This window comes from Varroa destructor, unplaced genomic scaffold, assembly GCF_002443255.2.
Source record: "Varroa destructor unplaced genomic scaffold, Vdes_3.0 BEIS01000004.1, whole genome shotgun sequence".
Taxonomy (NCBI): Eukaryota; Metazoa; Arthropoda; class Arachnida; order Mesostigmata; family Varroidae; genus Varroa; species Varroa destructor.
In genome coordinates, this window is record NW_019211457.1 from 52,377,167 (window position 1) to 52,449,255 (window position 72,089).

At 42.1% G+C, this 72,089-nt stretch overlaps 1 protein-coding gene and 2 long non-coding RNA genes across 5 annotated transcripts in view; 1 reads left to right on the forward strand and 2 right to left on the reverse strand.

Moving 5' to 3' along the window:
- The window catches only part of LOC111250174 (uncharacterized), a 1,491-nt gene extending 664 nt beyond the window's left edge, over positions 1–827 (reverse strand). The window contains exons 1-3 of the mRNA XM_022805005.2: positions 708–827; positions 411–581; positions 1–82 (exon numbers count right to left, since the gene is read on the reverse strand). The exon at positions 1–82 is cut by the window's left edge and continues 13 nt beyond it. Coding sequence (XP_022660740.1) covers positions 1–82; positions 411–581; positions 708–749 — 295 coding nt within the window. The 5' untranslated portion in view covers positions 750–827. The remainder of the gene's footprint in view (positions 83–410; positions 582–707) is intronic.
- Positions 828–5,664: 4,837 nt separating this feature from the next.
- On the reverse strand, positions 5,665–48,492 carry LOC147756342 (uncharacterized). The gene is made up of 2 exons (XR_015326595.1): positions 48,129–48,492; positions 5,665–6,729 (listed from the first exon to the last, which is right to left on the reverse strand). It is a non-coding gene; the product is annotated as an uncharacterized LOC147756342 (long non-coding RNA).
- On the forward strand, positions 32,021–43,699 carry LOC111250175 (uncharacterized). Of its 3 annotated transcripts, none has more exons than XR_002673211.2 (4): positions 32,021–32,621; positions 37,551–37,729; positions 37,919–38,057; positions 42,417–43,699. It is a non-coding gene; the product is annotated as an uncharacterized LOC111250175 (long non-coding RNA). The 3 variants fall into 3 exon arrangements; XR_015326593.1 differs by having other exon boundaries at positions 32,027–32,621; positions 37,551–37,682; XR_015326594.1 differs by lacking the exon at positions 32,021–32,621 and adding an exon at positions 36,844–37,428.
- Positions 48,493–72,089: the final 23,597 nt, after the last annotated feature.

Sequence of the window (72,089 nt, forward strand, 5' to 3'; positions counted from 1 at the left end):
GTTTTGCTCGTTTAGAGAGGCGCGGCTGCAAGACTCCGAACTTTTTATCGGTTAGATTGCACGAACAGAGCAGAGACATGATCTGCGCGAAAAATTAAGGTAAACCCTCTGAATTAAAAAAGCAAGTAAAAGGGTTTAAGCAAATTAAGAGGCAAACTTAATTTATATTCATATCAATTCATTTGCAGTATGTGTAACTGTAGTCTACAGATATTTATTCTATAATATGTTGAGCTGTTTTCATGACAGCACAGCTGACAACACAATCTGGGACAATTCCTCGGAGAAAGTTCAACGTTTCATGGAAATGTGCCAGAATTAGACTTTGGTTAAAAAATGGTTATCTTTTGGAAGCACGCTAGTTAATTTTGCTTTCGACACGGATTTGACTCAAGTTTTATTTCGCTGACCTGTTCGTGCGTGATGCCACTCTGGCTGCGTTGCATGGACGTGCAACAGTTCCGATCGTGTTTGACTTCACACTGATACTTTACTGTCTTAGTAGTAACTTCAAAGTTTGTCACATTAAGTTGCTGTCGAAACAACATCACCTTGAGCCCCGCGGAAAAATCGCACCGTACCTGTTAAATAGAATTACTAAGAACTCTAATCTCTAATACAGCAACAAAATTTGTTGTGCTGGTACTAAAGGATAATACTTAAGACTACTATTTAATAATAACGTGTTCTAAAGCAGACAGACTAACCTTATCCATCGTCTGTGGCTTTAGTAATTTAAGGTAACTCATAATTAAGTTGATCCCTTCAGTTCACGTATCGTGCAGCTGAAAACTGTATGATTTGTGCCTTCTCTAAATAAATGTTCCTTACTTTTAGGCGCAAAACAATTACAACTGTTACAACACGCTGCTTGTTAAGGGCCTGTATTTTTCTTTCGAAATTATTCCTATCGTAATTTAGAACTCGCCGATACTAGCGCTACGTGCCACATTTTCTTGTCGTTCTATAAGGAAGACGCAGCGTTTTTACATACATTTTATAGAGGCCTAGTTTTTTCCCGAATTTCTTTCCTCTGGTCAGGTTTGGCGATAATAAATAAGGAAGCGTATTGTGAGGCTAGTATATATATGATATAAATTTGCGAAAGGCTTCAGATGCGGAACTAAACGTAACACGAATGATTCCTATCCAGCCGCTGGCCCAGCGAACCTCTACAAATGCTACGCGTATAAGACTGAATAATAAGTCAAATAGAAGCTATATATAATATTTTAATTTGAGAGTATCGAACAACATCTACTGCGACAGCTATAGCGAAAACTTACCAATATATATATATATATATTGTATAATGTTAGGTAATAAGCGAGTTATGATCACTTTAACAACAAAGAAACTTCGTATCGATATGTACATTAGAACGAGTGCAAGAAAGGCCGCGACTAGTGATATTCTAATTGGGTGTACCACGGGGCCTATTTGAAAAGTGTTGACTGGAAGAAAATTATACGTAATAAATTTTATGAGGATTTTGCCATTGAGTAACGGTGCAATCCGACTGAATTTTAGTTGCAGGGCTCGCTTTTTTATCGCAGCAATTCTCGAACCTGCGTACGTTGTAGATCTATGAATAGTAACTAATTTTCTATTCTGCATATGTGAAATTATACGATAGCACATAAAACACGAAAACCAAAATACCACCGACCATCAACCACAACGGAGACGCGTTTTTTCAGGCCATGGTAAGCTAATGCCGTTGGGTTGTGGGCAGATCTCCGGCTGCGATGCTGTTCGATCTCTAACATATTTCACCCAGACTAAGAAACTGATCTGTTAGCATGTAACCATTTTCCGCGTAAACCTTATCGGTTGTTAATGATGTAAAAGCGTGGCAAAGAGAAGTGGGAAGATAATAGGACCATTCAGATCTCATCATAATGCTGCTAAATGTAGTTAGATTAATGGAACGCTTGGATTTTCGATAGTTTTGAGCCCATACCGGTCGCAATTGCTACTAGAGAAAACTTTTCTTTCGCAATACTAAAAAAGTGGACAAATAACGGAATATCAAATGGTATAATATTAAACATCATAGTCTAATAGCAATCGCTGCAAAAATATGTATATATATTATCCTGTTCTTAATTGAGAAGGACATTTGGGCGGAATATACGCACGATGCAGTGTTTAATGAAGCTTAACTGGTGATAGGCTTAGTTAGGCCTTAAGCCGCGTTTTGATCTTTAAACTTTCTTTCTCAAGATCTATCTAACGGATGTCCAGATATTTTTGGCCAAGGATAAGCATTCATAAAAACCTTTCACACTTGAAGATTGGCTGTTGATCGTTTCTTGAGCTCATATAGGTAAGGCGTATATTTACCTAAATTATATAATTATTATATAAATCTACGACGTTTGCTCGAAATAATTTGAAAAGAAAGGTTGAAATAATTACGGCGGTTATCTTTCCTTTATCCGAGTGATATAACATAGAAACTAAAAAAAAAAAGAGACTCAAAAGAGAGCGCATTAATCTAAGACGAAATAGCCGTTAAACTAGTTGGACAACAACGACCCCTTTTTCTTATGTTTTTCCCTAGTGCCCCCAGCAGCTTATGTGCGAATCTGCTATTTCCGGACGCGTTCTCTGTCTAAGGCAGCACTAGTCTCTCGTCCGGCTTGTCCGCCGATCGCTGTAGAGAAAGGTCAACCATGCTTCGTTTATGTCGATCATATACCTCAGGCGGATTTTTGTTGAAAAAGATTCAATTAGCCTGGAATCAATTTACCCACGACGGACCGATTTTTTACCTAGTTTCGATGTTTTCAGTGCTCAAGTTACAACTGTAAAACTTGCTATATGTGAAATGTCAGCTTCGACAGACAGTGCCCATAGAGTCTGAGCTCTGTTTTTATGTAAAGTCCACGTTTTTGTTCCTTGGATTCCACCTCTTCGCTGGTCTTCAACACCTCAATCTTCGTTTTTGAAACATCTGCACCATTCGCGTTCTGTGTTTTCGCTTGAGGCCTTCTTACTTAACGTCCTCAGCAGTCTTCGATGAAGTTCTTCAGCGCTGTCGCTTTCGAGTAGCGAAAACTCCGGCACGGAGCGTAGAGCCTCGGGACGAAGATTTGTTCTCTGTATTGAATTAGTTTATCCTACAATAATAAGCTCACAAGTTCTTTGAAGACTGGTGTATGTATTAGTCAAATTTTATCTACTAGTTATTTAGCTTCAAATACCCACGGTATTCTTTGGTAAAAGCCTAATATTTTATTGATAAAGTGTAGGTATTGTATTGTTGGCATATTGAAACTTTCCCATCTATTGACGAAGTGATGTTGATTAATTAGCCTGGATTCATTTTTTCCACGCTCTCATGTCTAAACTCATATAGCCCATCTGTCCTACTCGTTGATCTTTCTCTTTTGTTGATTATATCGAAAATCCACAGCAAGACCCCTCCGGGATCTCGCACTACTAATGTAGGAAGCGTTCATTGTTCAAGCAGATGTTGTAACTTGGCCAAAAAGTTGACGAGTCGAAATGAGCTCTCGCCGTTCGTCATTGGAGCAGCGCCACCCGGCTAAATGCCACGCTCATCTACTGGTTTTCGTCCAGCCACAGCCATCTATCCACATTCTTCGACAGAACGAAAGCGCGACTCATCTACAGCGAACTGAGGTGATTGTTGTTCGACTCGATGTCGTGAGGGGGCCTCGGTATCTTCGTTTCGAAGTAAATTAATTTCATTATGATGTACTATACATACAGCGACGTGGCAACTGGTGAGGAGTTGAAATCCGACCAACAACGATAACCCGGTAATGCCTCCCACCCACTACCGAAAACCTACTACATCTGCTGCTGCATGCATCGCCTTTGAGCACCCACACGCTAACTGTACAGTTCCAGCAACAGACAGGCGCTTCTGAAGCGCAGAACGCCCCAGTTTCAATGGCCCATAATTCCAGTCGGTTGGTTAATCAAAGGTCTGCCTAAAAATCTCTACCAAAAGATTCGAGTTTCCGTTCCCTCTCTCTCTCTCTCTCTCTCTTTCTCTCTCGATACATACATATGTACATGTAGGTCTGAGCATGAGAATGCTTCACGAGCACTTCCCTACTGGAGTTGCATAGCTAATGATTATCATCAAACACTCATACAACATCGGCAGTAGTAGCAACAACAATTCGGGCCTATCTATATGCGCGGTTAGATGTGTGCTAGCCTTGTTAAACAATGCGAATCGCTTCCAAGCCGAGGGGCCGACTAGTATAGCAAAATAAACTGTGTACTACTGCGGTCCCAGTTATGGAAGTTCCTAGCATGGCGTTTGCATAGTGAACGATATCTACTAGGCGATATGTGTATTGACTAATGATATCGGGCTATTGTTTAGCTGTAACTAACACTGCGAGGGTAAAGAGAAAGGTGCCTGGACAAACTCTGAAAAATGACATCAGATGAAAAATGCGGGTCCAAGAATCCTGTCTGGTAAATCTGTATGTCACAAACATAACGGTTGCTCCTGTCCTGAGCATGTCCGCGTTTTACAGCTGACGTTTGACAGCTGGGGGGACAGAAGGCGAAGAACCACTCGCAGCGACAAACGAAGAAAGCGCCTGGGTAATAGTCGATGTGTTAGGCCCGATCAGGCCAGCTAGGCTAGCTTTGATCTCTTATCTTCCTTTGGTACCGAACGAAGATTAGAATCAGCGAATTCAAGCAAACAATCGATAATGGCGGCTCTGTGAGCCTGCTCACCGAAGGTGCAGCCTGTTAACAGCAACAGATAGAATTGTTAAGAACGAAACTGCCGACAGGCAGCCCCAACGGCACGAAAATAAAAAAATAACATGAAAAAATCAAGGTGGGGGAGGGTACGCTTGTGTTAAGGCGATAGGATTCCTAGGGATCTCAGTGGAAAACAAATTGTGAAATTACGTGTTTGCACCGAGTTTTTGCTAAGAGGGGGAAAAGGAAAAGCTTACTGGACCTCTGTTGAGCAAGCCCGTGCGTACCTTTAATGTTTCGCAGCAAATGGCTGGCTCGCTGACAAGTTCCTGTTGTCCAAAGTAGCCTGAGATTGAGCAAGGAACAAGCGAAGTGGCTTGGTGTGTCTGGCTGTAGGAAAAAGCACACGCACGAAGCAGATACATAGGGAGCTATTGCTGGCCGGAAGATGCTGGCGAACTTGTAGCAGACATGAAAGAGGTTAGAGTGCAGAGAGGAGGTGAGTGTTGTGCGCATCGGTGAACAGGGAACGCGGACCCTATGATTAAATAGCCCAGTAATATCGCTAAGTTACGAACGAAAAAGTACACTCAAAGCACAAACTCGACCGAAATTAGCCAAAAAGTTGAACAGAAGAGGGCGGAAACTTGTAGTTGACAGATCAACGGAAGGCAATGGAAAAGTTTTGATGAGCTCGTCTACAGTTCGCAGTGCCGTAAACCAACTAGAGGACCCATTTGAGGGAACGAGGACAAACAAGACACACATCTAATATCATTGAAGGTATAAAGATTGAAAACGGATACAAAAAGGCTAGTAGAAACCAGTTCGTCTAATACCAATAGAAGCTCATCGCGTACTTTGTAGACAGAAAAAATATCGAGCCACCAAGGCGCGCTTATTTCTCTAAATTTGAGAACTCTTGAAACAGTTGTTTTTATAAAAAAAAAAAAAACGAAAAATAATTGGTTACTTTATTCAATTTTCAGGTTCGCGTAGCGCGTAGGATGCTATCGATGGGAATAAATAATTTATATACAACTTTTGATGATGTGTTTTTGTAAGCTGTTATTGTCAAATCTGCTAGTAGGTGTCTCAGCCATGCCGAACGTTTGGAGATGCCTTATCAGTTACAGTTATCTTATCAGTTACATTGAATTAGTAAGCTTTCTAGCTTTTTACCTTATATTATAAGCGGCTCATTCACTTCCAACTTTCTCGCACCTTTCAGTGAGCGTGAAAGATCTTAGATCGTTCGGCATATGAGGTTGGGTGTGGAGAAAACTATATTTGTCACATGTTCTATGTATTTTAGGGTATATATGTAAAACACACCGTATGTACATCATACAGCTTATAGGTAAGTCCGCCAACGAAATGTACATGGCTCAGATTTTAGTGCCGAAAGTAAATAATGTATCACTCTTTAACTAGTAGTTGTAGATCTAATCTATTGGTTTACCCTAAAAACCAGCAGCAAGCTGCCGTCCCTTTTATCGACTTTGCGATATATTTTACATTATCCTGTATAAGTTTTGACAAATATCGAATTTAGATCTAAAATATTCATGAAAAATTCGATAATTATACTTCGGGGACAACGCAAAGTAGTTCCATTGACATTGAATGTAGTAAAGGAGTAAAGTAAATGAGCCCAAAAAAGATTGTACGATCGCTTTTGGTTCACTTCATCAGTCGATCAGAAATGCTGAAATAAAGACGCATCTTTAAAACGAGTAACTCGTTTGAAGTACGCTGCATTGAAGCAGTGATGTTTGTTGATGAGGCTTGCCCATTAGAACTGCACTTCCAATAACTGCAGACCAGTGTTTCCTCCTGGTCTTCAGGCGAACTGAGTATCAGATATTGATCCGTGCTCGTTAGCGTTCTCGTATGTGGCTGCACAATCGATGCTTTCTACCGGTTTGTATGCTGCAACACTTCGTGATACTGGCCGTTTGTAGATAGGCCCAACAGTCGATGTGAGCTTGCAACCTTCTCAAGTAACCGTAGTTGATATAATTTCTGCAAATAAGCAATTTGAAGACTAAGTAAATCGGATCGACCTCACATGTTTGTCCGGGTGACTAGATAAGCCTGAGATACCACAAATGTGATTCAAAAACCCCTATTACGATCCAATATGGAATATATAGCTTTATATCTGCCGATACGATCACTTTTAATCGACACGAACGATGTAGGATGGGACATAGCCCATTATATTTCACAAGTACGAAACGTGTGTTTTTCGGCAAGTGTGAACGTAAACATAGAATTTTATTATATTATGCAGTCAGGTCTAGACGAGTAATTTTTCTATCTCAAGTTATGCAGACGAATGATGACTTACATAAAATGTTACCAATTGGTTATTTGGCCCAGCTCTAATAACTAGGCGTTGACTTGGCAATAACAAAAGACGGTGCTTCTTAGCCAAAGTCAAATAGGAGCCGTTGGCTCATATATTGGAACATTTTTTGCCGCCAAAAAAAATTCGAGCTTTAGATAACACGAAAGAAAGTCATTGTATTTCTTTTATCATTCTCAGAACCCTCTTACGCACAACTTGAACGAAGGGTCCAGTATTAAATAAGTACATGATATCCACAAATAAACATTTGTTTAATGAAATAATACAAATAAGCTGGACGGAAGCCAGCAGTTCTAATTCAATAAGCGTTTACATAGTAGAGGCGTGTCTATTATATCGATTATACTTATTTGAATAAGTTAAACATTGTCATCAGCCCGCAGATTTCGACCCGCCTTTGCTCTATCCGTTAATTCGATTTATTGCTGTTATACCGAGACAAACGTACACTGTAGAATGAGCCAAGAGTTACTGCAATGGCCTGCTCTCACTTAATCCGCTGCCCTTTTGCAGTTATTTCGTCGGCCTTCCTAATACATTCGCCAGGGGGAGCAGCTAACTCTAGATTTGCCGCGCTGTTTGAACGTAATTTAGGGAATTTTTAAATTTGATAATTGGTTATTGTTTCCGGGACGTTCGTCTGCAGTGTCGGTTCTTGGCCGACCCCTGGTGTATCGGGTAGCCTCCCGCCGGTACCTAGTAAGCGCTGTGATCGATAAAATCGGCTAATCTATCCTTAAAACGTCACCAAGGCTTAGGAGTTATTGTTCCACTTTGTTTTTCTATAAACAATGGTGCATATCGAACCAAATTGAGTTATTTTTTGTTAATAAGTAAAATATGTAATACTATTATAAAAACACTAAAATAAATGTTGACGAAGATTGATATGTCTCGGTAGGCGTTCTGTTTACGACGTCAGGCTTTTTCCCCCAGTAAATGTATAGGTATGCTTTTGATATTTGGTCCTGAAAATGATTTAGGGAAATTCATTTTATTATAAAAAAAAATTCCGTATTAGCTGTTTTTACCTTTTAACAGACATTTACTAAAAAAAAATTAATTAGAGAAAACTCGCTTGTTACACATGCAAATTGGATTTACAACAATATTAGCGTATTAGGGCGGTTCAGCTGGAACGTCCGCCACTTGCGAGCTTCGCTCCGTACCCGTTCATTTTTTTCTCAGGTAATAGAATTTTCACATTGATGATTTAGCAGCGCGAACGATGCCGGCGATCACTCTGATGTTTGTAAACTATATACGCGACGTTATTATCAAACATTACAAAAAATTAGAGTAAAGTATCTGCCTCCAGTCCACGACTCACTAAATTAACATACGCTCTATGGGGAAAAACCAAACTTCTCCCCCTGGAGGAAAGTATTTGGCTAATCATTTTCATCTATTGCGTAGATCTTTTCAGGACGAAGCCTAGCGCCGCGGACAAAAATCAGCTTAACCAAATGCGAACTGGGAGATCGTTTTACGCACTGCCTTGCGCCTTCTTTACTATTAGAACAATTTTACTCTGCTTTTATATAGGTAAAAAGTAATTAAATCCATAATAGAGGTATAGAGAATCGAATAACGGCTAGTTATAGCTTTCTTAATAGCTTCTTTAAAAAGATGGTGTTAATACGGCTTTTCACGCGATGCACGTTGAGCATACTTGAAGTCGGCCGTCAAAAACCGGGCAGATGTCGCCAGGCCCCGTAGAGCAACACCACTGACGCAATGAGTGTTTAACGGTTTGCCCAGAAGCGGTTACCGACTGGAAGCACCACCCCAATGACCCAAATATCCAAGGATGGCCATCAAACGATACGCCCAGAACCGCTCAGTGAAAGACGCTACGAATCACAATGTTTCTTATGATGGTATTGCCTTTAAGTAATAGTAATAGACCCACAAACACGGCTTAGGGTATATAGAGTTGACCCTTGTTAAAGAGAGGTTCTTTGAAACAAATGAAAATCTACCCATGGTGTTTTTACCGCAAAGCAGAATTACATTGAAAATTGGCGGTGGTGAATAGTTAACGAACGGAAAGAGTGAGAGTGAGTTGAGAGAGCGGCACGATTTCATGTTTGAACCGGCCCATGGTAATTTTGACCGCAATCACCTCAGTAACGTTGCATAAAGATAAGCGGGGCGCTTTCTTTTAAGTCCCAAGGTAGATGACAGGATCCCAGATACCTCAAAACTGACGAAAAATCGATGCACGCATTGTTAATATCTCCAGCTGTTCGATTACTGGCTACTAATATCCATGTTGTTTAGAAATTGTCCGCTGGAGTTTTGAACAAAAGAAATCTATACATCTCGTCGCCGTATCGTGCCACTCGCTTATGCTTTAGAACAATATTGACGGGTAAAATGATAGTAGTCTTGGCAGCTCTTGGGTACTCGTTCTTATCGCTATCTAACAAGAACTAAACCCAGTTGGTTTCAGCTGATAGGACTGCATCATAAAATGTCTCCACTGATAATAGTGCTTGATGCACGCATTTTCAATGTCGACACCGGCGCCGTGTCCGGCGATGGGTAGCAGCTGGCGAGAATTGCCGCAATATACACTAAAATTTCGTCGAATAGTTCGTCAGTCGATGAGTCTGTCACGGAGGGATTGGTCAACAGCCTCGAAGACTTCGCGCTCAATCATGGGGCATTCATCTTACGATAAACGAGATTAGACGAAGCTTGCTTTCGAGTTCTTAACAATACTGCGTAACGTATTTTCGGCAAATCGGATGTGGATTTTGAAGCGGCAGCGCGCAGTGTGGCTACCAGGGTTCAAGGCTGCAGCGATGCCTAAAGAAGCCCTCGTGAACGTTATTTACCAGTCAGCGCACACTTTTTGATGAGTGAATTACCAAGGAAGGTATTAGCCCTGTCTTCAGAAAAGTCGGGAAAAAGCATTGTTGCCTACACTTGGCTCTAGGCAAACACAGGCACCATCGTCGACTACTCTCTGCACGTCATTTATGAGTTGCTTGTGCGCGCGTATGATTTCCTGCTGCTCAGCATGGTCATGCCAGGATTTCTCGCTAATCACAGCGTCCATATTAACCTCTGGGTGTTGTTCTGTGTACGGAAGGTTGAAGTCGTGAGGCTCTTGTTCGAATCCGGCAGCTGGCCTTGAAGATATTTCAGCGTTTGACTGTGAACGTTTGAGCGCTAGTGATACAGAGCGTCATTTTGCTAGTCGTGCATTATTTTGGAAACTTTCAGCCATTGCATTCTTGTGCCTGGTTCACAGTTAAAGCGGGTCGGTTACATTGCCCGTTATCCGGGCTGTCACATATAGATCACCAGTTTGAGCGTCCAGAAAATAAATTTGAAGAAACTGACAAGGCTCAATATGTTTATGATTTACGGCCTTTTGATGAACAATTCATTTATGGTCCTGCTTATGATACAGAGCTTTTTGTATAATTAAAGGAGAACTGTCCTTATTGATTAGATTGACAAGACAATGCCACTATCCAATTACACCAAGCGGCGTCGTCTGAGAGAACACAGTGCGTTCTCAGTAGGTCGCACGAAGTACCTTGGTTGCAGGCACGTTTGTACGGTATAGCACGCGGGCAGGTTGATGACATTTACCTTTTATGCCGCAAACATGTATTTTCTTACCTTTGAAAAAGCTTTGCAGTGATTGTAAACTTTGTTTATTAGGTGACACTTACTGACAGGAGGTTGTTTCGGTTGCTGCTTTGTTGGGAGGGCTATACAGTAGCGACCGAAAGATCGTAATAAAAGTTCTAATCGCTTCGTGACTGAGCAAGGGTTGGCTCTGCGCCTGAATGAGCCAACAGATGATCGTCCGGCTCGTATTCTACCTGCAAATCCGTAGTCGCATTATCGCAATAGGGTTATGGTCGGCGAGTATCGTCGGGCGCGCCAGCAGGCTATGTGTCCCATGAGGTATGAGAGTTCGTTCACTCGGTAAGGCTCGAGTCGGACTCGGAGGCAAAGGCACATCGGTCGGGATCGTCCAGATGCCGACTATCGAGCGGCTTTCCCGGGCTTCTGGTCAGAGGAGTGCCGAACAGACCATGGGGGACAGCTCGGATGTTTGCTGTGCGCCTCTCCGTACTCTCTTCGCGATCCGATCTTTTCGGCGGCTTTCGGCCAGTGACGTCTCGGAATTGCGACGCAAACAGGTAGGCTCTTCGAGCAGCGTGACTAACTCGAAGCACTCTGCGACAGTGATCTCTCGTAATCAATTGAAGCGATGCACATACATTAGAAGGCGAAAGTACTCACAGCGTTCAAATACAGCAGAGTCACGCAATTCGGACGCAAGGACACAGTGCTTCAACGTTGGTCCGCGTCCCGGGGGGTGCCATATACAGTAATTGTAGCAGATGAACGTAACGCTGTAAGTAAAAACACGACCTTTTTCTCTATTAGCAAAAGTGTATTATACAATAATATTGGTCGAGATGAAGTTACATATTTTATGATATATCGGCGCGACGAACTTGTTTCCAAATGTAGTAAATGAGAAAGAAATTGTTGCCGTCGGTTCACGACTAATCAAATTAATTAAAATTTTTCCCTTTAGGGGCAAAACTTTCTCCAGTCAGCTCTGCCTTCCTGCGTATCTACTGAAGACCTTTAGTTATTACATACAAAGCTCTATTACACACGTGTTCTATGTGTATGTATATTATAACTGTAATCGTGAACGTATACTCCATTACCAAAATCATTTACAATTTTAAGCCAAGCACAATTTGCAAAAGTGGCTTTAATGAGTCTTCATCTGCTTACTGATTTCTTTTGCTATCCATCGATCCTTCCGTCCCCCAAGCCATCGGAATGTTATCGGCATGTGTAATAAATACAAACGGCCGTCAGCGAATGTCGTCTGCGCCAGCAAAACTCTGATTGGCAGAAAATGAAGGATGAAAGAGTGCGCTAGGTAATAGAAACGGCCGATACAGGCCGCATCAGAATTTGCTATAAAGCACCCGCAACGTTAACGACAATCAACAATGTTTGCTTTTGTGCTTGCAATTAGAATCAGGTGGCCTTAAACATGTTATCGGTGCAGAAGCGTACATTTCTTTTTCAGTCGTTCTTTTGTACGTTCGATCTATCGTAGTACGGTTTCTACTGCATCTCGACGATTTGCTAGCTACCCTTGAAAACACTGATTTCACACGTCAAAGGAGAGGCAATTCAGGAATCGGGCCATCTATGGCAAAACGAAGCCAAGCCCCTTCAAAGAAGCGGAGTCATTTTTACCCATTTGTGCACAGTCGAGTAGTACTTGCCTTATGCACAGAGTTATGCTCAGTAAGACTACATCATCAATAACCCTTCGTAAGATGACAAGATGACAATGTTTAAATTAAACACTTCGCTAAAATTAGAATATTTATATAATAATAAAAATATTATTGCTCCAGTATGTATTGACATTCATCGCAATGTAGAATCAAAAGCCGGCTATAATTAAGATAGGGGTAGTCTGTTTTAAATCTTGTTTAATAAGTTATACTCATACATGATATCCTCTATGCGATCGCGTACACTGTATATATACAATGTTCAGCAAGATATAGCTGAGAGGCTCCTGTTAAGTCTGTTCTTTTTTGCTATGCGAACGCATATATTCCAGTCCAGTACGTTTGCGAACTTTGTGCCGAATATATCGCTCTTTGAAGCTTTCGTTGAAGGCTCACTGGCGAACCGAGACACGCACAACACAAATACTACAAAAATTGGCAATAAATTTACAAATACATACGCTGTCAGTCATTTTACAGGTATCTCTGGATGGTGGATCAATGGCCTTTTATTGTAGCCTGATGACAACATTCCTGTTTTCAACAAGCAGGCCTCTTTCCGATGCTTTTCTCTCGTGTTAAAACAGGCCAAGCTGAGGCTTTTGAAGCATCTTTGAACAAACGGGCAAACAAATTTCTACACATATATACATGTATCTGTCAATTTGTGTCGTTGCTGGCAAGTCATAGTTTGTCACCGCTGTTGCTAATATTACCCTCGTTGCAATCGTCAGCCGTCGTTGGCCGAGTTTAGTTTAGCTGTCTCGCTTCCTTTTTCCTTACCCTGACTGCTGGGTGAATGGGTCTAGGCATAGAGTGGTACGACACGACGTCCGCTCCTCGTCTCGGTTACTTCTTGACACCAAGGCATAGCCCAGAGGGGCGATAATGATTACTATGATAGGACTATACCACCATAATTGCTTAAAAATAAACAGTATCTGTCACGAGTAGCTGTGACGACTTAGGCTGCTGGAAAACATATGACTATCATTTAAGGAAAAAAAACACTGACATACAATACTACTAACGTCCGTGTGACAATATTATCATTTATAAACATCGTGCTGATGGTAAAAATGTTTATATTAAAATGATTCGAAAACCCCATGAATGGTCGTTGGTTTTGGTCGATATGTGATCTAACTTCTTTTTCACAGTAAATAATGATAGGAATGGCGTATAAAGTGGGCCGCAGTGGGTTTATCGGATCGATAGATTTAGTCATTTGTCGAGTAAACATTGGGCTCTAGTTGAGCTCTTAAATATTAACGCAGACTAGAGGAAGATCGTCGACATCATAGGTAGCTAGGGGAGAAGGACTTACTGATAGCGTTCGAATAGGGGGTTTGTTTACAGTTGTTACAATACATAGATGAATACAGGACTGCAGGAAACAGAAGTTGAAAGTTGAGTAGAGAGAAAGTGAGAATAATAATGTTAAATTTGGGAAGTTTCTTTACCTATTATCTAAGACGTGCCATGATTATGGTTTCTGATCGCACGAAAATGACGTATGTCTGAGCCGTTTTGTCGGAAGCTACATCAGACTTATATAGGTGATGATACCCGTACGAACTCACGGTGAAGATTGTTATCTTCTCTTTAACTCATAGGTAAGATAACATCTAAATCAATGAGTGCAATTAAGCGCGACCGATGATAGAATTGGTCATCGTTCACGGATTTTAGATTCCTTACGCATTCCATCACTACAATAACGTTGTCACCAGCATTGCGGGACGTCTCATATAGCTGTTGCCGTTTATTTCAAAACCCGTAATAATCGAATCTACAGGTTCGTCGCAAAAAAAAAAAACAAGCGCAGTATGTGTTCGAAAGAAAAAAGATATATATCTTTGTATAACTACACACACACACACACATATCCAAAATGTACATAGTGAAATGAGTCAAATCAGCGGTTATCGAGCCCATAGCTCGTTATGATATGGATACCGTCATTGCTACGATCACCATGAAAATTTTGCGATCCATTGTAAAGACGTCAGGATCCCGACAATCATCGACGTCCAAAGGGAACGCTTGTCGGACGTCAATGCAAAGTGTTACGATCAGAAACCATAAGCATTTTACTGACACGCTAAACACTCGCATCATGCCTTATGCTCATTGTAATAGTATCGCTATCGTTTGAACTTAATGTTTCAAAGTTGGCACCTAAAACTACGTTAATATTACTTCGGAAGAGACTGATCACGACCGCCCCTGGTACTATCACATATATACATACATTTACGCACTCAGGTGTTATTACCACTACGTTTTTTTTTTTTTTTTTTTCTTTCTTTCTTTCTTTATTTCACTAGAAATGCTGCACGCCAGTGGAGCCCTGTTTCTGTTATTTGGCACTCAATAATAAGAAGACCACTTCTGGATCACTACAATCATCCCGCATTCGTGTTCTGACAGAACGCCCTGCCCATAGCAACTACTGGAAGATAGAGGTACGAACAACAGTTCATTCGATAAAGGCTTCGTTTCTTAAGTCGGATGTTGAAATAGGCTTACGTGTTTCGATCCGTAATAAAGCCTGAGAAGATCCTTTTCATCGATTTGCCTTAAATTCAACGAGTTATGATATTTGCTTTCTGTACTAGCGTTTCTCGAGTGATCGTTAAGATACAGCGGGCAGTTGGACTTAGGCCTTCTAGCATAGTCCTATGTAAAAAAGACTCAGGACTGTCGTATACAACCTTAGGTAGGTTGCAAGGCCATGACATCACCAACCTTTGTATACATATTTCAGCTTCTCTTACCTGTTTGTGAAACTTTTTTCTTTTTCTTTGAGATATATATATATATAGCTGCCTCCATTGCATCTGCTTGTGACCGCTTTGATTCGGACTGGGCTTCTCTATCCGAGGCGAACTCGTTAGCTAGGTGAGTTAGCTGGAGGTTCTTCACGGCATGGTCATTTTTGTCGATGGTTACACGCCGACTGCTGTGTCTGCTACGGGTTTCGCCATTGGGTTCACTTTTTGCTTATTCGTCTAACTGGAACTAGCTGCGCCATCTATTGATCTGTTTTGGCTGCCCTTGTGCAATCAGTTGACGCGCCCCAAAGGACGCGGCCAGCTGGTCCTTAGACGCTGCTGCCTCATCGTTAGATGGGCCGTTAGTTGTTTAGTTAGGTCAGGCTGGCTGGCTGGCTGAATTACTGTTAGCCAATAGAGAAACTAGAGGTACCGAGTCGCAGTTCGTTTAAGTGAACTGGGTTGACGATGCGCTTGCCCGACGATCGCTGTGCGGAAACCCTGCCATGGGGTGCGATGACGGGGAAAGCGAAAAGGGGAAGGGGACCGATCCGCTGCGTCTAAACCGATCTGGCGATATGAGGGATGCACTTGAGTAACAGAAGAAGTCACAGAAGCAGCAGCAGCAGAAATTAACGTAGGCCGTGATCTAGCAGCCGTCAATTGGCCAAAGTCGCAAGTCAAGAACAGACACGAAATAGACGCGATTTGTTCTAGGAAAGTTTGTCCGCTACTGCCTATACGAAGTGTTGTTTTAACAGCTCGAATCGACGCAAACTGAGACAACCTTTAAGAACAACGGCACGTGATAGAGCAGCCGCAAGACCGTTTTGTAAAAGTTCAAATACGGTACACGAAGTCGAAGTTACTTGATGTCACTTACGATGTCAGGCCTTACGTGCATTATTTGAATATATATATAAAAAAAATGTATGAAAATATATATAAATGGGAATGCATTTGCTTTTATGTACGTAGAAAACCAGATCGCTTTCGTGAACTAAACTCCAGTGGTAGAGCAATACAATTGTAAAGCTAACTCGGTTACTAAATGCTAATGTCGTTGCAAAAAGAACAGAGCTGTATAAATGCTAATGACAATTTTTCAAATATCGGTCGTGTTATTGGTGAAACACAGAACGTCTGCTTAGCAGAAGAAAAAAGCTTCAGATGACCTCAAAGTTAGTGAGTTTAGAGTAGAGTTCAATGCAGTTCCGTGCGCTGTTTTAATTTTTTTTCACTATGATTGAGGTGTAGTTATTTTATGGCGAGTGCAACAGTCGGCTTTCCATTAGCTGCGTCAAAATAGTAAACGTTCTATGTTTTAGACCCGATGTTTTCTCATGGTCCTCAAAAAACATTTCTTCGTCTTCATGGTGAGGCAACAACATACCGTTAAGAAATATATAACGTAATGGCGCTGCAATGCAGCTTTTATACTCATGCGCCTACAGATCGCAGCAGTAAAAGTGTTGGCAGTAGGTACAGTCTAGTGGCCCAGATGGGCCTATTGGTCAATGCCTGGAGAATGGTAAATAAATCGAACCAAGTTACGAAAATGTTTTTAAATAATCCCTGTTTTCTTGAGGCTTAATGCTCGTTGTAATATTGAAAACTACAGAGGTTTCCTCAAAAGGAAACACTGAAGAATTCTTATTGCAGAAATCTTATTCCTTAATGTCTGTCTAGAGCTGGGTGTATCTCAATAGTCCTTTATGTCTACTAGCAACACCGCTTTTTTTTTTTGTCTATGACGATAAATATTTGTTCTATTCTTCTTTAGGTCAGGTCGTTCTCCTTTTTATTTCTGTATTTTTCGCGTCAAACGATGCTGTGGTCCATGCTTTTGTTATATTTCTTCCCTAGATAAATTTGTTATACTACTTTGTGTGGGAAGCTAAAGCAAGTCGAGCTGCGGGCTTCTCTTGCCGAAACCTTTTTACATTCAGTTGTGCCTACCAACTTACCGATTGATTCAGCTGATACCTACTGCAGGACGACATCGGCTGATTGATATTTCTAGACAAGTGCCAGAAGACGATCGCAATTAAACGACAGGAGGGCGTAACAAACCGAGAGCCAACTCGTCCGTTGACTTAGGCGGTAATGTTTTCATTTCGTAAATAGTAACTCGCATATAATGGCGATAATTACTTTCAGATGAAATGATCAGGTCGTAAGGAATGAGGAAAGGCCGTTAAACCACAAGTTTCGATACTTGACCCCAGCAAAGTTTAACGTAAAACTACGCACGATCGTTAACAGGCGATTGTGTTCAGCTTGTTACACCAAACTATTCTTTTTTCATACGTGCTCAATGCTATCGCAGGAACATCGAAGAGGATAAACATAGTTCCTCTCTTCAATATGCCGCCGAACATTCGTTCTGTGTAGTTAAACAGAAGCTGGCTGGTGAGGAATGGAAATAGCAAAATTAGCAGACAGGGGCATATCTCATGGAAGAAAGTGTTCAGCTTATCAAAATATACTTTAACCTAACAAATTACGTTCTTCAGACCCATCTTCGACATACATATATAGCCGAGCAACAGTTCGGATATTGCTAAAGTTCCCTCGATAAGAAACTAGAAAAGGCTTAACTATAATTATTACTTAATTCTAATAACAATATCAGAGTCATAGCAAAAAATGGCCACACCTATTTATACTGCGCTCTACTAATCACGTGATCACCTTAGCACACACTCAATGGAAAGCCCGTGTAAAGCAATTCGTAGGCGACAATATGATGGATATACAAACGTTGGCGAACTATACGATGGCTATATAGCTCGTCTTTGAGATGGACATCCCTCAAGCTTTGCAAACAAACGAACTCAGCATGGTACGCCACGTAAAATGTTCCCTTTTCGTTGTAACGGCCCGTTAGATACACACGCAGTCAATCACCCGGATACGTGTACACGTCATCTAGGAAATTCGCCACCCAGGCCTCTCTAATACTCAGCGAGTTAAGCGGTCTATTTTTTGTGTAATCTCTATTGCTCCACCAACTATTCTTTCTCCATCTCGCGCACATAAAGCGTAAGACAGACAAGAACTGCGCTCACGTCGCTGTCGATTTGTTCCCTCCCTTTTGAGTCCGCTTTTCCGGTTTCTGCCGCTCGTTTGGCTTTGTTGTCTGCCTTAACTCTCGCGAAATCTTGCCCGAGGGTATCCTATCATTATTGTAAGTATTATCAGAGAGAACTGTGTAATTTTCTAATCGCGTAGGCCGTACATATTGCGCTCACATCCGACTTGACAGATATTCTCTGGCGTTTAGCTTCGATATTAGCTGTCGTCCATGGGCAACGACGAGGATTTGCCTCTTTAGCGCGCGTTGGCCGTTTGCGGTAGAGACCAACCGTTACCACGGGCGAAACTCGACGTTGACACATTCACGTTGGACCTGAAGCGAATAGAGAGCACAGGGCGGACGTCGCGATTTCACTGCACAGCCTTTCATCTGTTCAGCTTCTACAACAGGGCGTCTTTGTAGACGAGCTTCGGCCGCCCTAAATAGCTACATACGCAACGCCAAGTACACATGTGGTCACGTGTTGTATCTCTCGCATATAGAAGAATAGAATATAGCAACTACAGGCATACTCTTAGCTAGAATAGATTAATAGATCGTAATAATTGTTGTGAAAGATAGTAGTTCACTACTGCCTTTCTTATCTCTGCTTTTAATACGAAGCCGTTTTTTCTAATGAGAATGGTTGCCACTAGCTATCCATCAGACGTAGGTCTCCTCCAGATTCAGTTTATATATGTCACTTGTACGATATTTTGGTTAGTACTGCTCTCGCAATCTTCCAATGAAACAAAACTACTCCGAAAGTTTCGACTCGTATCGATAGAGCGCTGGCTTTCATCACGAAACGAACCGTGTCTACGCTCGGATTCGAACCCACACCACCACGTGTTTTGCTTAATTTTTGCATGCAAACACGTTACCCACTACACCATCTTCGGAGACGTCTCTTTCCCACAGACCGTAGCCTTCGACAGTCAATGGAAACTTAAATAGCTTAGTTTCGCGCAGTCGCGTAGCTACTTTATTATCTGATCCGTTCAACTAGGATGACAGGATGTTATCAAGCAGAAAGTAAATAGTTACCTGAGGGATGGAGGTGATAATTAAGCAAGGGAAGGGTTTTTTCCTACGGCGAGTTGACATCGGAACGGTGGACTTCTTTGACGGAATATTCAGCGCAATTCTAACTGCGATCAACTTTAGCTCGCTATCTTCCGCCAGAAACAAAGCGAATCAAAGGAAAAAAAAGTACATATTTTCTTTTAGATATAATAAATCTAATAGTATATACGTATCGTTGGCGGGACCTTGAGCGGCTGCTCGCGACGCCTTTCAGCCAGAGGTTGGTTGGCTATTCAAGCTCCAGCGTCAACATGACCCGTCAAAAAAAAGTTTCGTTATCAGAAGGGATATTCTAATTACAAACGTAACGTTTTAGGCATTTACCGTTAGTAGGAAAAGGCTAAACACGTACATGATCATTGAGTATTGTGAATGCCAATAAAATGTACATGACGAAGCAGCTGGAACATTTAAGGAGCATCCGATTAGTGAACTGCTGGAACTCCGTAACTGGAATTCATTTGGAGGGTATCTCTTCGCGTTGAAACGTAGCTACAGCTTCTTATACAACGCAACCGATTCCTCGATAGTTGTAGCTATGGCAGACAATCCGTTTGTGGAATATCTTCCAGCCAGTCATCGTCGTTATGTGTTCGGGTAGCCACAGCGGACTGAGTCGAACGCATAAGGCTCAACAGTATATTTTTAGACATTCTGTATCGAAGTGGGCATTTGGAAATTTGCCCTCGAGAGATTCTCGCCATTAAATAACAAGACGCGATTTGATCTAGATCGATCGTGTGTATAAAGGATGATTCCGTTATAAACGCCGAACATTTGTTATAGTAACACGAGATGTTATAGGTACGTACGTCGAGCTTCTGTCGACGTGTATGTACGCATAAAATTATTATTATCAAATTAGAATTTAGATGAATACGTAAAATTTCTCAATTAAAAAATTTGACCCGTTAATGGTTTTTTAAACCCTTGCATTTCGACCTGTACACAAATAGTTGAACACTAGGTTGTACCAAATGTATGTTTTCTCATAGTGAAGATTGACCCAGCGCAAACGAGGCCAAAATCTTTTGAAACAATAAGAGTCCAGCGTTCGTGGGCTCATCGGCGCACATCTACTCTTGGGAAAAGCAAGCACGTCTAGCAAGGGATCCTTGTTCTTGCGGTTCTCGACCCTACTCTGTTTATACTTCTGCATTACGACAGCATCGTCGCCGTCGCTGCCGCACTAAGCAAACGAACACCGAATCTATACGTAAATTTACTATTAGAATTAAATAAATTGTTTATCGTAGAATTGAAACAAACGTCCGCTTTACAAGGAATAACAGACACGATCTATTTGCAGCTAAATAGATTCGAAGCCTTTTCAGCGCCGTCACTGTAGATCGATCTGTGATCTTTCCCGATCACGGACCCGCGCTGCTAAACAGGCAAAGTGTTGCCGAGCGACGACAAGCTATTAATCATGTGACCATTATTATATAAGAAACACACTTAGATACGACGCAACTTCGTAGTTATAGACATGATGCATATTTTACGGATGTATCTCAGAAGGGTAGGATTTTTTCCATATCTTCCCCAGCGGTCGGCGATGCTACTTACCGCTCGCATCCATCTCGACACCCTATACGTCTACTACGGGTCGATGTATGTGTGTTTGTCCATCTCCCTGAATTCGTCGGACCACCTGAGCGTTTTCAGCGCCTGCTAGCTTTCTAATGGTTCTCCTGGTTTTCGTAAAAATATTACAATGGCTTGATGGAATATATATATATATATGAAATCAGAGATGATGACATGTTTGATTACATCAATGCTCTTTAATCAAACAGATAACAAAACTTCTGTATGGAGTTTCTAGTTAAGGTACATTTGTTGCCTACAGCCGAGGGTTTAACAGCAGTGGTTTTTACTGATTTGTCGCGTACTCGTTATCGTCGGCGGTGCCGTACGAACTTACAAACTATTCTAGCGAATAAATTTTTTTTTTTTTTATCTGTCAGCGCCGCCCATTGTTTCTTCTGTCTTGTCCGATTCAACTCCGGAATTCCCTCTGATGCTGCGTTAATCATATCAGAACATCGGCCGGTGGTAGAGTTGGTCCGGTGATTGGTTCTTTCGCGCATCAGCTTGTTTTTCGTCTTATTCAACTTCTACTTCTCAAAGTCTATGTGCACGCATATATTTCGATTTGTGCTTGTACCCGCGTGACGATAATTTATTCTCGTCTCCGAAACAGAGAACAGTCTTACTTTACTACTTAAAAATTATTACTTCATCGTTCTCATTTGCCTCTATCGTTCGACTGTTGAAGCCTGTGTCGTCGTTTTTAAATCAGCCAAAGCGCAAACGAGTGATTTAGACCGTGAATTCGGCCGGAAAAACGTCGCATGTAATGTGAGTTCAGCTCCATGAGTCGATTTTTGGAGGCGATCGTCCGTAGTGAAAGCAAACAACGCTGCTGCCGTCGCCGCCATCGCAGCTAAACGCCACCAATTGATTATTTGTACAAACATCACCACGGTCCCACTGGCCTTGTCTTACGTGGATAATGACGACGCGTCATGACGAGCCAGGACGGAAATTTACTTACTACATGGTAGGATTTCTAGTATAAACGAAATGAACGGATAGAAACAAGGCTAACGCGCACACACATACACACAAACACACACACATACACACACACACACACACGTACACACACACTCATTGTAGTTTTTTCACATGTGCTTATTAAACAACATTGTGATATTATTACGTCAAGTAAACTTAGCATTACGCTTGAGGAATAATAAGGCGTAATAATTATCCTAGTTACTATTGTCATTACATTCTAGTGAGCTATTGTACATTGTATTATAGGCGCTACAAAAAAGGATTGGGTTATCGTTGCCGCGATTTGTTAATCACTGAACGAAAGAAGATGAGTAGCGCTGACAAAACGCTGTAAACTTTCCATCGTCACCGACCCGTATCGCAAGCGTAATATACGGCAAAGTTACTCTTCATAGATAGTAATAGTAGAATCGAGAACTAAACACTGTTACCCTTCTGAGAGGTAATTGTCAGCGCCAAATTTCTATCTGTCAAATAGATCTACCAGCAACTCTCGACGAACGAAGGCTGTTGTAAATAGATGTTTCAGATCTTAAATCCATTGCTTTTGGATGGCTGGCCCCTACCATTAAGTGGAGTTCGAACCAAAACCAGTACGTGTTCCGATATTTCGTTGGCAAATACGTCGCCACTTCACTGTCACGTCCATAAATACGTCCGTTTGCTGGAATCGAATCCTCGATTTTTCATCTCAGCTTGGCTGAGCCTTAAATAATCTCCATCAGGGTTCTAGGCTACATTTTTGCCTGTCGCCGTCGTGTAATACTGTAGAGAAAGTATTACGAGCACGTAATGACCATAGCGCTTGATCTATATAATTAAGTCGCTTATTATTATTATTTAAATACTGGATTACGATATTATATAACTAGATAGAATACCACACTTGCCTAGAGAAATAAGCTATAGTGGCTAGTTTCGGTTTTAGACAGGCATTAGCCACAACAAATAGCAAGGGAGGCGGGGGTATTGTGAATGATCTACATCTTCGAAACCCGCGAATCATATACACTGGGTCAAGGGTGTGTGTTTAATGGGGAACTCACTACTTGGTAAACCACCACCGGCAGCCAAAAGTCAGTTTTTCTTTTGTATAGGTACAAAAATAGATTCTAATGTACACTTCCGTGATTGTCCATCCACAATAAGTGTACAGCAACGAAAAGAATAGATGCATCCTCTAGATGCGTCGCTGTGGCTTTTCAAAGACAAAGTAGAATTTCTAAGAAAAAAAAAAACTGAAGACAAAAGGCATGTCTGTCCACTTTTCGTCTACTGAACATAGTGAATAGTTGTTGACAAAAAGTAACTCAACGTTTACTTATCAATACTTGTTTTTTGCTTCATTAACGTGTGTTAGTACTCAAAATAAATGGATATCTTTTCTTTTAGATTTTTCTATAAGGGTATCGTAATTTAAAAGAAGTTACCAGAAAACCACGTGTACGAAGCGACTATAGAAGGCTAGCTTTTACCGCGGCCCACGTATACACGTACGTCGTCTATCCGTCCGTGAAGTGTTCAACGTACTTCGCCTGAAGCACAAAAATAGAACTCTGCAAACATCCGTTTAATGCCTATACAGCAAACGTCGGTGCAGCAGCTCGTCAACGAAGGACGGTGAGTTAAGTTCGATTTAGAAGGCAATCATTACTCAGGCTCAACAAGATAATAACGGCGGAGTCCGCAGTTACCTCTACTTGCAATGATTCAATCAAACCTAGTCCCACAGACTCTCATTATGACTATGCGTTGACACCGTTGCGGCTGTTGCGAACGAACGTTCGGTCGGCTTCTTTTACCGGCGGCCGCGGACCGTCTTTACGAAATCAGGTACAGACTCATTTCCCACTTCACGAAACATTTTTACTGCCTCAACTAGTATTTGTGAATAGTAGGAGATATCGCCTCCGGTGCTAACCACAAAAACATCAGCTCTCAACTGTTGCGTTCAGGGTGCGAAGTGGTGACTCGGTAAGTTAACTAGCCAATCATTACCACCAGCAGTGATGAGTTAGTTGAATGCGGTGTGGCATTACTATTGAATGGCCACTTAAATTTAATTGGAACCGATACCTGGCCTGATCGGTTGGTTGATCGCCGAAACCATTCGACCAAGCACCCCACACGCCAGCAGTAAGCTATCTAGACTTGCGTTGTGTTCGCACGCACATTGACTAAAAAAAGCACGCTTTAACTTAAGCAGCGTTAACTTGCGATAAGATAGAAAAAAAAAAAAAAAAAAAAAAACATAAACATAAGTAGCCATTAATGCTCACAGCGTACGAACAATCACTGACACAGCATTGTTTGTATAGGATCAATTGCGCCTTGGATCACCGCTACATTTTTCACCAACGTAGAAAAATTAGTAAAAAAAAAATACAAGCGATGTTTTTACATTAACGACACACGCAAGTGGACGGAACACACTGGATATTTACAATTAAATAGATGAAAAATTAGTAAAAATTTCATTAACGAAAACTGTTGGCGACTAAAAGTGACGTATTTAGTCTTTTATAAAGCTTTAGAACTTTCTAAATATTCTTCTAGATCTGATACCATTTGTTATAGATTATTGTTCGATTGATTTGTGCCTACGGGCACAGTCGGAAAAAGGCTTCGAGCACTGAACATCGTAAACTACGAAGTTTAAAATCCGCTTGCTTTTACCGTCCTTACAAATCCAATAACTCTAATCTGTTAATGGCGCCAGCAGCCAACCAACCAGTGACATTTCTCACATATATGCTAGTCATGTATATAGAAATTGTACGGACCTATCTGTACGGTTGTAAATGAAGAGGAAATATCTACAGTTGATTGTTGCCGCTTGCTATTTGTTTGGAATTATGAAACTGTAGATAGGGTCAGTGTCATATCTTTTTCCACCCCATCGATTCTGCCTCGTCCCCCACTAGTAATACCATTAAAAGGTACTCGAAAACACTTCATGCTTTTTGCCACTGTCGACAAACGACGACGTACCTGCCGTCACGGTAGAACAACGTTAGATCCGAACGGATACGTGGGTTTAACGAATAGAATCGTAGTTCCTTTGTGACTACGTCAACAGCGCAACAGGGAAAGATTTATTTTAGGCGGGGTCGCTTGAACACGACCCGCAATAGAACTATCTATTGATGACTACACGGAACAAATTGTCAAAATGCTTTTCGCTTTAGGAAGGGTTGCCGTCAAGTTGTTCAGACCAGTCGTATGATGTTGTGGTAGCAGTAGTAGCGCTAGCAACTCGTTACCGAAGAGCTACCCCGCAAGCCCTCGGACGTATCGCCATTCTGTTGCACGTATCGAAACTGCTTCTTAATCAGCTGCTTTGTTGTGCTTCGTATCACTAACGGGGCCGCCACAAGCGCAGTAGCACTCACTAACAAGCGAATAGTGACATCACCATCGTGGGCCGGCCGCGCAGCGTTGCGATCTTCGCGGTTACCACGATCTTCACGAACTGCACCGATAGCTCTCTTTGGCGCCCTCCGCGTTCCCGTCGAGCCGCTCCTATCGATGCTCTTCACCTCCTGTGCACTGACGCGGCAATTCAACATGTTATAGTATTAACGTCACCAAATCACTCCCAAACAAGTGTGCGTGTGAAACTTGTGGGAAACTTTGGCGCCACGGTAGAATGCAGCGTACGATATCAGAACGGTGTCACTGCTGATAGACAGACAGGTAACGATAGTAGTTCAGCTGGTGGGAATGGAATGGCTCTATATATGTAAATCAGCGTATGTACCCGATAGTGATTCTCAAGCAGCGTTGCCGACCAGCAACAAATCGTTCGATTTGAGCCTTCGTGTACGCCGGACGCACGTAAAGCGCAGGATGATACAAGTTAGATGGAAACAGCTAAATGTGGTTGTGGGGCGGCGGGCGGGGGTGTAGGGGGTTTCGATTGGCGGTCGTTCTACGAATAGACTTTTTCGAGCGTTGAATAACATTAGCAGCAAACAAATTAACCAGAGTATATTTGCAGCAACGATATACGCTGGTGGGCTGCTAGCCTATTAGGGTCCTGCCTAACAGATCGGCATTACATATTATAAAGTAATATAGTGTCATGTCAGCTCACAAAGAAGAGCAGACGTTTAAAAGGTGTGGCTAGGATCGTTTTTTTTTATATTTTGTGGCAACGGATGCTGATGGAGTGTCTGCTATACGTGTGTGCTCTGTGGGCGTCTCTGATAGATAACACACAGATTAATTGAAGTTAAATATTAGAAAAATTAAAAAAACATACATACAAAATACGCTTTGGCTATTTTTAGGTAGGCTAGGAAGAGAGAGGTTCAAATACGAGTTATAAATAATTGCATAGAGTTCAAGCATATACAGTAGTAGTAGTAAATTATATAGAATAATGAAATTACGTAGTATATTTATGTACGCTGAATATACGTACAATAATTGCGGTGCCCAGCATATAAGTGTCCACTTTTCTATATAGAAAAGTCGTACGTAAGCAATACTAACGCGCCACGAAGGAAATAATTTGACATTTCCTATAAGATAATATTATAAAAAGAACAGTTCAAACGTAAAAGGTACGACGGCCGCATGTTATTCATCTATTCTCTGAACTCTACGTTTCGGAATCAATCTGGTCGGGCCATTACCTAATCGATCATCCGTTGATAAATCATGATTATTGGCCAGATTCATAAGATCCTCATAGTTTGATCTTCTTTGAAGGTCTATCAAATCTAGAGAACGACACCTTAGCTGCTTTCGCCAGCGGCCGTAGTCGGGATCGCGCTCACTCCATAGCCATACCAATCTACGCGATATTACATATCTCTCGCGTGCTCCTTGTACTGCAGTGACCACGTATGGGACCTTCCAGTGTCGGATATTGCATTCCACCATCAGGCAATGGTAATACCGATTATGACGACGACGACGACATCGATAAGGGTGACCGTGATCATTCAATAGACGTGCAGGCATTGAAACATGCTTAAGAAAGTACAGCTCAAGAAGGAAGGTCCATTTCGACAGTTAACGATCTGCTAATACACGAACGAAGCTTATCATTGCCGCTTCGACGAAAAGAATCGGCAGTGTTAGCTTTCGTGCAACTCGTCGCCGCTTGTTTTTGCCGTAATCCGTTACCAGCTGCAAGGCATTAGGTAAGAGTTGGACAAAAAAAGATGGGAGAAAATGAGCGCTGCTCGATTTGATCTGTCTGTGCTGCAACAATACTATATTATACAACAATAGCAGCTCATTATGAACAGATTTTTCAAGTGTCCAGTCAGCAGAGCACGGACCGAATGTCTCACCCGGGTCAGAGACCATCACGGCCAGTGGGAAAGGCAGTTAAATATATCGCACTGTGTCTGCTTGTGCTATATCTGTGACATGATCAGAGTGACGCCACGAATCCGTGAACGGAACGTTCAATAGAACGATGGTAGGTCGTCAGTCTGAGAGGGGATCTTTGGAAAAACAGACGAACTATAACGAATAACTACTCGCCAAATTGCCTCTGAGTCGCGAGTTGAGAATGCCGCTGGGGCATCTTGCTACCGTTATGCGAGTGATGCTGGTAGCAATGGGGCTTATGTTAATTGTTGGCTACAAATTCTCTTGCTTCGAAACTTACTGCAGTATTGGAAATTTTTCTATAAAAACAACAACGAGAAGAAGACGATCAACATGTGTATATATATATATATATATATATATATTTTGCGCTCTGGTCGTTTTGAATTCATTATAGTTATATATGTGCTAACAATAGTAGTCAGACATGAAGGACCCCAGAAAGCAGTTTTTTAGCGTAGTGTTTTGCATTAGTAATCGTCCATTTGTACTTCTGTAACAGAGTTAAATATTGCATATTCACATGCAACGAGAGCTAGCGAGAGAAAAAGCGAACCTGTAGGGAATAGAAAAAAAATAAAAGTTTAAAAAATGACGAAGACATTGACATCTTACGAACGTTGTCTTTCGCAGAGCGAGCGAGCGAGCGAGCAAGCTAGCAGGAGCCGTGCGGTAGACTAGCAGATTTGCAGAAACCGACGGATTTCTGTGATTTTGTAACGAGTGATGACGAAACGGGTCTGAACACTGCGGTAAACGGTAGTATTTAGCGGCACTAACTTAAATCTATATACTTATCCGATTTTACCGAATTACAGATGGCCTGTCAGTGATTACCTCCTGCGCCGCTAACCGTCCCGGAGAACGCAGTCGCTGATCATGAGCGAGACACGCACACAAAGCCCGACTAATAGATATATAAGAAAGGTTATTAAAAGAAGTTGTAGTTTTCTGTATTGCTTTAGGATAATCTATTTTACCTTACTGCTGTTCAATTAATGAGGTAAAGATGAAAAACGCTTAATAGCGTTGTTGTGAACTTTTCCGCTACCACCCCCTGTGTTTTTTCGTTATATCTGTTCTGGCCAATAGTGCTTATATACGACCAGACATTTCGACCCGGTAACCTGGGGTTGTGTAACGTTTAGGTTAGACTTTTTTTTTTTAGCCCTCCAAAGAGAAAGAAGATTCAAGACTGTCCAGTGAGAAATTCCAATTCTGCCAAAAGGGCTGGGGGTGTTTTTGAACCTAAAAACTGAACCATTTTAGGTAGCTAACCTATTTTTCGCCTGCCACCAAGAAAATAATAGTTAAATACCGTGATGGCACGTTACTATTTTGAGCAGTTTGAGGTGTTCGATTGTTCTCACAATGCAAATAGCAAATTACAATGAAGGTTCAACGTATTCATTGCTTGTATGGCTGGGAATCTTTGTTCTGTTAGGTAAGAAATGTTCCCTTGTATACATTATAATCGTTGTGTTAGCCTATATCTTCCCTGATGGTTGAAACGAGTATCGAATAGATTTTCAAGGAAGCTATATCTGCGAATGGTTCAGTTTCACCCACCTCGTACGTACGTACACTCTGATAGAAGTTCCCATAAACTAGCTTGTTATGGGTAATGGAACTTTATGTTTGGAACTAAACATTCTGCAACGACAACTTGGCTTCAAGATGCTAGATCATTTCGTGTACAGATCTGTTAATGGTGCTCTTGGACACCATTAGTATTATACTAGTCAATTTATCCTTGTTAGTCGAGAATTTTACAAAATGCCGCAAAAATAATCAATCTTAAATAGCAAATGGAATCTTTTATGTGCCCCTTCAGGAGCCGTACGACCTAAAAACAAATCCTTTTAGCCAATCGTGTACATGCTCCTTCTGCAAGTTATACGCCTCAGTTCTCTATGTAGCAGATTCCATAACACTGAACGTCCGAAATGTGCTGTGAATCCCCAATCCCTACCGTGCCTATATGCGTCGTGATATTATTAGACGCGTCAAAAAAGGTGTGCGTTTTCTTCCGTGAAACTGGAAGGAAAATCTTTCCTTGTTATGGTTACCGCTGATTTGTCCCATCTATGCGAAACTGCTCACACCGCTAGGTAAGTGTAGACGAAATCTTATATTGGTCCTGCTTTTCATGTTGTTCTTTTTCTAAGTAACGTATCTCTCTCCGTCTTATCCATTTCAACAAGCAGGATATTTAGTAACATTAGCAGCGTCTGCCAAGCGCGACTATCAGCTTATGGTCCTGTACTGCATTGCCTACAATTCGCGGTGTTGCGCACCGTTCGACGTTAGAACCTATGAACGAGACTGCAAAGAAAGCAAAAGTCACGAATGACTGCATCGATGGTTCGCCCACACTGATTGTGCAGGGCTCAATTGGGGGAAACCGACGAAGTGCCGGTGGCCATTAGCGGTCTAGACGAGGTTCGTTCAGACAGTTCGTAGCGTGCACCTCTGTCGATGGTACTCGGACCGTTATTGTCGTCATACGCGGTCATAGACACACGTACTACTCACAGACGGATAGCAGTTGGTTGCGTTCGTTCAGCGGCCACCCGGTCGGCAGCTGTATTGGCGGTACGAGCGGCTGATGATGGAAACTTACTGCCCACTCCACCCGTGGGGAAAAGTGGGAAGGCAAAATTAAAGCAGAACATTAGCGTGACCTTAGTGGCGAGCACGATAGCAACAATTCGTCGTAGTAGCGATCCCTCACTGGCCTCTCTGACTATAGCAGACTAGATTTTTCCTAGAGGTTTCTCCAGGTCGGCAACGCAGCGTAACGTAGCTTAGCGTCGAAAAAACGACGCGTAGTATTGCGTCCACTGAATATCGATCGAGGTGGTTGTCGTCGTCGCCGTCGTGGCAGCGGCCGCCGACGACGCCGCAGCCACCAGAGCGCGAACGCACTCGGACCCGTCAAAAAACACGGAAAAAACGCAGACGGCCATGGAGGAAGGCTAGCATTTGCTCGTACAGGATAGAAAACACGAGTCTTCTCACGAGTCGGTGCTTTTAGTTTGCCAGGCCAGCCTGCTCGCCGCTGAGCATTCTGCTTAATATATCTGTACGGTGACGCAGTACTATAGCTATCGTTGTAATAGTGATCGACGCACACAGTATAACCACCGGTGGCACTATTGGGTCTGTTATTACTGCCGCTGTCATCTACTATTGTGACGGCAGCGCATGAGTCGAATGGAAAGCTAAAGCTGCGCCCTTTTAGTAGACAATAGCAGCACCAGCACCAGCACCAGCCAGACATGGTATTATACTCTTCCTTTTGCTTGTTTCGGTAGAGCTTTCCATATGACTTCTACATTCGCTGGTTATCGCTTATGTCTAAACACCAATCGCACCGAAATTACCAGGGCCGCCACCAACCGCGCCGCTGCTGAGTGAGCCACTGTCACAGCCGTTGCGGCGCTGAATCGTAGGAGAGTAAAGCCGGCCAGGTTATTGCAGTAAAAGCTGCAGCAGATTCACTCAGTTCAGTGTTGTTTCATCAACACTCGGCCTTGTGTTGTACGCTGAAAATAGCTGATCTGCAGAACAGAATGATCCGTATAAGTCACATACGATCAGATGATCAAACTATACTCAGTTTTATGTAACCTAGGCATATGGCTAAATAGGTATGTATATGCATGGCCGATGCTAGGGTACCGGACGTTTGGTGCGGTCAGATGTACAACGAGCGATAGAGTTCGCGGGCGCTCACCGACGCCGTTTCTACGATATAGTAAACGCGCTACGAGAGCTAGCAGTATCACTGATACAGGTGATATGATAGTACTTGCTAATAGCAAACTAGACGCTTACTGAACGATACACGCAGCGTGGAACGGTTCTGAAGATGGGGGCTGCGATGTTTCATTTTGATTCGGTGCGCTAGTCACTCTAAACGAATAACAAGCAGTTGTATTCTAGATAATAGATAGGATAAGCAGGCGGGCATAGAGATACGTCATAACTGACAAGTAAAACGTCAGGGGGCAACGAATTCGAGTGTTTTACCAAAATAGCTGTAGCCTAATTATATGTACGGTCCAGGGCTCGTCGACGTACTCGGCTGGTTAGGCGTATTGCACAAACCTATGAGATATATATTGCAACACAAAGCTGTATGTGGTATATTCGAGCACACCCAGTTCGTGCTTAGCATGGACCAGCGATGGTACTTTTGATACTAGATTTGTTACGATTAAAGACATTGTTTTATTTTGAGTAAACTGTTCTAAAAGAAATATACTTAGTTGCTTTGTACGTGTGCACCTAATTTTCACCCTAACAAAAAAACTATTTCACATCTTATATTATGATCTTTACGCGCTGAGAGCCATAGTTCTAGGTTGGCACTAGTTTAGCATAACACGGATCCGTATCGGTGTAGATGTACCCACCAATACAAGCAAGACAAATGCTAATATTGCCGCGCGCGTAACATCAACGTACTAGATAATAACCAGCGACAATAAATAACATTACATGCTATTCATGCTACATAACGCATGCTTCCTTTCCTTGGTCCTAGTATTACTGTGCCTGTCTTCAAACTTTAATTCGGAATATTTCGATGGCAGTACATTTCCTTTTAGAACCGCCGTGACTTTTCCGTCGTCACTCTTCTTGAGAGGAAGTTTCTTCTAGTGCTTATGGCCACTATGGCGTCCCGAGAGCAGGTTCGACCCGATCGACTTTACATGTAGAGAGTATGTAGTTTACTAGAGGTAGTCTTTCCAACTCCTATTGCAGTCGCCTACCTAGGTGATCACGATGATTAATAGGAGCGCCAGCGAAGATAGGTAGCGCGATAAGCTGTTACAGAGGCCAAAGCGCAAGAAAGGTAGTGCAGGGCGGGTGCCGGTACAGCATAAAACAGCTTTCGCCTGGCCGGCCCGATCGGTGAAACCGGTTAGGCGGTAGACCCAGCCCAGGTCAGACCTAGCGGTACTGGTGCTGTTGCTTGGTGACAAAGTCCCAACAGCGATTCCAGTGAGTTGGGCAGAGTTATGCCGTTCCTTTGCTTCGTAGGTTTGTTTGCTTCGTCGCTTGCCGTCTCTTCCCTTAGCGACAAGCTCAGAAGAAATCATCAATTGCCTGCCGGGCGCTTAGCAATTGTATGTCATCTCTGTATGACCGACATTATATGTGTTTTTTTTTTGTGTGCGAGTGTGCGGCTGTGTGCGTGTGTGATCTCAAGGTACCTGTACATGTTCAAGCGGAATCACCCTTGTGTTCCCCTTTCTAATTTTACCATTAGACTCCTACTACCGCCGTTGCTACTGTCGCCATAGCTACGCTGAAGTTAAAACGATTTATTGAAGCAATGCGACCCTTAGCACGTAAGTACATATTACAGGCAATATACCGAGTACAAACACACAGAATGCGCAGGCAGAGACGTGGCGACAGAGGCATGCAAGCACACATGACTCCACAGGCAAATACAAACAATTACACACGTGCACAGTCATAGAAAACGCATCCATTTTAAGCAATATCCACACCCATTTGGGCAATATCCATTGGCAGAAACGAATGGACCGGTATTCTGTGTTCTGCCGCTCCCGCTGCTGCTGCTTCTGTTTGCTAGTATATAATACTGCTTCGTTGCTTTCTTATCTCGTATAGATCGTCAGTGTTTGCAGACAGAGACATGCTCATAGGTCACGGGTAGAGCGAGTGATACATAGCACGTGTCTGTTTTTGACGGCCTGTATGTCTTAAGTAGGCACCGCCTTACCTTGCCCGGTAATTATGTATCCTCATTTGTAGAATTTCGAGTCTAGATAGTTGCTCATAGCGGAGCAGCAGCGTCGGCAGAAACAAAACGCATCGTTATCACCCTGTTTCTAATATAGCCTTAGTTGTGATTGAATTCGTTGAGTGCTGAAAACTCAAAAGAGCGACGAAAGAAAATAAAGGAAAAAAGGCGTACCACGCAACGAGAAGTTGTCACTAACAGGCTCTACCATGCTGTTGCTAAAAGAGCGTACTGGTCCTAAGCGCGGGATTACGCGGCTGTAATCTATTTTTTTCCTGATCCTCAGCGAAATTATTAAGTACATATATGGTAGCTTTTATAGCCTTTTTAATTAATAGAAAAAATATTTTATGCTTTTTTGCGTTTAATTTGGTGTGTAACGCAAGTCATCAAACCACCTTCTTCTTCAACCTGCCGTGCGCCTTATCGGATAGCTGTTTTGCTCGTTTACCTTTTTCTGGTTATCTGGAAGGGAGACCTTGTTCGAAATGTGTGCACATGACTTGATTGACTTTACGGCATCGTACCTAGGTTAGGTCCTGCTCTACTACTCGAACAGTATACAGCCTTACTTGGCCTGTCTCACTAGCAAAGCTATACAACAGGAAAGAGCGGTAAGCAAAGAATATAGCAATGTGCCATGTCGTAAAATTCGAAGAACAGAGGGACGGCTTGCCGCGGTAATAGTGGTAATTATAATATAGTCGTTTGAACGAAAACATCGAACGAATCATTATTCTTCTCAGAAATAAGATAGAGAGGCTAAAATAGGGAAAAATAATAATGAACAATAGGATTTTGTAGTTGCGTGCTTAATACTAGTACTGATTGTGTACAGAATTCGAAGTTATGCCACTCCTAGATCCGCTATTGTGTATACGGGTACAGGTAAGGACGCCTGCTTTCAATAGTGCCTAGAGGGTAATGTGCCACGTTTTACATAACTACAACGATTTGTATTTACAAAGCTTGTGCCGCATTAAGACGTCGCTGGGGCTGCGCCAATATGCAGTATTATAAAACACGTAGTATTTTATCTGGAGGCGAAACAAAACCAAACAATACAAATTCGAATACAGAATATTGCGCCGACGTTATTATAATCTCAATAATAATAATGTTAGGTTACCCACATTAACCTAGCCGACAGGGTGCGAGGACGCCACTTACTTTATCTCAAATGCCTGAGACAGCCTTAATTCAAAAGATTTTCGACGTTGAAATTTATCGTTCGATTATTTATTCCATTGCACATACGCAACAGTGACTGTATTTTTTTTTTTTTTTTTCTATTCTTTTTATTATTTTAGGCTTTAATAGACATAGCACAAACGATGCCCGCGTCACGCGTGTAAGGTCTGGAAGCACTTTATCTATCAACATTATTTGAACTCACAGTTATTCAGCACTGTGTCTGATAGCTAGACGCATAAAGCGTTTTTTTTTTTCTTTTTTCTTAATTGAATTCGTCCACCCGATCTACTATGGCTCTTTGTTTGTGCTCGTCAGCATCTGTAACATGGACGGCTTGATACAAGTGGTGACTGAAGCTTCATTCGTTCCACATCATACGGGTCTGTCTAGCATTGCCTCCTTCACTCTGGACTCTCTTACTTCTTTGAAAGAATCAGCCGCTTCCAACAGTATGCAGCATGCGTATACCGTAAGGACGTATGTATGGCATCATGGTTAGTGCTAAGAAAATGGCCGAGACAGGCCTCTTACAGTTTGTCATTAGATGGCTACGTCTAACGTAATAATAGCGCTCAACAACGACCCTTTCAAATTATCCTCAGAAATGTTTCTCTCATGAATTGATAGCGTGTTTGCAGCACACTTCAATCGGACATTTCGATTCCCATTGAAAAGTAACAATATATATTGTGACTTCAGAATACGATATAGTTGCTGATAGAGGTTCACGCATGTTTATTATCCCCGTCCGTTCGATTTCGGTCATTGGAAAATCTGATGCAGTACCGATGACCTCAGATTATAGTTGAAGGACTGGCAGCACTGTACTATATATAATTCGTTGATAAAATTCAGTCATAGTTCCCACAATACGGAAAATGATGAAGTCGTTTAGCGGCAGAAGGGAACGTGCTTGCGTAAACCGAATCAGTAAGTTGACAAGCTGACCAATGTCGGATTTTTTCAGATACTGTGCGCTATTATTATTACAGGGTTCATAAACCGCTCTTCTGTTTTCAAATATATAAAATTAAAAAACAAAAAGGCCTAAAAGTTCTCTTCCTAGAATGCTGTACGTTTCATTTCAGATGACGTCCCGTTGGCGGTTACGTAATTTTTCAAACAGCCCGTTTGTAATTTGTGACTCAAGAAAACTTTGCTCGAATCTACCGTCTATCGGGAATCTAGACAGCTCATTAGTGCATAAACTTCTCAAATTATACACAGGTTGTACCAGGATACAGAAGCCCTCATTAGTCAAAACCTCAAAGACAGCCTGAGGTATTGTTATTACGTTATACGTCTACTTATATTTGTTGAACCCTATCTAGTTGATCATACTCTACTTTATCGGCAGGACTTCACTAGCAGTCTTTCAAGTCGAGAAGCGACAGCCTTTCCATGCAAATTTCTATGCAAACCAACATGTAGCAAAACTAGAAGCAAAAAGGACTATGAAAGGTTATAGATGAATGAACCCGGGTGAAGGAACAAGATTTGATTATTAACAAATAAACCTATAGTTGGGTTCACATTTAGTTATATCTAGCTGAATCTTTTTACCTTGTTTATATTAATATGATTTAGTTATGCTCTATGCTATACGCAAAATTTAGGCCATCGTGCAGGTACATCGACAAAGCCCCATCGAAAGCACTCATTTAGCAGTGTTTTTGTCAGAACATATTTTGGTACACTACCGTCTATTCATACGAAACCGTCTAAAATGGTAGCCTTGCTAGATGGTACTTCTAACCTCTAAATTATGTTTTGCCCGTTGGATAATCAGAGCCTACATCAGGCCTCTGTAAGTGCTTACCGCTATGCATTTTTAGACACTCAGGCAGTAAAGTTGACAGATCTTAGCCAAGTATAAAGAATCACATGTGCCCTGAGCAAACTCTTCTTTCATATCATCAGCATAAACGCATAGATAAATGACAATATTAACAGAAACCAGCTTTAGAAGACGTAAACCTATGCTAAAGTATTCTTTACGTTTTGTTCAGATAGTTCCATATATTTTCGCAGAGTTAGAGCGCGACTCACGAAATCCACCTTTCTTTTATCTGGGTCTGTCGGTCTGGGTCTGGGTAACACACTGTTTGCTCCAGGTGCACAAGGAAAATAACGGATTTTGAATCGTCAGCTAGTGATTCTCACCAGTCTTGTAAGTTCAAAACAATGTCAATCGATTTTTAGAAGAATCTTGACGCCTATCAAAATAGCCCTCTTATATAATTTATATACTAATGTACAAAAAGGGCTACACCAGCCGTAAAAGTCTCACTCTATATGGATTCAAAGGTAAGCATTCACCTGTGATAGTAAGTGGTAAAATTCGATTTCTAAGGAAAACAATTCAATTAGACGAATTTCAATGCTGCGTTGGAATCATTTTTTTTTGTGACGTTAAATCAATCGTATGATGGAATGCCATACAATACACCGATATGGCCTTTTTTGTTCCTTTAAACAGATGAACACTAGAACAAAGGTGTTCTCAAATGTATTGCTTTTAATAAATCCATAGATTTCTAAAGTAACGACAGAAAAATCGCCAGTGGTAAAAATGCATCCGTAGAAGTTACGTGCTCAAGTTTCAAGGCCAGACACAGGCTCACGTGCACAGCGTCGGTATAAAATCGTTAATTGTGCATAACATTTTCGTTAGACGATGATGCGACGCTTGCGCTATACGCACCTCTCCACCCACTAATTTATATACAGTAGAATAAACGTAAATCTATAGTTAACAACAACGATAACAATGGCTTCGTCTTGTAAGGCTGTTCTTGTAACGACAAGATTGTGCTTTCGACCTAGCTAGTAGTCTTTGAACAGCAGAAGCGTTCACTGTTTCTTACATGTAGTTATATTTGTTCTATATAGTTATTTTGGTAATCTTCTTAGCTTGCCCTTTTGTCGCCTGTTGCTATTGCCGCTTTCACGCTATTGCGTTGTTTGCCGTGGCCTGACTTGCCTTTTAACTGCTATCGTTGCGGCTTACACCCGCGGTCGCCATAAACATCACTGACAAGGATCACAGACAGACACTTCCGCCCCCGTGATAACGCTGTCGTAACGTGTTTCCCTACTATACTTAGGAATACGTGAGGTAATTTAGGTTTGAAACCAAGCGTAGATGTAGATGTGCCTCGTTTCGTGGTGGCCGGGGCCAGCCATCTAAGGTAATGCTCAATGCCACTACCAAACGTAAAACTCGAAACCTTTATTTAGACAGAGACTTCCATTCTCATCAACTCTCATTTCCTGTTTTCTCCTTTGATGGCTTTATGTCGTTTGCTTTCAGTTTGCTGCTGTAGGGTGCATAGGGCGTAATGGCACGATGAAGACAAGTCACATAACCTGAGTACACCGTCGACATACGGGCCCCTGTTGTGGTCGTTCGACGCTCACTTGGTCTCCCGTACTTGGCTACTATGTGAGGAACAGAGATATCTATGTTGTCGTTCGGTGTATAACATACAGGTGACAGCTAAATTCAACGTTCCCGCAAATGATTCCTTCCATAACACACCCACTGATGCGTTTGTCGATGGCTAAGTGGCTTCATCCTAAGTCCACAATTGTGCTAATTGTAGTGGACGCCGGTGGTGATGGTTTCGAATCAGAGCAGATGTACGAAGCTAAGATATTGTTTGGCATTTCTTATTGCAGGACAGCAGGTATAGTCCGTGGCTAACTAAACTGGACACAATTTTCAGAAGGACAGCGGCTTCAAGGCTCGTCGAAGGGACAGTACATGTTTTTGTTTGTTCGCAGCACACGAGACCTGCTCACCAATGATTTAGTTCAGGTAACCACACTATTAACACTTATAGCAAGATGGTTTGCCGACTTTACCAGAAGGTCGTTGATGCAATCCATTGATTGTTCGGATCAAACAGCAGTCATGATCAGCTCCTTCTTGCATAGTATCGAAAATAGCTTGTTAGTAAACTTGCTAGCAATTATTGTTCCGTGGCACGTTGACAAAATATCTATCTGTGACGTACTTCTATGACCAATCTATGATCGTAACTGGTTAAGCGATATTGTCTTAACATCAGGACATTTTCCGAGTTGTCCGTTTGGTTATAGCGTTCAGGAAATCATGCCCTTAAGTGTGCTGGCCTTGTTTCTATTAGAGCATATAAGACTTTGGAACCTCTTATTTTTTACGTACTTGGTAAAGGAGCCGCAGGGAATTCGAAGTTTGTGGTTATAGAATAAAATTTTCGGTAGATGTTCCTCTATGTACGTTCCGTTGTTTCTTGAGAATGGATATTTCGCGAGTGGAAGATTTTAACCGGGTCCTATTTTTAACACCGGCAGGATACAACGGATATAGCAGATTTTTCAGTCGTAACATCGTGATCAGTTGACGTGTTGGATGACGTTGGGCATTTCGGTAATCTCAGAGAAAACATTCTCATTGTTTATTGAAAGCTAGATTCAGCAATAACCGTATATTGGCCTCAGAGCTGTGAAGCTGTCTCCGAAAGCGGTGACCTTCAACTACGCAGCAATAGATGATCTGAATCATGATTAGTATATATTCATTGGAGATGCATCGATCACGTCAGCAACTTATATACGACGTATGATCGATGATAGAGATGTCGATATGCCAACTTACGTTTACGTTAAAGTATGCACACTTTTAACAATTATGGTTAAATAACAATTTCGAATGTTTGTATATTACATGAAGTATAATGGCTTCTAGTGATAACGGAACTCTCCAGTGCCAGCAAATGCGCATTTAGGGCCGCACGCTGCCTAAAGATTCCATTCGAAATAGCGTTATTCTGTCCTGTGGGTTACGCGATTCTTTTAATGGATCGTATTTTACAACCCAACGACCGCAGTTGTTTGACATTATTCAGCCAAGGGATGCCACAATAATTTGCTGGTTATAGCTCGTTGTACAGGTGGTCTAATAGTGGTCTCGATCGTGGTTTGCATCGAACACATCGTTTTCTTACGTACGCCGCTCGTATATAATAATAGTTCTTTCGAGGAGATCTGCCTTTCTTCATTTATATATGTATATATACCTTGACAGCCTTCCATCGGCGCATCACCACCGTGCCGTCTACAACGTTTCAAGCAACCGGATATATTACGGGTCGAAATATTGTAAAAGCGTTTTTTTAAAAGAAGCAAGCCAACGCTTGCTTTTTCTGCAGCTGGGCGTCGTCGTCGTCTTCTCCTGCAGGCCTACAGATACTATCTTTTCAGCAAAGTATGTTGCTTCTGTCGGGCTTGGTTGGCCAAGATAAGTTGTATAAGTTAGTCTTAACCAGCACGGTTCTAATCTTCGCCTTTTCTACTCCAAGCGCTGCCGATGCGATGCCCTGGACCAGGGCTTCTGGGGTATTCGGTCTGTCAGGCCCATGTCAGATCAAGTGCGAGCCAGCAAGCTTGCTGGTACCTTTTTGCCCATCTGCAAAGAAGGTTGCTCAGCTGTCTGGCTAATTGGCTGGTTGCGTCTACTAGCAGTCCCATTAGTAGTAGTAGTAACTGTAGGACAACTGACCTCTGCTGCCGTCTGTGAATCCCCCTCACTTCTCGATCCGTTGGTAGGTCGCTCGCCTGCCGCCACACCTCTGGCCTATGTGTAGGCCATGTTTGCGACCTCGCTGCGACGAACATCGGCCGGCAGTGCGAGTTCACCGCTTCCTTGGCCTAACCATTACATATTCTACAACACAACAAACGCTGCGTGCATGCCTCTAGCTGAATGGCTACGTTTTGCTCAATAATCGTGCTAGTATAGAAAAGACACTGGTGCTCAAAAGCCCTCGATTCGACAGCAGTTGGCAATGGAGGATGGCGGTGATTATTCTAACGGTGCTGATGGTAACCCCTTCGGGTAAGACACCGCAGCCCCTTAGGCTAAAAAAACGGGAGATAAATTCTCTATGGCAACAGTACGTGGTGTTACGGCTATTGCCGTCGTTCAGTGATGCGTCAAGAATAGACGCTGTGGCGGCGACACTGACATGAGTATACAACATTTGTTGACACATGGCATATATTTAGAACACACCATACCATACGGCCAACCATAGACCAAACATCTAGTTAACGGAACGAGGAAGAAGAGTTTTGCATTTAAAGGATGATGTTAAAATGAGAGTGATGACAGTAAAAATAAAGGAATCAAACGATCGATTAGAGGAATGCAATCCGTGATGTTGTTTAAAGAAATTGCTGTATGAAGTACTGAATGCGGTACTGCTTTGAGGGCAAAAAAAAAGTTGTGTAGGTTGCGATATGGAATTGAATCAAAGGCATAATAAAGGCGAAAGACAGTTTTGCGTTTAAGTCTATCGAAGGATCCGGATGGCGACCGAAACACTTGCTCCACCAACGATTTAAAACCTGATTGCTGAGAAATGGCCTGAAAGACAACTCGTTCCCCTTCCCCTAATAGAATCACGTGCTATTTTTATTGGAATCTGTTTTTCCGTATATCAACAAACATTTACGCATAATTATCATGCCCTGAACAGTTTATTTACTTAGTGCGACGAGAAACGAGACTCACTCCTTACAGCTAGGTACTGGATAACAGGAAATAGTAATCAAGTTTTCCTTTTTTACTTCATCTGTCTTCATAGAAGGTAGAGCTAAATAAACGAACCGTGCTGAATAATTAGCGTTCGCAGCTTTCAACTTGTGTTAAGTTGAGTGTTCATACAAATCGGCACCGACCCGAGCATATCAGCAATAAGCTTGCAGTATGCGAGACAAATACGTAGCTGCTATGTAGGTTTGTATGTATATCTGTTCGATAAGCTGATGTGTAGCTCTTTCTAATATGAATCTCACCGGTGCACGATCGTCGGCAAAAGTTCTACTTTAGTTATTCAGCTGCGGTTATTTTTGTCCCGTACGTATCTATATTATCTATAATGTGTAGGCAAGCTGTACGTCCTACCTAAAGGTCACTTGCAAACTGGCCTACTCGTGTATTAGTTAGGTCGCCGAGAACAACAGCTCCTAGAACATATATTTACTCTGCGCCGAATATATATATATGTATATATATATATATATATATATATATAGACCGGCCAACGTATCATTAGCTCCTTTGCAATTATCTTTTTTAATTATGTCCTATAGGAACGATTATTTATAAAAGTGTTTTTGAACGATAATAATAAGATGAACTTTATACAATTGTACTCTGAAGCTCAAATCGTAAACTCAGCAGAAACTTCTTGTGTTTTCAATGTTCAAGATATAATTGGACTACCCCCGACATATTTAATTCCCACATCGACATCAAATGGAAAAGCACCTAGGGGAACAAGTACGTCGTAACTTTGGTAGTAGCTTGTATTGATTTAGCATACTAAAATAATTTGCCAACGGAGGTTACCGCAGTCGCGAAACGGAAAGGGCGCCGTATTTGCCATCGTGAAGTGCTTCGTGTTGTCCCTAGGCGAGGCTCAGTAGTTTCTTTTTAAGCGTTTAATCTACATGAAAAGCATTACGCTTATTACCCGTAATATTTGATTGATCGAAATGTTCTACGCCGCGTCGCAAACAAATTACCCTTACCACTGCCTATACAAAATCAACTCTTAGCTATTTGACCATACATTCAGTGAAATCATTAATGCTATAGGTTAGGTTCTAATATTTAGTGACATATATAGATCTGTAGCCATAAGGCACCATGGTGTAACACTTGTTTGAAAAGTTCAAGCCATGTGACACACCTCAATGCCCACTAACTTTTCAGGTCTTCACGTGTTGAGCCGTCTTAACAATCTTTTCTTTTTGTCGCTTTCACTACTTGCAGTAATAGCCGAATATCACTACTTAAGGGCGACTGCAAAACGACAACTCACTATTAGTCAGTAGAACAACTATAGAACTCACGATGGTTTTAAGCCTCATATACATTTATCTCCTCCGTGTACATACACACGCTCGCCTAAATGATCGGCCGAAGATTACCTTTTTTTCGGTACAAAAGATAATATCAGCGCTGGCCTGCTAGATTAGATACGGCCGAGCTTTGTAGACCTCTTTTGTTCTTTCTTTCGTTCGTTTTGACCTGTCAATGTATTGTATCTTTGCACGCATTGCTGGCAAGCACAAGATGGCACATCGTGGTGATTTATAAACATATAGAACTTTCTCTCTCTTTCAGGCTTTCGTTTTTCATGGCCTGTTCTCAGTCGAGCCGTTCCCGTGCCTATCAATACGCTATGGTGTGCGCGCGCGCGCCCAGAGTACCATGGCCGCTTTTGCTCGTTAGACAGGCACCCGCTGCCTACCCGTGTGCCTGCGAGCTTCTACCTACGCGGGCACGCAAACAAGCGATAGATCTGCCTTCAACTGCGTCTCGCCATGGTTTTAGCCTCCCTCCGCCACGAACTACGTTCGATATAACCCCAATCGATTTTTCATTTATTAGAAACAGCGGTGATAGCGGTAGTTGTTATAGTACTGGCCATAATTAGACTGCTTATAGTGATATACTAGGAATCCGAGTCTATGGCCAGGAGGATCTACTCGGATTCGTGGTGGTCTATACCTAAGATTTTCGTTGTCAACAGCTATACTGATAGGGAATTAATGACGGAGCAGACTAGTGTAAAAGAAAGTAAAAAGGACCCGTTATGACACAATGACAGGAAAGGGATAAACGTTCGGTAGCCATAGTTTGTTGGCAATCGAATTCAAAATTGGAGCAATATATTACGAAGTATCTATTTAGGCTATTTTTAAATAAAGAACCAAATTACTATGCAGCTATGGAACATTTCTCTGAGCTTGTTTCATTTTTTGCGGTTGCTAGCATCAAAGCTACCTTACAATTTACACTCACACACACACACGAACATATATATATATATATGGATGTAAAATGAAAGCTCTTAAACCTTCATGAGGCCCTTGCCCTATCTATATTGTACGAGGTCTTTAACCTAAGTTCATTTAGGTTTCGTTGCTTCATTTCGGTACGTCCCCATTTAGTTAATCGACACATCACATTGTAACCGTTGGATATATTAGTATGAAGAGAATTACTCAGATTCCGCAGCTAACTGGCATATTAATGTTGATCATTATAAATATAAAAAGTTTTTTCGTTTATTTGTGTAGTAGAAGATGTTAGACTAGACTGCTTCCTAGAATATTCCAGCTGGGCGCTTATATCTACCCACTTCGCTGACCCAATGACTCCAATGGGCACAGATAAACTCTGCTTGAACGTAGCTGGTGAATCGTGTACCTACTACACTGATTGCTTTGTATGGGGCAGAACCGACAATTAGTGATCTTTCTAAGAGCGTTCTAACAAAAACTGGAAAAGAAATGTTAATAATACTTTTTTTTTTTTCAATTAATCTTTTTTGCTATACTAATGTGAGGTTACGAGATAATTTTTGGTTACTGAAGTATAAATAAATTATAGAATTATATTTATTCACAAATATTTTCATTTCTAATTTACGTTCCAGTAAATATATCAATTGATCGTATCGTTTTGTCCGCCCAAAGTGATTATTTAATTTGAATTGCCAACGTAATTGTTAGACTGTGTAGTCGTTATTTGTTTGATGTTTTGCCATTATAGTTCGAGCGATATGCTTTGTCTTAAAAACAAAAGTCCTTAAGCGCAATCTTAAATAGCTTCCCTCACGTATCGTCTTTCCTGTTGGTTATTTTGAGGGCATCTTCAGTCTAGAATAGTTATAGTCTGGAATAATCAAGCAACCCTTCTGACACCCCCGACGCGTATTAATCCCAACGTACGATATCCAACAAGCATTTCGCTCTGCTGCATTTGTAGGTGAGCCCATTTATAAATGTCGCTATTTATTATTCTTCTTTCAAGCCACTGGGTTCTAGAATAACTCAAGAGTCATTCAAAACCTCGACCCAAGTCGTCGCTAATTGTGTCACATAGATCTTTCACTAGGCTGCCATGTTTCTTAGTGATGTTCTAGAATTCAAACAATGCCACAGCCAAGTACAAGTTCCTTTCTAACTTGGACGTCATCAAAGAGAGCAGTGCAAAAACTGATAGTTAACTAAGCGGAGTTTCGGCACCATCGAGAAATGTCCCATCGCGTTTTGGAGCGCTGAGATGAAATGGTGCCTACATTTTGACAGTTTTTTTTTTTTGCTAACATTTTAACAGAACGTTTTTTCTGAAAAATGTATCCGTTGTTGTTGTTGTTGTTGTTGTTATTATTATTAATACTATCAACAATAGCTAGATCGTCAGCTACGATCTGCATTTTCCTCGTCTCTTTATTGCCAACGTAGCTGCTGATTGGGCCTCCAATTCCTTAAACTTCAACTAAATAGAAATTGATCAACATTATACTAAGAATATTTACATAGGTCCTACTGGATTGAGTGACAATATCTTAAATAGTTGTTGCCTGGTCCAGAAAAACAAAAACCGACGAGCGATACAGTGAGCTATATCAATACGAATGGTAAATATGGGTCGCCTAAAAAATAGACAGCCTAGCAGGGACTATTTCTAGACTTCAGTGGCCTTATTAGTAGATAGGCAAACATTATCATTCGTGTACAAATGTGACAGGGCATATAATTGTGGAGCCATAAATATTTCTTCACCAAAATATTTCATAAATAACATACGATGAAAACGTCTAAACAAAGCACATGAGTGGCCTGAACATAAAATTGGGTCCTAATTCGATCCCTCCTTGTCATATTTTTGATGCGAAGCTGCAAGCGTAACAGTCAACTAGTCCGGGGTCTTTTCCCACTGTTCAAAGGCCGGTACATTAGCATGTCGTTGAATAATGCATATCAAATTAGATTTGCTACGTTCAGGTGATACGCAACAAAGGCATCACAGGGGCTCCAGTTAGTGTTTTTTTCTTTTATCAGTTTGGGAGAATCGGTGCAAAGGGCATTATCGACCCATAATATTTCTATGTTGCAATGACATTTGCTTGTGTCTCGCCATGATAGTGGGGCGCACCCTCATCTATTTCTGCGTCACAGACGGAACCATTGATAGAGATAGATAAAACCTCTACAGCACTTGACTGCTAAATATAATGATCCTATGGGCGTATTGACGTTTCCACTGTGTTAAAATTAGTTCAGTATTGATGAGCTTAGAGGTCAAGGTAGGAAACAACTGAGCCCTAAATGTCCGTAGATCACACAGCACTCAAAAAAGATGGAATGAAAATTCCAAACAATGTTAACTTTCCATAGGGTCTCAAAAAAAGGACACGGTCAGTAACATAGACTCGAACTTCGTATTACGGTAACACGGTTTCCTGCCTGCGTACAGGCTATAGCCTAGTATGCGACGTCAATCTGCTTAACGTTCGAAATAAGATCAGATTTTGTCTCTGCACAGCTCCGGTAGCTGCTATATAGCAGCTAACCTCTTTGTGCAAAATCAATTCTCTTCTATTAATAAGGCCGTAAGTTCAGCCGTTTTGTAGAGAAACTCAACTATTTCCGCAAATGCTTTATGATACATTCGGAAATTAGCGTTATTTAATACAACGTAGTGGATAAGTTAAAATCTGAAATAATACGAATGGTGCTTTAAGTTCGATTAGTAAGGAAGTATCAATCAAGTGCCAGGTAAGGTTTGGTCGGCGATTACTGCCGCTAAAACATGATTGTACCGTCCTATTTAATAAAAACGGGCCTAACGGTCACGCTAACGGTCACGCACTGATCGAAATCCGCAGACACATTGCTTAACCAGCTGAATTTACGCTTTCCCACTGAGCCTGTGCTACGGCATAATACCTTTGATACCATTAATACTTTCGAGTGTAATCTGGCTTAATTTTACCCACTTCTAGGATTAATCTTGCGATCAGCTCTGTTCGTCCCTGTAAAAGCGTTGTGACGCTGCATGATGATGTTTATTACGTCATTGGACGTTAGCTATATTCATGATGTTTATAGAGTGGCATCAATAGGCCGCGCTACAAGTGACGCGGTTAGTTTTTCTGTGACAAGCTTATCCACTGATAATAATAATTTCGCTGATAAAACCTATTTGTAGCTATAACTAATTTTCTGATCTGTTTTCTATTGACAGCTCCAAAGACCCAACTAAAATACTCAGTCGATGCAATGAGATGACAAAGGGAATGCATGAAAAAACAACAGTCATCAACGTTGAAGTTTACGGCAGTGCAACACCAAAACAATATACCCTCTGTTTAGTGCACCTAAATCAGGCATTTGGTAAACGCAAACCTTTGGAGTCAGCGCCAAGAGCCACTGGCGGATGCGCGGGATTTTCAACGAAGGGATACTACGTGTTCCGTAAAATGGCGCAGCCGATTGCGATTTGGAGTAGCAGTAAGAATAGTTGCAAACAATCATAATAAGTAGTGTTAGCCGATTGCTGTCGGCAGTGCAGAGGCTATCGTGGGCCAGGCACACGCGTAAAGAACCCGTTACGACCACGCTAGCTGCTTGGCAGGAAACCAGGTGTTCGTCTTCTAGATGATAAATACTGATGATGTCAATGGCAGCGGCGGTGGCGATACTGCTATCGTTGTGATGGCCACTTCACGACGAAACAACACTGAGATATTCTTAGCTCCTATGCGTCTGTTTACATTCTAAAAATGGATTCGAAGTAAAATCCTAGATGGACTAGCCTGCTACGTTACTAGCGGCAATAAAACGTACGTATGTGCCGCGCGTCTGTTCGTCAGAAGATCAAGCGATTTTATGCATGAAACAGACAAACGAGTTGAAAAAGGTCGCGCTGATTCTTTGGCTGTTTTGACCGATGGTAGTCATTTTTACTTTAGAGTTCCTTCCCCATAAACGGGCACAGACGAAAGGACTGAAACCAATATATATATACAACGAAGTGCCAAAATCACAAATTTGTTAGCTCATTGCTACGTAACTGGAATAGTGTACATTGTTTGGTAGTACACAGACGGTGTTCAGTCAATTAGGCTCAAGTAAACCCAATCGGAAGTTCAAAGTTACCAACCAACTGCACAGCACGAAAGCAGAACTGTTCAACTATTAACTTACCCTGTTAATTTACTGCTCGATAAAGAACTTGGCAAAATATACATGCTGCTGACAAACGATGTGACATAGTTACAAACATCAGTACTTCATGGTATTGCCTCTTGAAGCTGTAATTCCTACCATTATTTGGGATAGGCTGATACACTTTTTCGCTGTCTCAGCCAAAAATGAATCCTGTTACCATACATTAGTGGTCTTTTCAGGTATATTAGGAATATTCGCTGTTTCTTTTCCTTCTCAAACTGGTAATTTAACACTTTCCTAAGCAGTGCCTACAGGATAGAGGTCTGCAGAATTAGCAGGCCACGCCGAACGTATTTGACAGTGAGTAGCTAAGACATACTCCAAGCTTGGCGATAAGATGCCGCATCAAGCATGAAAGCGTCGTCACTGTCAGGGTACAATTACCGCATGTCAACTAGCAGTTTGCTCTCGATAACTTCAGCATATCTCTGCTGCTCTAGTATTGCCCGTGTTAAATAGACAATCTTTCATGCCTTTGGCAGATATCATAGGCTACAACGTAATTCTTGATGATTTGGTTTTCGGCACGACGCAATTTTCGGAAAATTTTTCACAAACGTATCTGAAGTTATGATGGGCGTTTTTCCATTCCAATTTCAAATCCATTTACGAAACGAACCCTTTTCCAGTTACCAACGGTCTCATTTTCGACTGGGTTTACTCAATAAAGATAGGCTTATTTCATTCGAACGTTCAATAAGGTTTCTTAATATATCTACAGCCCTTGAAGCGGCGGTAAAGCGAAATCTTCAACACAGCGAATCCGTGACACTTCAGCTGTTCTGGAAGACCTTATACGAAGCGAACCTACCTTTTTGAAGTTCGTAAATAATCCTTCGGAGTGTATCTTTTTCGAATCTTGTTACCGATTTTACGCGGAGGTAGGGGAAGGTTTTCTCTCAGCCTCCTGGCAACGTTGGTGGCTGCATGCTGAGAAGCTTTTCAGCTGTTCCGCGTTGTGTACTTTCGGCACCTTATGTATGGAAATAGGTAAAATTGCCAGAAGCTAGTCAAGCTTGCTTAGACGTCATAGCTTAGTTGTTCAATACCGACATTAGCCGCATTAGATGGTGAGATAGAACGCGCCGAGTGCTGGACCCGCTGAAACAGCCGCTACGATATGTAATTTTTATCTATCATATAGCATTCTTTAAACATTTTCACCGATTTTTTTTATTGTTGATATAACTATCGCTAAAATAGAATAATGCCTCTTTCAAATTGTCTTGTTTAGTATTTCGCAATCTTTCTACAATGTTGAAACGATCGTATTAAATTAGTTTGAATCTATTTGATTGCGCACCGGCTACAGCTAAGTATGGCGGGGTGGTTACATTCGGATTGTTTTTAAGATCGTACCTAAAAAAAACACCAGACAATTTAGTTGGGTTAGCATTTATTCAACGTCTTATTGTTCTGGCGGTTATTTTTATTCAATATAACCACTCGAGTTTCGATTTGGACCTAAACCGCCGACAAATGATTTCGATAGAATTTCTTGATTTGGGGCGTACCTTCGTTAAGTTCATATATAACGACCATCAGTTTATACATGAAAAATCTAAATATAACAAAAATGGCTTTTCAAGCTATTTTGATGAATCTTCTTAACCCTTTAGTTCGGACTCCTATAGGGACCCCCTAGGCTGTCTCATGAAGCTTTTCCCTTGGTTTTTCAGAAACCACAAAAAAAAAACTAGCGATAACGTAGTCCGTCCATTTTCTAGTAAAAAAAAAAAACACACACACACACACAACATTATTTTTCGTGAGGGATTTGTCCAGTGTAAAAAGATGTGATATAGTTGATCTCTGCCGAAATCTTGAAAGCTACGAACTGATCGCTACGAACGTGAGCCTGGTGTCTTAGGCATGCCATGTCAAATAAACAATAAATCAAAGCTTATCTGAATTAGAATTATTCGCTTTTTGTGTAGAGTAGGACAGCTTGTATATCTTCTGTTACGACATCTGAAGGGAGCCCCTTCAGCTCTCAGTTCACATTTACTTCACCTCATATACTTTCACCTAGGGAAGGGCGTCTTTTCGGGTCCGATACAAATTCGACATAACATGGAATGCGTCGTTGGGTTAATTCCATATTACAAGATCTCAAATTAACTGTAGAAGGAGGAAAACAATTCTACTGCAATCAGCAAATGTTGTTTAACGACAAGAGCTGTTCATAGTTGATGATGTAATAATCCGCATTGATAATCGGACGGTCCGCCTTGAAGAAGACGTCGAAACTGCAGACAGATGTTGTATTGGAAAACGGTGTCTGCCGTTGGCTGGTGACAAAAAAACGACGTCCGTCGAGAGCATCAAATATTTGTACGATACGATACTGTTACGTCAAACAGTTTGTACAGGGAGCGTATCACGTGTAGTTTACATCCTAGGGGCAAAACAGAGCAGGTCTTGAGCATCGTGACGCTGTCAGACCGAAATCGCTCAATAGCGACGAACGAGTGAGTTTACAAGGCACGCACAAAGTTAGTCATATTATTTTATACCTTCGGCTCTATCAACTTAACCACTAACGTGACATGCAGAATTCGGGTCCGCCCTCGTGCATGTATCTATACAACATGTGTTTCTTAGGCCCTTATAGAGGTTAAAATAGGTTAATTTTTTTGTAAACCTAAAATGATTGTTGTACGTCATTGTGTATCTTGAACGGTTATTTTTAAGGACATTACTTTTTCGTTCTCCTTTTCTCGGCGAAAAAGCTCCTCACACAAGCTGACACTCATATCATATTGATCACTGCGCAAACCGAACACGGGTCGTTGTCGAAATTCTGCCTGCCACACCCGACTAGAAGGAATATTGATTTCGTAAGACGGATGAACACGCAGCATTGCGACAAAAGTATGGTTGTCGGTGCGGTTGACGGTATCGCAGAGTCTATCCGAGAGACTAATACGAAATGGCGTGTCTGTTGCGTGCGAACGAGTCGCCATTGACAAGATACTTTTTGAGGCACGTCGATAAAAGTATAAGTACCTTAAGTGCAAGTTTTTTTAAAAAAGACCTATAGTTTGGACGAATATTTGAAAAAGTCGCTTCATTTATAAAATATTATAAGGCTAATGCGTAACTCTTTCATCGAGGGCGTTAATAGAACTTGAGCAAATTTCGTATTTACCAACTGACCATCGAAACGGTGATTGTTTGATCTGTTAAAGAAACCCTTTGAGGGGCCCGTTGACGAACATTGTAATGAATCCGCTTTAAAATGAGTACGATTCAAAATATTTACGACCATCAAAGGAGCATTGAACTAAGTGAAATGAGGACACTAAATGTATAAGTTAAACTTGAGCGACATTTCCTATACTGTTTTTTTCTCTACTTTTCGAAGTAGCACAGCCAGAGGTGGCAAGCCGCTTCTGTTGAGGAGAACTTTAATGATAATGAAAACTACGCTAATCTGATAACAATGTATGCTGCACGCAATAGTCCAGCGTTAGGAACGAAAACATGGGCGACCAGAGAAAACAGAAAGGAGGCGCAGGGAAGTGGGTGATAATACAAATATTCTTGAGCATCCGGATAAAAGCTAGCTAGCTCTGCAACATTGACTCTGTGATAAGAATAAGCAGCAGATGCAAAATCTTTTTAGACAGCTGCACCAGCTGCGGCGGCAGCTTGAACGTGAAAAATCCGAATTGCCCGCGGCACTAACCGACTATGATAACGGCGCTAGCAGCAGGAACGACAGTAAGAGCTAAAACAGTCATGACAGCGACTAAGGACGCATAACAACGTATAGGGAATATCAAAGGGACAGTAAAGGCGATCTGAAACGAGAAACAAGTCCAAAGACAAAAAAAGGGCCTATCGAGGCTGGAAACAGCCAGGGACGTGACGAAGACGCAAAAACAAGCAAGGGTAGGAGTATATCCACGCGGAGAGTGAACCCCACAAGAAGAGAAGGCGGGCGGGGGACGGGGGCGGGGCGGGGGAGTAAGGATAGAAGGATCGGTCGACAACAAGCAATCTTGAAGATACAGAGTAACCCAGAGGCAGACCTATGCTCACTTCGTAGGCTACTATCGAAAACCCAGTGGCGGTAGCAACTACATATGTCATGTTCGTTCGATATCGTTGACAATGATTATGACTTTAGTTGAATATGACAATGGTTATGACTTTAATAGCGCTGATAATAAAGACAAATAAATAGTAGAGCCTCGTTTGCTATTGCTGTAGAACTTTGCTACGTAACACATGAACAATAGCAGCGGCAGCAGGGCTTGTAGTCAATTGGCGATAACCACAAGCGAACTCTTCCGGAAGATACGCGTGACCTTTTTAAGCCACCGCTATCGCCAGCATGGCTCGTTGCCGCACTATGGAAGACTACAGTCTCTAATGCTACGCTCTACTTTGCTTCGCAAACCTTCTCCGTTCGCTTAAATTTCTCTTTCCACTGAATCCCCCCTTGCCAACTTCCTTCACACTTTCGTATGATATGTGTATGTGTCCTATGTGTACGTTCAATGCAACAATATATGTTCGCCATGGACGAGCGCAAACGTCCCCGCCTGAGTAACGAACGCTATGTCTCAGAACAGTATTTTACCTGCGGCATACGCCGACCAGCTGATCGCTCCTGCCGATGCCTTGAACTCCTTAAGCGGTCTTTTGTTTTTGTTATTATCCTTTCTAACACGACTCCACATATGACCGTCATCGCCGTGTCCAACGCGTGTCAATACCATCTCATATACTATAATAGGTGCTGCTCTAGTCGACTAGAGGTTTGGCTTTGCTGCGCCCCCGAAATACATCCATATATACAGAACCTGTTAAAAGAAAGAGACAAGGAAAAGGAGAATAGGGAAAAAGGATGCGAATAGATGAGTTGGGCGTGCATTTGCTGAATTGCCTTCACCTTGAATCACCATAGCCTCGTTGGCGTTTCTACCAACTGCACTGCTGCGCTAACTGATCAGATTCCCTTTTCCCACAGTCTTGCCCCCCAAAAAACCGGTAACATAACAGCGGACGAAAAATGCAACGCTTGCATCTGCTGTGCGGTGCGGCATTCTACGGAGTGCTCTTATCTCCTATCGCCTCGCCCAGAATTTGTCGGGCAGTAAACCGGCGTCAGCGCCCACTCGTTGTGTTGCTACGGATTTGAGTCAACTGAGTGGCAGCTAGGTTCTTCTCTCTACGCAGCAGATACGCGACAGGTGCACCGTAGAACTGAGAGGAAGCTACTCTTCTAGCTGCGCTGGAAAGTCTGTGTTACCGCCAGCCGAGCCACCACAGAGTCCTTAATTTCTCGCTTTTCCGTTCAGTTCGATGATGTGGCTCTGGTCGGCTTGTGCTTGACCTGCTGCTTCTGTCAATACCTGGTCCGAATCTTAAACTCTGCAGATGCACGATGATTAGAGTCGATTCATGCGTTCTCGTGATAACGAATGATCCAATCGGTAGTGGTAGCCATCGGCACGGTAAACGGACTCTGCTGATAGGAGACAAACAAGGCAAGCTAAAGTCAAAAGACAGAGTGATTGTTGTACATTATCGTGCTCTATGGCTGCGTCGTTTTGCATTAAACCCGCACCTATACCCCTCGACTTCTGCCCTATTTACTGAACGACGTATTTGCGCATCCTATGATCGTGTGGATGTATATTAATGAAGTTTCATCGTGACTCAAATTGTAAAAGACCTATGATATGCTGCGTCTAACATGCGAATAAAATATCTAATAATGGTTAGTTAATGAAGTTAACGGGACTAGTATTATGTAAGATGTCCGCTCACATATAAACATATAAGTATCTTCTCGTGAAGAAAAATAAGCTTCGTGATCGGGGCAGATTTTGATATCACTATCAACTGAATCAAATAGAATAATCTAATCTATCAAAATCAAATTTGTTAAAGCTACTTTTTTGTGTATCCCTAGTTTGGTTATGCCCAGAGACGTATATGTGGGTTACCGTGTTACAGGTGATTATATTAGGAACATTAGAATAATCTCCGATCTCTAGAGCTGCTAATATCATAACCATTACCACCATTGCAGTAGTACTGGGATTACAGATCAGGGATTACTCCATAGTCTCATATCGGTTGGTTGATGATGGGGAGTGTATTTCATACTGGGTAAAAATAGAGTCCGCTTATCAAATGACCAAGAACGGTCGGCAGTAATGCTGCCGATAAAGGACACATGCTGCCACTGCCGTGCAGCTGGGATTTAATGCTTAATGTTCTTCTAACCATAGCAGCTGACCGAGAGGGGAGTCAAAGTAATCTGACTTTTTGCGCAAAAGTGTGGATGCGTGATTGTAATGTCTATCTGCCTGTAGCTGCTGGTAGACCAGTTTACCAAATTAACGTTAGCCGTCATTGAACATTTCACCGTTTGCTTCACAGCGCGCTGAGCATCTGCCACTAATAATCACGCAACAGTCCTTTCGCTGTAGTCGGACGCGTTACCAAAATACTGGTACCATCTCTGCAAGAGCACTGCTGGTTGACGCATATGGCCAGCCAATTGGAGGGACTCTTTTTCCTGTTCGGGACAGGCTGAAGCTTGACTAGCAACGAGCGGCGGCAGGCGCATCAATAACAGCCTAAAAACTGCTCCTCTCTAATGGAGGTTGAATATATCCGAACGTTCCTTTCAATGCTATACGAATTTTTCCGATGGTCGGAGGCCATATGGGTAGCATACACCTATGAGCACCTACTTGGTGGCGTCGCAAAGTACGTTCAACAAACGTTCTCCAACGTTACCTCGCCTTGGCAACTTTTGACGCATTCAGCAATATCATTATCACGTGTTACTGCCAATCTACATATCGGTCATCGCGAGTACTAACGTCTCGCAACGCTGGAACAATAGACATTTTGGAAACTGGTTGCCGTTCTTTAGTACGACCGTTTGGCATAAGCCTATCAAAGCTTACAGCAGCGCTGTTTCGAATGAGCACTAGAGTGAGGTTATGTAGATCGGTTTTCGATAACTTCGAAATGCTTCAATACGTGATAGGTCGATAGTGCCCTCAAAGATGAGTTCTTCGCCTAACTTTGGGAGAAAAGTTTGCCGATTCTAACAATATTTAGTAGATCTATCCAGGATTACGTCTTTTGCAAATAAACAGACTTACTTTTATTTATCTCGTACCATGATTTCTGCGACGAAAATGTCCAGAGTAGTTGTTATTTTGCTAACCTTCGGTTAATGGAAGCAACGCCATCAAAGTGCTATTTTGACATAAAATGTATCCCTTTTAATTTAAAATCGACTACAGGGAAGTTTCCGTAATTAGCAAAAAGCTATTTTAGAAGGTTCCTTCGAAATACTTGTTGTTGAAGGTCCAAGGCTAAGCTGGACGTGCAACGGTGCTGGGCATTCAAAACTATGTCCAATTGTAAATTAAAATAATAACGATAAAGCGACCTTCTAGACGAGAACCTATCAGAGTTGTTGTACTCTGTTATGTTCCCTTCTTGTCCCGTAGTACCAAAGCCCAATAAGGGGATAGGATATTTTTTAAAAGATTTGTGATAAACTTAAAACAAGCGATTAGAGTAGTTCGTTTCCCCATATGGAAATATGTGCGTTAGTAAAAAAAAGAATATAACCTATAGACAAGGTTCACAAAGGATCAAACACTTTTTTAGAGTCCAGTAGTACTATGTCGTTATCTAATCAATGTATATAATTTATAGTTGCAATCGTTTGTCGAGGACGGGTATTGGAGCACGCATGCATACATGCATACATCTATAGCGTTGTTCGTCCTTTCGGCCTAGCGAGCGCGCGATGTGCCACCTGCTGACGCAGTAAATAATGGCGGTAAAAGCTATTAAAAGCGTGCAACATGCATCACAACTCATACGCTCTGTAACGCCTCATAAGGGATTGTTGGCAGACATTGCAAGAATATTTTCGCTACGCTGTTTCCTTACTCCACCTATGGTGACGGACCATAAATGCGTACGTATCGATGTGTGTCTCTGTGGAAGCTGTGAACCAGTCTTCTGACTAAGCGGGTAAAATTGAGCGACGTAATCGAGACCCCATTTGACAGTAACAATGTACGGCTATGAAGGCTCACGAAAGCGACGCCTGAAATGCAAAGCCAAGGTTGCCTATCGCGTTTTGTCCTATTGCAGCAGCTCCTCGGCTCAACCAGCTTGCTTCAACTCGCAGCAATAAGATAGCAACGCAGGTTCGCAAGCTGTCGAGTGGAGGCCGCCTCGGGAGGCATAAACGGCAACGATTGACGTCTGCTAGGTTGACTGGCTGGATTGCTAGTTGGATATTCAGGTAGTGTCTCAATGGCGGCACCGGTTCATGTTAAGCTGCCTAGACTAAGTTAGATTAGTCCAATTACACCACCTGTAAAAATCGTAGTCGACTGGCGTCGCAACGATCTCCCATCTGACGAGCGCGGTCCGTCAGGTACTAGCGTTAGAAAAACGATCTTGAAACGAAAAGTTAGCGGGGCAAGCCTACGGCAGGTAACGACAACAACGGACACAAGGCATAATCGTACATATTAGCTATTCGTAAACTGTTTAATAGATACAAACACACGTACACAAATGCGTCCGCGCATAACCGGTTGCCGTGAGCAGATTTGCATAGACACACAGCTACCTCATTGGCGTCCTCGACGGCTGACACCTGCTTCCGCGCTGGGGCATATCGGCGGCTCCAAGCTGCCGTGTGATGATAGCGGTTGACAACGCACGGAAAGCGACCGCTGCAACGTTTTCGTTCAGAACGTTTCCATCTTGCTAAACACTCACATGGATATTGTTAAAAAACTGTGAAGAATGAGCGCGCGCGTGCGTCGGTACAAAGTTATTGTTGATCAAAAAAAAAAAAAAAAAGCTAGCTAAAGGACAAATACGGGTATAGAAAACACCTATGGAAGCACAACCCGGTAGTTCGTAAGATATTTTTATCTGGAAATATCTGTATAAGGATTTAAAGCGAATATATGATCATCTGACCTGGCACAACACAGACAAAGTTTGCTATTAAAATTCAAATATTGTTATGACAAACGCGCTAGTAAAAATTTACACTTTGTATTTACGCGGTTCCGTGTCAAACAGATGCTTACAAAATGTACGTATTTGAGCGCAGATAGCGAAAGAATATCTCAATCTAAATGCCGACCTCGACGACGACTGGCGCGCCATAACGCACCGCCAAAGAATACCACAACTACGTTTGCCTACTTGTATCTATTTATTTCTCCTCTGTGACACTGCTTCGTTTGTGGTCTATATGGCTTCGTGTAACGAGCGCGCCGCGGCCAGCCTCAATGGCGAAGTCGTCGCGGTCTAATATTTGATCAAAGATGTCTGCTTGAAGATAAGTTAGTTTTGCATGTGCTATAGTCTTCAGGTCGTTTTATTAAATCAGATGAAACCAAAACGGCCTTCGATGAAGGAGCAACGCACTTCGGGATGGCATAATGGTCAAAATCAGAAAATGTAAAAAAACCAAAGGAACTTTTGCTGGCCAGTCTGCCTTCCCTTTTTATTACTTATTGTACTTGCTCGAGAACGTCGTGTCCGTTCCGGTTGACCATTTTCAGAACTAGCTAAATTTTTAAAATTGAAAAATTGAGAACGTGAGGTGAAAGATGACCATTTGTGGGATGTCATCCTGATTCTCTCTCGCCGATATCCCAGTTAAATTTGTTCTTTAAATGGGTCGGAAATTTACGAAGGTACAAGTGCGGGAGCCCAACATTTCGATGGGGTGTTCTGCAGCGCACACGAATTCACTATTCAATCAATGGCTAGCGGATACAGCTTTAAGAGGCGCGGCCCTGTTAACTAAAGGATTCCAGTTTGGCTGTTTATTTTCGGCGAGTCACACGTTTTGTTTCAATATTTCCAAAGTTTTATTAACATTTATCCCTTCGGTGCTACTACGCACGGTAGTAACGCTAAGGCCATTAATTTTTTACGTTGAAAACATATATATTTAGTTATGAAGTATTTATTCGCTTGGGAAGATTGCTCGAAATCCAAGCCGTTTCAATGTAATCCGTTAGCCGTCCTTTAGCATCTAAATAGTATCAGATGATTTAAAACGATTATATTCTTAATAGCTATTGAGAACAATGATGACGCGTGGGACGAAGCAATATATTTATACACTTACTACCACCATACTTGGCATTCCGTCGTTAGCAGCTTGCTAAACCATAAGTTCTCTTCTAATGTGAACTTTTATCCAAGGTCCTTAGTATACAACAGGCTTGTCACATATTTAACAGGAGACACATATTTAGAATTATTATGCGATTCCGCTGTTTTGATACGACTAAATAAATGTTTTATCGAGGGCTCTGTTCCTTTCGGCACGAGGCGGACGGACTTTCAGTATTAGCACTACCGCAACTTTTAATAACTAACAAAAATTCAGTCAGTTAAATTGAAGGCTCTCCTGTACTATTAAGTACTGAGATTATGAAAATGTTCATTTTTTTTTTTTTTCATTGTTCCAAACAGTTTTCCGATATCTAAGCTACCCTATAATTTCGATGAAAATCTTTTTTGTTCGGCTTACACTAGTTCATTGAAAACCTTTACTACTAACTTTTGTCAATAACTTCTCATGTTCAGTCGACCATTTATTACGAACTACGATTGCTTGCTGTAACTTTAAAACACAGATTCTACTTACAAACAATCAATACTTAATCAGGTATCGAGACTCACGGAGTGATTTTGAGTTCAAGAGATCAAGAGAGGTTAGATTCGTTAGCTTTTTTCGTTACTCGTTGCCTTATTTGGCCTTCGTAAGCCTAACCAACTTTTTTCTATGGACCGACTGTAGCTTCGTCATATCGATCAAGATGCTATTCCTGTTTATTATCGTCTTTTCTTTATTGCCTTAGTAATCGATCCTTTCTAGGTAGGCAATGGTGGCAAGGGACAGCCCAGAAATGGTCGTCAAATAGGAACGAAATCAGTCCATCCAGGAAAACTTGCATGTGAAGCAGAAGCTCTCCTCCCTGAAAATTGTCGCGGCAAATTTTCCTTCTTGTATAGCTCTCTTTCTCTTTATGGACATCGTCCCCAAAAAATGCCCTTTTACGTTTTAGTTATCGAAATTACTGAGGCACAATGCGACCGACAATGTATGGCTACAAAAATTCGAGCTTCGACGATCCTACATGGTGAGGACAGTGAAGGTTAAGCTGACCTTCAAAATTCAACCTAGCTATATCCGAAGTCAACTCCACTACAACCACCCTTTCTGCGAGCATCACTCGAGTAATCAAAGCTTCGAGGCAGAATTTTACTTCGATGATGATATCTACAATAGGCGATAGTCTAACGTCCGCGTATAATCGTCGCTAGGGCTTTTACAGTCGCTACCGCCGCCGCCACGTCCTTCGCAGATGATGACGATGACGATGCGACGTCATCATACGATGTACAGGCATTTCACAGAGTTGTTGAGTTGCCTAATCTATCAATCATGAGGCTGCCAAAACTCCTCAATTGTCAAGTGAGAAGAAGTACAGAAAAGAGTATGCTTTTTTGGTTTATGAGTTAAGCCTTCGATATCGTGACCAAAAAAGCCGAAGTACCACCGTTTCTTTTTCTCTTTCCTGTATCGCTTGTTCCTGCCCCTTTGCAACAGCACCACCCATAGCAGCACTGTCGTCGTCGTCAGTACAGCGAAGTTCTGAAGTCACCACCTCTACGATCAGGACCATCATTGCAGCCTCCTCTGCCACTATGTCTCCGCAGCAGTCGCAGCAGGATATTACCGAAATAGCACAGCCGATAGGGTAGGCGATCAAAGCGTCGTTGCTAGCAGGTCTTTGAACACGAACTGTGATCCAACGAAGAAGCTGGCGTACTTATCAAAACTAAAACAATGGATCAAAAAGTTTCACTTATTGAGGAAACTATTGGCTGCAAGTATATGGCTTTACGGCTATGTATGTGTACAGATCTTTGTGTATGAAGCTCGTCTGCTTTCTGTGCAGAGGCTTCCGGCAAGTCGTGGCAGGCCAGCAGAAGGCAAATTGACTTCTGAGAGGGTGGGGTCGCAACTCCAATACGCTGGTCCCCGTGTTAGCTGCCACAGAGCTAGCATGGCCTGTGGTGGTGGTAATAGTGCAGCTGCCGTAGTCACTAGTGCGAAGTTTCTCTGTCTGTTGGGTCGCCATTCACTAAGATGGCCACAATTGCAGTCCAGCTGAAAGAGATTCGACTTGCACAGCAGTCAGAACTTGGCATTGAGGAACAGCGCCGGTAAGGGGACGTACGGAGCTTGACGGTTTTTTTGCGGATTTCGGAGTTTGTATCCTAGTATCCCTTCATATATACACGCGCGCAGACAAAGATCCATTGATGTTACACAGACACCGGTAGCGAGTGTAGTTTCGGCAGCATATCGCTACGCATCCATCAGGCAACGGGGTGTAGAAGAGAACTACGGCCAGATGGGGCTATGAGCTAACGCCGGGAATAACCGCACAGGACGAACAACGAGGACGACAACGACAAGAACAAGAAGCCCTGTAACTTCCTCCTGTAGGATGGGCGGTAATTCGAAATCGATTTTGTGATGAGCAGGTTGTAGCCAAGCTGGGAGGCTGACGGGAATCATGGCGAACGTATGGGGCATTAGGATAGCAAGCATCGATGGGACCAGAAGCGATGCGGTAGGGATCTTGAGCTATTGGTTGCCGAGTGGAGATCAAACTCCAGCGGATTCGAAGGCAATAAAGTACCATAACAGAATGTAGGCTTTTTCCTGTTATTCTTCGTTTGGCACAGTATTTGTCTATCAAAGACATAAGTGAGACAATGCTCTTATGGTCCTTGAAGCTGCAAAAACCAAACTCCACCACAACGAATGCTTTGTGCTAGGACTAGCCGCACTACTTTAACATTGCCGGTAGCCTTTCCGTTTCCTAACATTCATTTCGTTGTCTAATGGTGAATAATTTCTTACCTATCTTTCTTTTGGATTATAAGCCCTGTTTTTGCCGGTTAGGTAGCAACCCGCTTATGGCAACGACCAACTTCGCATATATAGGAGATGTTGAAACCTTCGAATTCAAAGATTTTTAGCACGTGTACGTTATTCTGTCACTATATTCAACCCAAATCAAATATCAGCAGAGGAGAGGATGTTTACTACAGCATTTGGTCTTATTACTTACTTAGATATTTTTAATTATAATTTTTCATCATTTACCCAGTACTGGAAATTACGTGCTCAAAAATTGTACCTGTAAGCGACATATACATCATGACGTACAGTATATACAGATTTTGTCCGTTAGGCGTTAATTGATAATGATAATCTTAAAATACGAATGAAGTGTAATGATTTACCCTTAACCACAAAAAAATTAAAATATTGTCATTCCTCTCATCGATATGATCTCGGCTGTCCCTTATCGGTTCATTGACGTAAGAGCTGTATCTATTGGGGCAGCTTTGCTCTATGGCTAAAAACAGAGTGGTACTTCCATGCCTCTGCTCATATTTCGCACAGGATGGCCTAGTTCTTTTAAGTAGCGAATAAACCCATCAGTGTGTGCCTGGGCAGACAACAGGGCAGCTGCCCATCTACTAGGTGTGAGTTCATCACTGAAAGCCTTTTCTTTGATTCGTTCATTCTCTGCAAGCTCCGGCAGGCATTGTTTCATTTTCGGCATTAGATTTCCCCTGGGAACTAAATACGAATGGCGTAGCTCTTTGCCAGCCGGACAAAAAATCTCTGCCTCCTTCCCTCCAAATGGATCGTTTTCAATTCTCGCGCTCTATACAGGAAATCCTAATGGTTTTAGCTAGGAAAGTTCCAGCTTGACGTCTTTTCATGTTCACACAAATGCGACAGCCTGACGTTAATCAACTTCTTACGAACAGCGACAATACAGTCAAGCATATTGCCAAATTCGAACTATCGTTTTGCCGCCTCTTTACCACGAGTACCTCTTAAAGTAGAACCGCGTTAGACCTGGCCATTGCAGGTGACTTCGAAAATGATCTATCAATCAAAGTGTCACTTCCTTTGTGTATTTCGCTCTGCGGTAGAAACGTACGGGTAGCTTTGTTCTAGGCATAGTCCTAGAAATACGCATAGTCCTGAAAGCCAGACATAAGGTAAGAATTTATCTTATGCAAAATGAAATCTCATAGATGATCATTATGAAAATCAAGGGGCTACTCGTTGATCATTTTCCTATAAGCCTGCAGAGCGCTGCCGCTTGATGCACAGCGTTAGGTCTTGCGAATGCAGGCACCGTTTTCCGTATTGGTACTCTCTCTCTCTCTCTAAAAGTGTCTGCAGCAGGGTTGACCGTACAACAGTACTCAATTTTAGGTCTATATATATATATATATATATATATATATATATATATAACATCGACAGAAGGAGACGGGACACGGTGCATGTGTGCCAGTAACCCTCTAACAGCTTCAGCAGCTCAGGAGGCTGCCCCTAAGCAAACAGGAAGAAAAAATTAACTCGAACCCTGTAGAAGAAATTAATGAATTATTTCAGCAGTCTCTTAATACTCTCTGTTGATACTAATCCTACCAGATCCTGAGACTTCTATAAGCATACACCATATGGACCCGTGGGCTCCTCCGTCTCATCCTCATCAATTTCACTGCTTTGATCAACTGATTACCTAGGTTGAATTATAATATAAATTAATAGTTATCCCGTTACGGTTATCCTACCGTACCCAACCTGTTAATTATTTCATTAGCGTATTTTACTATAAACGTATTTCATTCATTTACGCTATCATACATTATTGATTCCGGTTCTTCTGAGATTCCGTAGTGGTTCCGTCTCGCCAGTTCAGTAAATCCTTGATAAACAATTCTATTCTCCAAGAATCCTGGATTGTCCCGTAGTTATTTAATCAGTCTTCCGTAATCAACAACTAGGCTGGGGTGCTCACATTTCTTCACTTAGTTTGCCTGTTGCTAAGACCCCGCTACCATTGTGCAGTGGTTCTATTATATTGGCCTGTTCCACCAGTAATTGGTCTGCCTGCTGGAATGATCCCGGCGTTGAAAAAACGCGTTTGTCGCAAACAATTAATGTGTTAATGTACCGCATATATATATGCTGCTTGGAGAAATGGTGGAATTCAATTTTAAAATTGGTAATACAAACCACACACCCATAAAGGTAATACAAAGCTCACAGTGCATATGTAACGTTCAGATTTCATTAACTACATTGCAAAGTGGGACTGCATCCCCTTACGGGGGGAAGAAACTGTTTCCCGGGAAAGTATTTGCATGTTTGAAGATTGGGGTTGCAACGGTTCATATAATCACCAGTTACAGATCACTTCGGCAAAAATCGTCATTTTATTGACTTATAGGTAAAAAAATATGAAATATTGATTATCTTTCCATAACTTTCAGCAAGTATTTCAAAGCACTAACTGACCTAGATACGCTCCATCGGAAAAAAAATAACTTCCCAAGCAAAAATATTTGTCCAATCAGCTTTATCTTGAACACAGCTGTTTCCTGGACTTGAACTTAGACAATCCACCAAGATCATTTCTCAAACTCAACTCGATCGGAATTTTTCTGGCCGAAAAAAACATATAAATAGCCATAGCGTTTAGTAATATATGTAACAGATGCATAGATAAACTTTATACAACTAATTTCATCCTTTGGTCTCCTCTTGCCGCCCGAGTTAGGGATCCAATGTCCTGGCAGGATAGACGAAGACGCAATTAACATATCCCTTACACTCTGTATACATCGCATATGCTTATGTATACCAGATCGTTCAGCCTTCTAAGGTTCTTACTGTCCACATGTTGCCGCAACGATTCTCTTCTTCGCTGTATCATGTAAGCCCCGTTGCGAAATACGAAGTTTTAGTAAACGCATGCCGATTAGAACCACATCCCTATCAGACAACTCATAGATAATTTCATCTTGAAAAAGGCCAAAACTAGCTGGTACAAGACAAAATGAACCGTTTTCCTACGTGCAAATAGAGTGGAACCGATTAAAACGAGGATTCTTGGTAGCAAATGATCTGCTAGCTATAGAACTACCGCCTATTTACCTTGGGGAAGGTATTATTGAGGGACACATTCAGTCTATATAAATCTCTATCTAGCGTATTCATACAAGCCATGCTGTGGAAGCAGTATCCGTTGTAGAACTCAAACGCTGCCAACCAGAACCTAAAATGTTTTAAAACTCGATAACCGTACAAGGATATGAAAAGTTAGCACGTATGCAGCTAGATATACATGTAGCTTACTTCATCTAAAGGTAGCTGGTGCAAGTTTGCAAATGTTTTTGAGCAGTGCATAGACTATGTTTTAGTTTTCCATATGGCCCCCAACGTGTTTATAATAAGGTAGCGGGAGCCGAGGGAAAGGGAGGCTGGCCGAACTTAGTAGCATAGAACTTACACAGTCTGCGGATGCTTAACTAAGTTCAAAGCTTAATTAAACTGTACTATGCGTACGACCTAGCAGTGGTGGCACTTCGTCTGGTGACGTTATGTTGCACGACGGTGATTTTGCACGTAAAACTCGAACCATTTCGCATGATACTGCGTGACTAACAGCAACCTGTAATACGCCTAAAAGCTCAATTGCTAAACTTTTCGTATATACTGTAAATGATTGTTTAAAAGACCTAGGCGAACGAAGGCAAATTTAGAGCTTTCTGTGCAAGGGCCTCAGTCCATTTCAATACATCCTAAGGCGAATAGCCCGTTGTAGATGGGAACAATCGAAAATGGTGTTTTTTAAGTTAAGCTAAACAAACCCATAGGATATATGACAATAACACATTCATATTTCTATTGAAATAACTTAAAGGCACAATTTAAGAAAACTCATATAGCCCATTATTGGGATTTTGTAGGTTAGTACTATTAATAAATAAGTCTTACAACTTCAGGGTCTCCAAATCATACTCGACCTAAAATATGTGCTGAGCCGGTCCTTCCGCGACTTGGCAAGACGTTAAGACCATGCTAGTATTTTGTGCCTGTTTAACACAAACGTCTAGTGGCGAAGGGCTGACAGAATCTCTTTATTACGGAGATGTTTTTGATCGTAAATAAAATTCTGCATTTACGTAGTGCCCTACGAGCCATAAAAGCCCGTGACAATTCTGGGGCACTCATTTCTAACAAAAGCCTTAAGCTTTTAGTTGTTTTGTAGGATCTCTGATAGCGCCATCAGTGCTAGTTGAAACAGAAGCGAGCAATGCCATATTTATTGTTCTTTGTCATATTATAACAGGTTTTGTTTAAGATCTAAGAGCAATCGTGAAATTTCTAGATGTCTTATAAGGATGAAAAAAAGAATTTGCGATAGAGAAACGTAGTGCCAGTTGGATAATGGTAGACGGGGGAGAACATACCCTAGCTGTTCTCTAAAATGAGACTACGAAAACGTTCGACCCGACTCCACATTTGTACTCCACCCTAAGGTGGGACGGAAATTAGTTCGACATGCCCCAAGATCTGTGTCATCTGCTTCAAAATCCTCTTATCGATTCAAAAATTCACAGACAATTTCATTTTACTGGAACGCTGCGCAGTTCCCCACTTTTTTTGTGTCCTGAATCCGTTTTCGGCCATTAATGTCTGGTCCCGTGTGTTGCAAGTATGATATTGGGCACAAATTTCAGACTGACGCATCTTGTTCGACGAAAAAAAGCGTTCTATCTACAGCAGGTCTGATGCTAATGGCAACAAAAACAAATGATTGATGTTTCTATACTGAAACGCGTTCCTTACTCTTGAAAGTAACACGTGTGATTTATGTAATCTACCTATTATAAAAGGACACTGATTCTACTACACCGTCAGATTAGCGAGAAAGCTACGAATTCCTACTTCTATTTCTTTACCCTGTCTGAGGGGGATGTTGACCATTCTGCCCAGGCCCATTACTAATTGCCAACCTAGCGCTGTTTTCCGCTTTGGCCACTACTGTTTCTGGTGTCCACTTCTGAGATGACAAAACAGATTCGGAAAAAGTACGTAATTTCTCTATGAAGCGCATGAATTTTTCGAGACAGGAAGCGTGCGATTTTCCTCTTCCGGCCCTGCAGTTCTAGAGGGGATACAAGTTTAAGTAAAGCACCATAATAAATAAAACAGGTTTGACAATCGAAATAGCCTCGACAACCCCTAGCGAATTTCCTGGCAAGGTCATATCGTATAATCCGGGTTAGGTCTGAGTTGAATTTTGTTGGTCCTATCGTACAATTAGGGTAAGGCCCTGTGCTGTTTCCATAGTCAGGTAAACGTTGAGACCATACTAGAGTTCTATAGTACCAACGATACGGGCTATGACCTACACTCGGTTTTATTCGCAAATGTGTTGCGTTTATGTGCAAATACAACGGCCGAGTTATTGAGATCCTATTGAGAATCTCGTCAACAAAGTGACAAGTACGTATTAGCTGAGCAGTAATGGATTTAGATACTCAGCTATGGTAGCTTACATTTTAGTAGACTGATTTCCCCCAATACAAAATTAGGCACAGTAAATGTATTGCAACCCCCGTAGCTTTTCTTTTACGATGGTGTTCTATTGCTTTTTTTTATTTTCTTCCCCAGCATTACATCTAAATCCGACTAGCGGATGGCTTAAACGCCAGCCTTCCGATATCAGAGTGGGTGCCTCTCACGAGTTCGCGGCAACGGGCCCACACATCCGGACCTCCGTCGTCCTGGACATCAATGTTCCGGTCGTAGGAGACGTGTCGACCATGGCTACGCGCGTTCCGCAAGTTAGCGCACGTCGTAACTGTGTTCGTACGCATGTGCTCAGTCAAAATCCCTTTGTCCGGAAAAGAGCATGCCATCAGGCGCTAAACAGTTGCTTAGATGACTACTAGTCGCGATTTTTTCATACCGTACCGCTAGAGGGTGAAATCCTGGCCTGAGTATAAAGTCATTTACTTTCCAGTTTTCCCAGTGTACTGTTCACTGGCCAATTTATTCGTCGCAAAAAAGGCATCGTCGTAGGGTTCGTGGTGATTGAGCTGGTGGAATAATCCCTGGTTCGAGCTGCGCTTACGTAGTTGGGCTTGACCGCGCTTATGTTATGCGGACGTAGTACCATGTTCTCGCGGTACTCCCATCAACAAGTGCAATACTCCTTCTCCGTGGAAAAGGGAACCTTCGCCGTAGCTAACAAAAAATGCAAACCTCGACGTTCTTCGAATGTTCATCTAGGAGAAACCGTTCGGCACTTACGAACTCGTTGAATGTTTCGCCTGCATTTTTGTAGCGTAAGAAACACTGCTTCTGCAAGCCCACTTAATCTGAGGAAAGGGCTCGTATAGTTTCTCTTTAAAGCTGAATTAAAGGTCTCTTTTAAATTAATCGTCACTCTATGCTCACCTTATAACTTGCCGCAATGGCCCTTTTTGTTGCCTCACCAGCCACCCATACCTCAGTTCCTCGCATAGACTTCGTCTGGCTCAACTTCGACCAGAAGCGAGTCCCCATCAGCCAGCTATTCGACAAATTGCGCTAACTACAGCGCCAATATGAAATGAAAATGCCCAGCTTCGCCGTTGACTTGCGGGAACGATCACTTCACAGCCACCTGCTTTGCATTTATTTATATAATAGGCATATATTTACGCCTATATATATAAATCATAACATTTTATCTATTAGAACCATACACTACTTATATAAGATTAAATATATATATATATACATATGTTATGAAGTTTGAAAGCTTTCATTTTGAGAAACAGAGTCTTCACCTGTCAAGATAAAAAGCACGTAATATGTAGCAAACGTATGAGTGAAAAAGCTAAGACTCTTATAGATAACTTCTATCTATAAATTACTATCTATAAATGGTCCCACCTGGTTTCCATGCCTGACGAGTGGAAAACATTCTACTACTTGAAGCAGTACCGCTATAACTATTACTAGTAGTACTAGTATAGTTGCAAAGGGTAATATTGTTAGTCGTTGTTATTAACACGTTATTAAGGCGCCAACATCATACGGTCCCACCCGCGGCACGGAGAAAATGGGAAACAAAAAGCCAAAAATTAAGCAAGCAAGAAGCTAGGATACGTTTATAGTGCCGCGCTGTTTTCGGTAGCATCGCCTTAGTATCGATGTCCTTTTGGACGGTAACAAAGGGCTGGGCTAAATGTGTGTCAGATCACTACTATGAGATCTACTGGCTTCAGCTATGGCGATTGGCTAAGGATGCTCTACAGTATGTATACGCTTTATAAATTGCTTCTGCATGATAATTATCGCGTTTTCGAGACTGACGTATAGAGAAGGCGTTCGAATAACCTGTTTAAACCATACTCATATCAGATATTGTCAGGGCGATGGCCTAGTGGTTAAAATACTTGCCTGCTAATTTTAAGGACACGTCGTGTTCTAGGTTCGAACCCGCCAGCTGGCAAACGAACTTCGTTGTGCTGGCCTAACCGGATGTAAGATTGAAACATAGAGGTGAAGCATCAGTAGTCGGTCGAGCGCGTAAATAAAAATGTAAATATCTACGGTCTAGATACGGATAGTGTGGAAAACAGCAGCGGGTACTGAACAAAAAACGTGTAACAAAATGGCTACGCGTTACCGAAGTAAATCGTGTTAGCTGTGATGCTTCTAGATACGTCACCTAATCCATTTGAAGTTGTTGTTGAAACGACCTGTTGACAACCTGAGACGCGTTGGCAGCACGTGTCGGAACGTTCTCTAGATTCATTGGTTTGTACAACGTTAGTGCAGACGGCAAAACTGATGATATTGAAAGTCTTGTAGATGCCCTAAAAACATTACAAGCTACGCTGGCTATAAAATAATAATTAACGTTCGCGAACTATCGTCTCAGTTTCTCCATAGCCATTTATTATTATCTAACATATATTAATTACTATTACGTGTATTAATATCAACAACACATTTACTATGCGTCAGTTAGAAACTCTTGTTGAGGCTATTAATTTGAGCGTTTTTTGTTAATATTTCTATATGCTGATGCCTATTAGAGATAATAGCCAGATTGTCCGAACCAAATAATCTACATAAATTGGGCAGAACTAGATTAGTCAGGATTTGCATAGGAAATTCACAGTCGTTGTATTGCCGTTGATCGCACGAGTGGACGACCCGGCTGCCAGATCAACATTGACGCTGGACTTGACTATCGTACCCGCTCGTCCAGTCTCTGATTGAATATCCTGTAATTGAGATATCCTATTCAAGTGGCTGCACCATTGTGCTCGATTGATTGTATATCTGGCAGACTTTCTGGCCCGCTGCACGCATTGACGGCACTGAGTGTCCTGTACGGTGGGTACTGCGGTCAGCAATTCGTCGTCAGGCAGATCGGTCCCTGCTTATGTGTTAGCAATAAACAAGGTCGCTATAACAGAGTCAATTTCAAGGCACGCACATACATTACACTTACGTGAGAGGACCTTCCTAATAATATTTTCAAATGCTTCAACAGCTCATCGCCGTGCCGCAGCTGCTAGCAGCCTGTATTACCTCACAATGTACTTCAAACTGGCATCATTTCGATGTCGCTCGCCATACCAAAACAAAGAGGGTTAAGTTTCAGCTTTCTGCGGTCTGTTTCTCTGTTTTGTTTGTCAGACAAACTATGCAAACCATCGCACTCCTCGCACCGCACAAATGTGCGATTGTCAAATGAGTTCTTGGTCCCGAACAGAGTGAGCACGTCGAACGGATACAGGACATTACCGCATTGACCTACGTATAAGCTTATCATTATCTACATTTTGTTCCATGTAAAATAGCAAGTACTATCTACCGGATTTCTCTTCGATTAAATGTCCATGTAAATATGATCTAACGTACTTTCTTTCAATCAAACAATTGAATAATGAATCGGTCCGTCTCGTTCTTCTTTGATGATGTCGTTACAGGTTTGTCCTGAAAAGGCCCCCGATGAAGAAATTTTGGAAGATCATTTTAATCCTATTAAACATTCATATAGGAGCACCTATATCTAGATAACAGAGCATCTCTGTCTCTTATTCTCTTATTATAGAATACTTCTTCACCTCTTCGCGCAATGAAATCTGAATGGACGACCAAGGACGAAATTACCTGGAACTAGACTTACCGACTTTCATTACTAATAAAGAAAAAAAAAAAGCTTAAAGTGGCTATTGTCAGTTAGTGACTGCACATAGTTTTCCATAAATGACCGTGTGCTCCAAATCATTACAGGCAGTAGAAATCATCTGTATGGTACTTTTTTACTGGCAACAACGAGCAAAATGTTCATCGTTCGAGATCGACATAATTTAAGTCGTACCTCTATATATATATATATATATACTTAACCCCAAAAAGAAAAAAAAAATATATATATATATATATATTGACAAAAGTTTATTCAAGAGGGGTGGCCTTAAACAGGCAAGAAGTTTGACGATCAGCCGGATCTTGCTCATAGCTATGGGGAAGCGAGATACCAGCTTGTTTCAGTCTGTCAGTCCGTCTATATGCATATCTGCGTACCAATTCTGTACTACGCCATCCCAGAACTACTATGGCTGCTGTTGTTGTTCTATGCCTGATTTTCGGTGCCCATCCTCCCGTCTGTATTCTTCGCTACTGTGACTGGCAGCAACTAGCAGCTGAATTCTTGTAGTGTCTCCCGGGAAACAACCCGGGCTGGACCAGGCGGAGTTAGGTCAGGAGCTCAGCTCCGCGGACAGGTCCATTGCTGCCATATCTATTGGTACACAGTAGTCCATTGTCCAGTCATCTGGAGCTGCCTCGCGCAGCTACATGGCCGAAGAGTATAGAACAACCTAATACAACATTCACACCATTTTTCTGCAAGTACCACCGTCATTATTTCATATTAGAATTATAATCGCGACGATTAGATGCGTGGTACGGAGTTTTTGGCCATGGACAGTGTCTCTATCGGTCGAGCATCTGTACAAAACGATGAGGAAAGGCCAGCCATGAGAGAATAAAGGAAGTAACGAAAGAGTCGCTAAAATAGTATAATTAAACTACTACTAGTTGCAATAGCAGTAATCGTCGTGGTGGAAGCCGAATGAGCGCACCCGCCATTGTTGCTGCTATGGGGGGAGTAGTAATAAGAGTAGCAGCAGCAGCAGCAGAAACTTAGAAACATACACGTGTGTCTCATGCACCGCTTCAAGAAGAGGCTTGCAAAGAGACCTCTCAAGATTTGTGGAATAAAGATGATATTGGCCGTAGTAGATGGTACGAGAAGAACTTGTATAGCGCTGCATTTCCTTAGCGCTATCCACCCCCGGAGCCATCCAGGACAATCGGAAAAAAGAAATAGAAAGCCGGGAACACAGGGTTACTGAAGCAATCTAACAACGCGGCGAGAACAAAGATACGCACCATACGAGGATACACAGAAAGCGAACGGCGGGGCGTGTTCTCCGTTATATCGGGCACTTATAAGAGCAGCGGCCGTGAGGCAAGGATACTACGAGCAATGGCAGCAGTAGTTAAAAGCTAGTAGTTAAAAAAGACGACCGACTAGCCATCAAAGTCGCATTACGTTTGAATATAGCGAAGGTGATGTAACGTTTCGCACGTAGGTCCTCTCGTTTTCTATCAAAGTTACGGCGCCATCTACCACGTGAAATTTGTGTCGTCGTCGTCGTCGTTACTGCTGCTCCTGTTTTTCCAACGAAGTTGTGCTCGCTACCGCTGTAATCGCTTGTGACTGCCTCGAGGCGTAGAATGGGACAGAGTCATAATTCACTAATGCTGATTGGACTCTGATAAGAAGGGACCCTACTTTGAAGTAGACTGAAAGCAGTCAGTCAGCTCATCCGTTCATCGTCCTCTTCCCTTAACTGCAACGCAGCGTTATGCCTCACGTTGGTCGGTCGGTCGGTAGCTCAAGCGAATTCCGGCGACGACGAAATGCCGTGGTTTATATTCGTAAAACTCTTCCAAAATCTAGGCAGTCCCAGCTTTCAGTTGATTCCCGTACCTTCGAAAACAGCGATGAAGTGGCGATGCTACTACCGACATCGCTAACAGTAAACAATATGACAGCTCCATTTTCCGTCAGCTGCTTCTCATTTACGGCGGTCACGAGAGCTAGGGTCGTCGTTTGTACGGACGCCATTGCACTAGATGGACCACTAGTCCCCTGGTGCAGCGAAACGGCAACTACTGCAAAAATAGCAACAGCGCAATCAAGTCGGATACCTTTACTTTGGAAAGGAAGCCAATCTCCGGTTTTGGCAGTCTTCTTTCTCAAACAACGTTAAAGTCGTGTGGCGGCGGGTTACCATGTGAAACAACACTGAGCCCTGAGCTTTGAGATTGAATGAAACATGTCTACCTCTCGATTTACCGCTTCTCACGCTGCGTCCTTCCATTTTCTTGTTTTTTTTTTTTGTCTATTTCTGTACTTTTGCCCGCTCCTCTTTTCATGCGACCGCGCGTCCGCGAACATGCTGCCAATGTAGGCACAACACAGTGACAAGCTGGCAGCACATGTAGTCTCAGGGATTTACCCGTGTAGAGAACAGGGACAGGGAAACTTATTCAGGGTCAACGGGGATAAGGAAATGGGCAGGAAGGAAAGTGGGTTCAGTCGCAAGCACCCAGTAAGCAGAAATAGTCGGTGAAATGGACGAGGCTGCTACGGAGACTTGTAGACTCGGCAATGAAGCAGCGGCGACTGATTCGTAAAAGAGAGTCCAATTGCCCTACTAGAAACGACAAGGGCGTCTGCTG